The sequence below is a fragment of the Pteronotus mesoamericanus genome, unplaced genomic scaffold (genome assembly GCF_021234165.1).
Source record: "Pteronotus mesoamericanus isolate MK-2021 breed Mesoamerican mustached bat unplaced genomic scaffold, CSHL_Meso_final scaffold_85, whole genome shotgun sequence".
Taxonomy (NCBI): domain Eukaryota; kingdom Metazoa; phylum Chordata; class Mammalia; order Chiroptera; family Mormoopidae; genus Pteronotus; species Pteronotus mesoamericanus.
Window position 1 is genome coordinate 2,311,990 of NW_026555329.1, and position 66,355 is coordinate 2,378,344.

A 66,355-nucleotide genomic window follows, 5' to 3' on the forward strand; every position below is an offset into this window, starting at 1 on the left:
TAGGGTCTCAGAGGTCGGAGCACAGGGCTGGGGCGCCTGCTGTGTCCACTGGCGGGGATTGTGATTCCCGCTGAGCAGGGCGCGCTGGACGCCCGTGTGCGAGGTCGGAGCGGAACGCGCGGCACAGCTGGGCCCCTAAACCCTTCGCTCAGGGATGGCTGGCCGCTCTTCGGTGGGGGGCTCGCTGGAGGCACAACGGTGACTGCGGGACCTGTCCCAGTGCCCTGCGATCCGATCCAGTAGGGCAGAGTCCAGGGGCCCTCAGTAGCCTGTGTCCTCTCGGAGGCCTGTCCTTGCTCGGCGCGCTCAAACAGGGGCTGTGGTGGCTCAGTTTGGGACGGCTACTGCGTTGAATTTGACTTTTCGTGGCCAGCCCGGGGTAAACTCGCATCTCTGGGGACTGCGGGGATTATTTACAGGGAGCCCGCCAACCAAACACAACAGTCTAATTTAACCTTTCCAAGTCCTCGTAAATTTTTACAGCTGGGAGCCACGGCGAGGTAAACGAATCTGTTGGTCGTTCCCAACTTCCCACCAGCCTGTGTGGCTTCTGAAACAATAACTCCTTATGAAATATAAATATAGATTTAAATACAGTAGAGCGAGAATGCGACTTGGCTGCTTTTTTATGGCTTCAATTATTGTCTAATTTTATGTGAGGGGCTCCGCTGGCCGCACTCGCACGCGGGACCCGCGCCTCGCTGATGGCGTGATTAATTGTGATATAAAATAGTCCGCTTAAGAAGTGTGTGTCTGGTGGTGGCGGTGGGAGGGGAGGGAGTCCAGAGGCAAGGCCAGATTTGATCTTTTAATCTTCGTTGGCCACAATTAAAACAAACCCGATCGTTGAGCGCCGCGATCCCTTTGCATAAAAACATATGGCTTTTGCTATAAAAATTATGACTGCAAAACACCGGGCCATTAATAGCGTGCGGAGTGATTTACGCGTTATTGTTCTGCTGGGTGGACACGTGATGCGCGCGGCCAATAGGGGCGCGGGCGCCGGCAACTTATTAGGTGACTGTACTTCCCTCCCTGGTGCCACCAAGTTGTTACATGAAATCTGCAGTTTCATAATTTCCGCGGGTCGGGCCTGCCGGCCGGGCGCAGAGTGCAACGATGGCCACCACCGGGGCCCTGGGCAACTACTATGTGGACTCGTTCCTGCTGGGCGCCGATGCCGCGGATGAGCTGGGCGCGGGCCGCTATGCTCCGGGGACCCTGGGTCAGCCCCCCAGGCAGGCGGCAGCACTGGCCGAGCACCCCGACTTCAGCCCATGCAGCTTTCAGTCCAAGGCCGCGGTGTTCGGCGCCTCGTGGAACCCGGTGCACGCGGCCGGCGCCAACGCGGTGCCCGCAGCGGTGTATCACCACCATCACCACCATCCCTATGTGCACCCCCAGGCGCCCGTGGCGGCGGCAGCTCCGGACGGCAGGTACATGCGCTCCTGGCTGGAGCCCACGCCGGGCGCGCTCTCCTTCACGGGCTTGCCCTCCAGCCGGCCTTACGGCATTAAACCTGAACCGCTGTCGGCCAGAAGGGGTGACTGTCCCACGCTTGACACTCACACTTTGTCCCTGACTGACTATGCTTGTGGTTCTCCTCCAGTTGATAGAGAAAAACAGCCCAGCGAAGGCGCCTTCTCCGAAAACAATGCTGAGAATGAGAGCAGCGGAGACAAGCCCCCCATCGATCCCAGTAAGTGTCTCCTCTCTCCAAACCGGCCGCCACCTCCACGCCGGCCACCTGGATCTGCCGGCGCTCCAGCTTTTTCTTGAGGCGGCCTTCGCCTTCACTGGGAGCCTCCTGAGAAGAGGCGGGGAGCCAGAAGTTGCTGTTTGGGACCCCTCGGATGGGGTCCCAAGTCCACAGAGCTGTGACGAGCGGCCCGCTGGGCTCATGGGGAGGGGAGGCGGCAGCTACGGAGAGAGGGGGCGGGGCGGGCACTGCAGGCTGAGCCAAGACCAGCCACCCCCTCTCCCTGGCTGCCGGGGACCTGGACAGGGATACTTTGGGCCGTTCTTCGAAAGCAGCGTCTCAGAGAGAGTCTTTTGTGAGACTAGATTGTCCGAGAGCGGCAGCAGCAACTGCAGCCGGCGCGCTGGGGAAGACGGCCGATTCCCTCCACTTCTTGCCTTCAGCTAGTGGCGGTGTAAATCCTGCCCCAGACGAGGCTGCGAGGGACCAGGCCACGCGGGTCCTCACGCCAGATAATTCTAATAAATTGGCGAAGTTAGCAAGGGCCTGCCCCCGCTCCCACAGCCTTCCAGGGAGGCCAGGGAGTGAGGAGAGCAGAAGGAAAGGTGGGGAAGGGAAGACACAGAGACAGTTATTGAGAGGGAGAAAAGAATATTAATCTTGTTACTCCACAAGAGCAGCGTGGTTTCCCCCTGCCTGACAAGAAGGAGATCTGTTTTCAAATTTCACTCATCACACAATGTGGAGAGAGTGGGAGGGGAGAGAAAAGGACCGCGGAGGACAGAGGAGGAGAAAGGAGGGCCCGGGAGGGGAGGGGGAGCCGAGGTTTTACTGCGTGCAATTGTAAGTGACCGTCCCTGCGTCTGTCTGCCAGGGGCCCATTGTGTCCGAGGCTCTGCCGCCTTCCCTAACCAATTCAGCAGCTACCCGCACTTTGGCCGAAGACCCCAGGAGGTTCCCCAGCTCCCAGCGGAGATGGGGGTGCTTCTCCTTCTAAATCCCCTTTTTCTCCCCCCCCCCACCAGGCAACCCGGCTGCCAACTGGCTCCATGCGCGCTCCACTCGGAAGAAGCGCTGCCCCTATACCAAACATCAAACGCTGGAACTGGAGAAAGAGTTTCTGTTCAACATGTACCTCACCAGGGACCGCAGGTACGAGGTGGCCCGGCTGCTCAACCTCACGGAAAGGCAGGTTAAGATCTGGTTCCAGAACCGCAGGATGAAAATGAAGAAAATCAATAAGGACCGAGCCAAGGACGAGTGATGCTACTTGAGTTCATTTAGAAAACAGACGGAGCTAGAGAGAAAGAGAAAGGACTGCCCTTACCCTTCTCCCACCCCCACGCCACTCAAGCCTCCAGCTCTCTGCACAAAGCGACGCTCAACTCCAGGCCTCGGCTCCCCCTGGCAACCCCTTCTCAGGCTGGCTCCTTGGCCTGCCGCTTTCATGGAGGAGGTATTGTAAGCTTTCCATTTTCTCTTACGACAAAACAGAAGAAGAAGAAGGGGGCATTAGCGTTGATGGCAGCGTATGCTATCTTGTATATATTTTATAAAATCTACCTGTTCCTGACTTAAAACAAACAAAAACTACCTTTTTTTATAATGCACAACTGTTGACTGTGGGCTGTATAGTTTTTAGTCTGTGTAGTTAATTTAATTTTCTCTTTGTGCGGCAGAGCGATCTGCCCAGATACTTACTTGAACACTGTTTTATTGTGGTAATTACGTTTTGTGACTCAAACTTCTGTGCTGGGTGACGCACCCATTGTGATTGTGAAAGCTAGAATTCAATTTGAACTCAGGTTGTTTATGGGGGGGGACCGTTGCATAGAGTATAGCTCTGTAGTGGAATATGTCTTCTGTATAACTAGGCTGTTAACTTTTGATTGTAAATTAGCTGTATGGATTTCCCAGTGAAATAAAAAAAAATTTTTAAAAAGAAAGAATGAGTTCTCCGGGATACATAGATTCATGGTTTTCTCCACTTTGGAAATTTGGGCATTTTTTTTCCTCTACATACTCTATAGACCTGTCTTGTATATTGTACATATAATCCACATATTTTTAAAAAAGCAATCAGACCAGCTTGAGCATTGTTTTTGCACCAGGCAAACAGGGAGGAAATTCGGAGCTATACGATTATGTGCAGAAGGCTACTACCTATGGTTTACGTTTAATTTTAACTGGGGGAAAATGGTATTGTAATGGAGTTAATTTTATTGATAATAAATTATACACTATGAAACCACCATTGGGCTACTGTAGATTTGTATTCTTGGTGAATCTGGGGTTTCATTGGGCTGAACATACATACACTGTATATTTTGCAATAGTTTACCTCAAGGCCTACTGACCAAATTGTTTTGCTGAGATATTTAACTTTCTGCCAAATAAAATATATTGATCCTTTTCTATTTTATTTTATTTTTTTTTATTTTTTGCGGGGCAGCTCTTTGCACCTTCTTCTCCTGGGGCAGGGGAGCCTTGATAGTCCCTGGGTGGAGCCGGGCTGGGAGGGAAGAGGACAGAACCTCGAATTCGCTCCACGGGCTTCGGGGAGCTCGGCACCAGGCCGGCTCTGGGGGCACCAGCAGCGGAGGGAGGCTGGGGGACAAGGGCAGCGAGGCCGGCTCGTCTCTTTGTGTCCATTTGCCAGACGGCCCTGGAGACCTCAGGAGAGCTGGGCTGGCGTCCTGGCTATCGCTGGCCTGTAGCAATGAAAGGCCACTCTTTCATCTTGGCGCCCCAAGAAATTGCCCAAACCCGTGTCCACGGGGACTGCTGGGCCTTCCCTGGCAGTGAGGGGTGGGGGTGGGGACGTGGGAGACAGCGAGACCTTGAGCTGAGGGCCTGCCTCCTACAGAGACTCCGAGGAGGGAAACGGGAGCCAGATCGCCCCAACGTGGCTGTGGGGACAGACTTTTGGGAACTCTCAGGGGACCGAAGCCCTGCGCCCCCGCACCCCCACGGCCTGCCAGGCTGGCCCCGGGGGATTCTGGGCCTTGCTCCGCGCGCCCCTCCCCGAGCGCAAGTCCTGGCAGAGGCAGGGCCCAGGCAACCGACGAGCCCAAGCGCCATAAAAGAAAATGAGGGCTGTTACCGTTTATGGGGTGTAAAGGGCTGCGGGGGCGCGGAGGGGGGAGGCCACAACCTCGGAGGCCCGAGCGCCTTCTAGTTGTGGCGGGAGGGTTCGGCCTCATCTCCCCCTTTTCTTTTCCGCTCCTTCCCCCCATCCCTCGCGACTTCTGCAAAGATATCTATATTGGAACGCGTAAAAGGGGAACCAGGGCGCCAGGAACGGGGCGCCTCCTCACGTCCCCCACCCCCAACCTGCCGCCAGGTTGGGACGCCCTCTGTTGTTGCAGACAGAAGGAACTTCAAAGAATGGGCACTAAGGCCGTGCCATAAAGGCCGGGTCTGCGAACTGTCTGGAATTCGGCCCTTAATGAGTTTACAACTGTCCAGCCCCAATTAAGATTTTCCACCAAAGCCCTTTCATTTGTCTGTTCTGTCTGCAGCCGATAAAGCGCTGCGGAAACAGCTCTCTTTTATGGGTACTGCCCTCCCAGCCGCGCAGATTCCGGGTGCCACGCAGACCCCCCGGGGACCTGGCCCTCGGCGGCCTCGGAGCGCGGCGCCGCGCCCGTGGCGGCGGCTGCGGACGAAGTTCAGGCCCGGCAGCTGGGGCTGCAGTACCTCCATTCAGCCAGCAGGTGGCAGTGTGGCTCCACGCAAGAGGCCCTCGCGCCGCCATCTCCGGCTGCCGCGACACTGGGAAGTTCCTAAGATGTCGACTTGACGCGAGCCTTTCTGGAATGGGAGACCCAGAGCGGTGGTCTATTTTCCGTGCCGCTCGCGCCAGGATGGAGGGCTGACTAGGAAGCAAGCGGCGGGGCTTCGCTTGATCTGCACCGTCCGTTCCCGTCCGTTCCCGCTGCGCGTAGCGCTGCGAAACTGCAGTTGCAGGCGGGGCCACGGCTGTAGGGTCACTGTCCCCAGCCCCGGCCAGCCGTGGGGCAGGGAGACTCACGGGGAAACCGGCTGAGCGGCCGACACCAAGACCTGGGCCTGGACCTGGTGCCTCCCGCGCCCCCCTCACAGAGGGTGTGCAGAGGGCTGATCTGAGGCCAACGGTCCTGGGGTCGGGAGACCCCCAAAGGCTGCGCCCCGGGTCAGGGCCCGAGAAGCCAGCGCCGGCGGGTGAGCCAGAACCCGAGGTCTCCGCCGTCTTGAATACAGGACAATAAAATCAGGCGACTGAAAATTGGGCATAAAGGCATTTTTGGTGACTGTCTAATGTAGGTCTGGCAGTTGAGTTGCCTAGGAATGGGAGTCCTTGGCGACAGGCCGGGAGCTGCTTTGGTTATTCTAAAATACATGTGATGTTTAAAACAACATCCTAGCTCCAGAATAGGTGCTCACGTCGTGAAAGCCATCTCTGCTTTCTCTTGCCGCTGAATTTCCTCCTCAGGGGAGATGCTGAGGCGACTCTGGCGTCCTCTGCTCAGGAGGCCAGGAGGACGGACGGGACCCTCATCAAGGCCCAGCCTGAGCCCAGCCCTGAGTGTCGAATGTGCCTGGAGACTTCCAGGAGGCTCCCGCAGAGCCGCGGTGCCCGCAGAGCTGCGGTGCGAGGGTCAGCCCCGGGTGCAGAATGGTTTCCCAGGGAGAATGCAAAAGCAAACAGAGGACCCTTCGAAGCACCCCAGAGCCCTGTGAACACTGCACGCGGTGCATTTATTTGGGTTGTAATAGTCTCTGCCAAGCCCACAAAATGTTTACAACCTGCATCTCTGCCTGTACATGCTATAAAACTGGGGACTGGATTTTGGCTGACATCTCTCCCAGGTGTTTCTCGCTTTCTCTCTCTCTCCTCCTCTCTTTCCTTTTTCTCTGTTTATATACACATGTTGGTATTACAGACACACACCTTTATTGTATTTCCTTACATAATGCACAACATTTCACGAATCTGATTGTAAGGAGGGTTTTATAACTTCCCAAATGCTCTCCGTGGCTGTGCATCCAAGCATCAGATAGAAAGCTCGGTTTATGTAACTACAAATAAATGGCAGAGGAGCTCGGTGGCCACCACTCCTCTCCCCAGGTCACGGAGGCCCCAGGGAGGTACTGGCTGGCACGGATCTCAGAGGCCTCAGGAATGGCCAGGCGGGGCCTCTCTTGCCCTTGGCCTGCCGCCGGCTGGGAAGCGGTTGTCCCTGCTCCGCTGCCTAGGACGGGCTTCTCTGTAAGCCGCTCAGACGAGACCCCGCGCCAGCCTGAGCTCCTTTGCACTTGTCAGGATGGATATGTCCCTGCGCAGCGACTGCAGACTGCTCACTGGATGGAGAACCGATGCGCAGGTCGAATGAGGGGTGCGGGTAGAAATGTTTAGAGAAGCAAATCGCTAGTCGCCTGGTTCTCGCAGGCTCCAATCGCTGTCCCCGAGCGGGGTTTACATTCTTAGCTGGACTGAAATGTTGAGGACTGTTTGGTACCAAGAAGCAAAGGGAACACATTCTTCTTGGTACATAGGAACCCAGCTCCAGGAGAGCGGTGGAGGATGTCTTTATCTAAAGACATAGGGGCAGATGAGAACCCCGCCTACAAGCGCCTGCTCCAGGCCGATCGTCAACGAGTATTTCTGTGAATATTATCACATATAACCCACGACGTTTGTGTCTACTTAGCCAAATATTTAGGAAACTAATGGCTCAAGAACACGCAGTTGAAGAGGCCTTATTGAAAATCTGATTCTGTCCAGCCTTTTCGTTTTAAAATGCTGCCACGGAAGGCAGAGGAGAGAGAAGAAAGAAACGAAAGGGAGGTTTCAGCACCCGCAGGACTCCACACACTTGGCTGATTTGGGCCCAGAGAGGCCTTGCGGGCAGTATCTAGATCGTCCTTGGCCCAGGCTGAGGGGCAGCATGTCCTGCCAGGACCGCTTGGACCTGCATGGGACAAAACCCGGCAGAGATAAGCCTGTGGCGTGGACTCCAGCGCCCTTCGCCAGGACTCCATTCCTTCCCGCGCTCCCCGAAATCGTTCCCTGCTCTGTCTATCGGGTCAGCTCACTCGGGACAGGGGACAGGTTCTACTTGAAACGCCATCGCTGTCGGCCGCTTGAGCCACCGGAGTCTAGACAGACGGCGGTCAGCGGGCCGCGTCGTTCCCTTTGCATCTTCCTCTGTGTCAGGGGAGGAACAATTTATTGGTCTAAAGCTGTCTAAATCCTCCTCTTTGATCTCCCAGCCTTCTTCTTGTTTGTTCCGTATTCCTTTAACTTTCTTAGGTTTTTATTTTCTTCTAGAAATGGATGCTATTTGGATATTTGTTTTTTTTTTTTCTTCCCTTCCTGACTTACCCCTCAAATCCCCAACCAAGACAGCTATCATTCTGCTCTGCCATAAAGGGTACCCCGGATATTGCCCCCCCAAGACCTCTGGATCTCCAGGGGACACCACCCTGGCCCCACCTGTCCCTACAGCCCCCAACTTCCCATCCACACCCTGGGCCGTCCACTAGGCCAGAGCTGGGGCTCCGCTGCACCCGGGTCTGAACCCTCCTGCTACCCTTTGTGCTCCTAGGACCCCCTGAGAGGGTGCGGCGAACGGGGGGCGGGCTGGATCCTCTGAAAGTGAGGGGAAGCGCTTTGTACATGAAGAACCAAACTCTATAATTTAGAGGAGAATTTCCGGGGCAATTCCATTGTGAGGTCGGGTTTATGGTGTGCAATAGAGCTGAGCAGTAAAAGGCGTACTGACCTGTCGGCCAGGCTTCCAACTCGGCCGGGGCCGTTTATGAGGCATTTAGGGGAAGGCTTCACCCCACCACCCTCCAAGGAGTGGTGAGCAGCAGGCAGGGGCTTTGGCCGTTCCAACCCTGCCCAGCGTTTAGAGGCTTGGGAAGGTAAGCTCCACCAGGTGGGGGTCTGGATGGGAGGGAGTGAGCCTACTGGGAGCTCCACTCTCTGTGAGCTGGTCTTTGAAAAGATGAAGACTTTTGGGAGGGCGCTCTCTATTTGTCTTTGGGGTCTCCAAAAGAAATGGAGACCCAGAGTAGGCTTCAGTCCCCAGGCACCTGGCCCCCGACTCTCTCCTCTCCAAACTGGCTCTAAAGCATGTATTGCTTCCAGGCGCTCAGGCCCAGGAGAAGCTGGAGGCCCAGGGGTGGCCGCAAGGAGGCTACCAGAAACCTCAGGGCGCAAGCGGTACCTGGAAGGGTGCAGGGCCTGAGGCTCCTGCAATCTGGAGGAGACTCCATTCTCTTTCAGCCAGGGAGAATCCAGGGTTGCAGGGAAGGACAAAAGAGTGTCCAGCCATTTCTCGGGCTGCCAGTCAGGTGCTCAGGAGCCAAGAGCACAGAGCATGAGGGGCCAGCAGTGTCCAAAAGGAGGGAAGGGAATCCCACATTAGTAAATCTGTTGGCAAATGAGGCTCATTAACAGATAAATACTTCACTGCTTCCTTTAGGGCGGATAAACAGTGCGCCCCTGATTAAGGAAAGGAAGCTGGGAGACCTTGACTTTATTCGAACCACATGCTTCCAGTTTGCTGTGGCATTCTCGCTGCAGCTGGAAGCGACGCTGCGCCGGCCCCATCTGGATCGGAGTCCAAGTCGGCCTATCGCCCGCTGGACCCGGGTGGGAGGAGACATGGGCAAAGAGTCCATTCACCCAGAGCAGCGACTCGTCCACCAGGCCACCGTAGGGCGCGCGGGTGCCCGGGGTGCAGAGCCTCTCCCTGGGCTGGGTCAGTGGGCAGAAGAGGGGCAGAGAGGACCCGCTGGCTTGGTCTAGAGTTTGGTGATAGGCAAGAACGGGTAGCACCCTCCCGGCCCCACGCAGCCTCTGCAGGCCAGGCGTCCAGGTTGGCACTGGGCTGAGCGCTCCCACGGAGGCTGGGGTCCTTTTCCCGCAGGACGCGCCAGGCCGGCCGGGCGCGGGCAGATTTGTTGGCCACATATTTGAGCCTTTTCCCCTTCCATTCTAGGCTGCTGCGGGCCCCGCAGAGCGAGACCACCTGTGAGGGCTGCTGAGATTGGCGGAGGCGATCATGTGGGCGGTCACGTGCTGCGGCGAGCTCCGTCCAAAAGAAAATGGGGTTTGGTGTAAATCTGGGGGTGTAATGTTATCATATATCACGCTACCTCGTAAAACCGACACTGAAAGCTGCCGGACAACAAATCACAGGTCAAAATTATGAGTTCTTCGTATTATGTGAACGCTCTTTTTAGCAAATATACGGCGGGGGCTTCTCTGTTCCAAAATGCCGAGCCTACTTCTTGCTCCTTTGCGCCCAACTCGCAGAGAAGCGGCTACGGGGCGGGCGCCGGCGCCTTCGCTTCGACCGTACCGGGCTTGTACAATGTCAACAGCCCCCTGTATCAGAGCCCTTTCGCGTCCGGCTACGGCTTGGGCGCCGACGCCTACGGCAACCTGCCTTGTGCCTCCTACGACCAAAACATCCCCGGACTCTGCAGTGACCTCGCCAAAGGCGCCTGCGACAAGGCGGACGAAGGCACGCTGCACGGTCCGGCCGAGGCCAATTTCCGCATCTACCCCTGGATGAGGTCTTCAGGTAGGCGCAGCCGCTAGGCGGGCTGGAGGGGCGGGCGGGCCGGGAGCCGGGAGCGCGGGGCTGGGGAGCGCGGAGCTGGGAGCCAGGCGGCTGCGAGCCGGCGGCCCCGTGACTCCTGGCGGCGCTGCCTTTCTGGTTTTAATTAGAGTCGAGGCGCCATAGCGTGGAGAGCCCGTAGCATTGTATGTAAATGAGGCTCATAAAACTTTTTATGACCCAATTAATGGGTTCAATCCTCGTAAATTTATTTAACTCCATTTGCCTTGGAATTTTAACATTGAGTTTATTTGTTCGCTCTTCTCTCTCTTTCTCACTCCCTTTCTTCTCACTCCTTCCAATCTCCTTTTCCTTTCAGCCTGGCTTTTCTTTCTTAAAAGAAGGACTAGCCTAGCCCTGCAGGGCCCCTCCCACGCCCCTGTGCCAGGGGCCCTGTAAAGGCTGGGGTGGGGGTGGGAGCCGGGACAGAGGGTCGGAATCCCCAGGAAGATCTGGGGATGGGGGCGCGAGCTGCTGGGGAGGAAGGGAGCCCTTAGAGTGCGGACCAGCGAAGGTTGCCCACTTGCCTGGCCAGGCGGGAAGCGGCCCGTCTCGTCTTTGAATGGCTAAAGTGCAGCGTCTTCCACTTGCCCACACTCTATATTTACAATTTCCCTTTGTCAGGGGGAAACAAGACATTGTGGAAGACTAACCGGCTGGAAAGGGAGGTTGTAAAGTTGGGATTCTGCGCCTTTCCTCTTCAGGGAGCTTGCCTGTGTGTCTGGCTCCGCAGTTGGGGTCTTCCCCTATCACTCCCGCTCCTCCCCCAGCTCAGTTCGGGGCAGAGGGGAACGCGCCGCAGGTCAGGGCTGGGAGGAAGGTAGGAGCTCTGGGACGATGGCCTGGCTAATGCAATGTCTTGTCTGTGTCCCTCTTGGCTTGTCTGTCCGTGTGTCCGTATATCCCCATGTCTGCTTGCAGGGCCTGACAGGAAGCGGGGTCGCCAGACGTACACGCGCTACCAGACGCTGGAGCTGGAGAAGGAGTTCCACTTCAATCGCTACCTGACCCGGCGCCGCCGCATCGAGATCGCTCATGCGCTCTGCCTCACCGAGCGCCAGATCAAGATCTGGTTCCAGAACCGCCGCATGAAGTGGAAGAAAGAGCATAAGGACGAGGGTCCAGCCGCAGCCGCAGCCCCCGAGGGCCCCGTGCCCGCTGCAGCAGCCACTGCCGCTGCGGCCGACAAGGCTGAGGATGAGGATGACGATGAAGAAGACGAGGAGGAGGAGGAGGAATGAGGGGCCCAGCCCGGCCCTTGGCTGCACCAGACAGTCAGGAAAGCGTCTTTAGAGACTCACCGATTTTATTTACAAAAGTGGAAAAATAAAAAGAAAATGTTAAAAAAAAAAAAACAACAACAGTCCCCAACCTGTAACCCCATCGACCCCATCACCCACTCTAGCTTCCAATTTTTCTGGACAGCAGCCGCCTAGACTGGGTCCCCATGGGGATCCTCCCTGCCTCCGAGGACCCCCAGCAGACACCCCCTCATCCTCAGGCCGGCTGGCTCTGAGCTGGCATGGCCAAAATACTACCTAGCACAGGCCTCGGAGAGAGGCACCCCCAAACTACCTACGGGCCCAGTCCCAGCGGGCCTCCGCTCCCAGGAAGCCCCGAGTGTCCCAACACTGGCAGACACCCAGCACCTCCCCCACACCGTCAAGGACCTGACTCTCTCAGTACTACCTACTTGTCCCAAACTACCTATTTTGTGCTCCCTGGCTTGCCTGCTACCTAGTGCCGGCCCCGTCCCAGGCCAGGCCCCTGCTGCTTGCAGTTGGCAGCCTGTGGGGTCCCTGAGGCTGCGCTGAGAAGGTGCTGGGGTCTGGGGTCCAGGGCATTGGCTTCTATTTAAATTGAAAAATAATATATTTATTCCAAAGCATTCTAAGTGCTGCAACCTAGAACCCCTCTTCTCTGGCCTGGGTACTCCAAGTTCAGGCCCATCACCCCCCCCCCCACTTCTGGAGGGGAGCATTCCCACGCTCGCTGCAGGTTCCCAAGTTAGCCTCTGCTTAGTAGGACTGCAGAGATGCTCCCAGCCTCCTTGCCCCTCCCTGCCCCCTCCCGCGCCTGTGTTCTACTGCCCAGCCATGTTGAATATGTACACCCTGACTTTTCCTACAATAGCAAATATTGTATATTTGAACAAGATTTTTTTGTCATTTATATAGTCTCGGAGCTCATTTGTAAGGCAATGTCTTGACTTGGGAAGGATGTGTTACTGGGGTGACTTTGTAGCATGGTGTGTTGTCTTGAGCTAACTCTATAGCAGGTGGGGAGAGCCAATGCCCTCTCCAGTGCCCTTCATCTCCTGTGTTGTCCTGCGTCCCCTCTTGTACCCCTCAGCGCTAGCCTGGGGTTCCAGGAACAGGAAGGTATGCTTCCCGCCTGGCCCAGCTAACGGTGTTTTATGTAACAGAAAAATAAAGATGCTTGGTGACAAAGAAACATGGGCTGCTCTTTCTGGGGACAGGAGGGCTGGGAAGGAGGGTGGCCATGGCTGGAAAGCAAGCCCTGGCTGTGTGCGTGTGTTGGTGTGCGTGCACATGTGTGTGTGTGTGTGTTTAAAGGGGGTTTAGGGAAGCAAAAGTGGAAGGACAAATAGGGTCCAAGGGTTGGGTGTCCATGAATTGGTGTGTATGCGGGGCAAATTCTTTTTGGAGGTGGGTTTTTAAAGTGCGGATTTGTATACGTATGTGTGTGCCTCTCGTATATGTATTTCTATGTACGTCCGCATGCAGTTTTAGATGAGTCCGTACTTATGTGTATTTCCGTGTCTGTAATGGAATGAACATTTTTCTGGGTATAAATAATTGCATGTATTTCTGTGTCCATAGTTCAGTGTGTGCATTTCTGTGTGGCCATAATTGTTTGTATGCATGTCTCTGGGTGGAGATTTTTGCCTGGTTTATGTGTGTGTGTGCGCACAAACATTTTCCAGGTACTCTGAAAACGAAATCTTGGGTTGATACATTATATTCCATGAACCGCCCTAAAAACCTCCATAAATTCCAAGAGCGAATACAAAATCTGCTTTTTCCTCGAAGGCTATGAGGTGGGCTTGCAATGGGGTATCACCCTGCCACCGATCCCGAATTCTCCATGAGCCCTGAACCTAACGCCAGGCTGGGAGGTGGGATTCAGGGCCTCTGACGCAGGCAGCCCCCACCCCGCATGCAGACTAAGTGAGGGTCCAGCACCGCAGCGTGGAGATCTGAGAAGAGGCAAGAGACTCGGACCCCGGCCGCAGCCTGGGCAGGGGCGCCTGGGTGCGGGAAGGGTGAGGGGCTGCAGAAGGAGCAAGGGGCGGTGGGGACAGCGCACAACAGCGTGAGCCAGACAGGCGAGGACCAGGACTCCAGTCTCCTGCCTGGGCTGGGCCCGCTTCTTATTGCTCTTTTATAAAACCCGGCCCAACTGGGTCTGTAAAACCTGCGGCCCCAAGTCGGGGCGGCCTCCGTGGTAAGATGGCGCCGGTGTAAGAGCTGCCTCCTCTTAGAGATGGGGAAAGGGTCATAAATCCGTTGTTGTTTATGAAAATTTACAACTTTGCAATACAACTTTATGAGTTGTTCGGCCCTTCCATTGGCCGCTGTCGGTCATGTGGATGGGAACCGTGAACATGAACTTTTTTATAATTTCCCTTGCGAGAATAGAGCCGCATTCTTTTGCTCCGCTCCGTCCTGCCTGCTTCGGAGCTCTGCCTTACAGCCGGGCTCGGCTGCGCTTTGTCCGGCGATGGAGAGCGAGACGAGGCCCCGGGCCGGCCGGGCCTGGCTGCTCCAGCTGGAGGTGGGGCGCGCCCAGTCTCCGGCGCCGCGGCGGCCGCTTTGCAACTCGCAACCTGGCTAATTTCCTGCGTCCTCTGGCACCAGGAAGGAGGACAATTCGTCTCCCCGGGCTGCCCAAGCGACAGCTGTCAGAGGGGCAGGAGCTTCTGGGAGCCGCCATCTGAAGGTGAGACATGTGGGGAGACAGGAGCAAAGGTGGTGAGATGGCAGCCGGCGCCGGCGGGGGTGGGAGAGGGCCCGCAGGGTGGCTTTGAGGAGGGGCGCATTACCGGTCACCCACACTCACCGTCCACATTCGCCCCCTCACCACACGACACGATAGCCCCCCGCCACCACAGACACACGCGCGCACACACGCTCCCTTTCTGCTCTCCCTGGCTCGCAGTGGCAGAGAATGCCCGCCTTCCTTCCGGTGGCACAGCGCCCTGGCACGGGGGCAGGAGCACTGAGGTCCCTTTCCCCGGGCCCAGCGACCTGGCCGAGCCCCAAAGGAAATGGCCCTGCACCCTGCGCTCAACCCCAGCCTCTCGGGTTTGGATTTTTTTTCTTTTTTCATTAATGATACACTTGGTTCGATTGAATTCCCCAACGACCGGGGATAGATCCCGACCTGGTAAGGTGGGAAGAAGTGAGGGCAAAGTGAATGGATCGACAGGCGTTTTATACCATCAGCACAGCACCTTCTCTTCCGTGGGAACTGGTTTCTGGAAAGAAAGGTAGAATGCAGGGGAGACGGGGAGGGGAACAAACAAAAACTTACTAATTCAGCCAGAGTCCTCTGCTGATTGCCAGCTTCCTTCCACGCGGTTTTCCGATGCGAGCGATGTCAGAGCGCGGGGAGAGGGAAGAGGCGCGCGAGTGGAATTCTGTGTTGGAGGAGAGGATGGGGTTAATTGGCTGGGTGTTGCTTGGCGGGAAGTTTCGGTGCAGAGGGTTGAGTGGTGTTATTACGAAGGGCAGGCGCCCGGGGCTAAGGTTGAAAGGAGGACGCCAACCGAGTCTGGGCGATACCCGGGACCCCCACCCACGCACCTCGGCGCCGTGGGCCGGGGACCGCTCTCCCACCTTCGGCGAGGCCGGGGGCGGGGGGCGGGGAGGACTGTGGAGCATCCCGGGCGGAGGCGGCGGAGGGGACCGCGGGGTCAGCTGTACGTCGCGCAGTGGCACACAACACGGTTTGGTCTGGGTACCTCTCGGTGGGATTTGCCCCGGGAGCTCCCTGCGACAGCGACCTGAAACCACCCTGAGGTTTTGGGCTCCAGTTCTTTATGTTTGTTTTTTGGTTTACGTTGTTGTTTCCCCACCTTAAGATACTACCTTGGTATGCATGAGGTACTGAAGAACTGGCTATGGAGGTTCGGGACGCCCGCGGGCGCCCTGGGTGCGCTCAGGGCAGATAAAGCGGCGTATTTGCATTGCAGGGCCGCGGGCGGCCTGACTGCGGCTGCCGCGGGCCCATTATTTATTGCGACCGAGCCCGGGCGGCTCGCTGCTGCCACGCTGTGGCCGTCGCCGGGACCGACGCCAGCCGCAGCCCCGCGTCGTACAGCCTAGCGCGACTGCTGTTCGGGCCCCTCGCAGATTCCCAAGCAGGCCGAGGAGAGGGGGGCGAGGGAGGACCTGAGGGGCGGTCTCCCAGGGCCTTACTGGCCGGGAACCTCCCCCGCCTTGGCCACCTGACAGGAGCTGGACGCCCGACTAGACTCGGGTCCCCCCTCCCCCCCTGCACCATGGAGACTGGTTGCACAGGCCGCCTGGCACGTCATGGCTGCTTCTGTCCAAACTGCGCGTCCCAAGGCGCCCTGGGGGCGCACGCTGGTTCGGGGAACGCAGCGCTTTGGGATTTTGAAATCACAGAGACCACTGGTAGTCCTGAGGCCTGCAGGCCTGGCTGGCCCTGAGGAGGATTGACTATGGCAAGGAAGGCGGGCTTTGGCTCCAGGCGAGAGCCGGTGACAGGCACAGGCCGCACCTGTGTGCTGTGGGCTCTGGTCTGGGCTAGAGATCGGGGCGGAGGAGATGGCCTTCAAGACCCCCCCCCCCAACACCGGCAGGTCGCCCTCCAGGCTGGCAGAGGCCGAGGAGTTCAGTGGGCAGCCCAGGGAAAGGGCGGATTGTGGGGCCCTGCTCTCCATCCCATCCCCTTTGAAGAGAAGCTGAAAGGTAAGTGGACTTTCTGTGTGGCTTTGACTGAGAAGAGAGAGCACTGATGACCATTCTCACTACCCCAGGAAAGGCCCCCTCCGACGCCTGCGGCTCCTATTCTTGCCTGAGTATTCTCTCTCTCTCTCTCTCTCTCTCTCTCTCTCTCTAGTCGCTGGTTGGAGAAATAAATTTGGGCAGCCGCCAACATGATATTTACAAGCCTTGGCTAACATGTATAGATTTCAATTTAATATATTTTCCATCTTAGTGCCTATAGAAATTTGAAATATAATGTTTTTTGGCTCTTAGCTGAGAAATCAAATTCTCTTGTCGGCTGGGACCCGTAGTAGATTGAGAATCCAGGTCAAAACATAACAAACAATAATAACAGTAGTAAACTGCCACCAACCCCAACACTGTGTGGGACCTGGAGGAACGAAGCAGAAATTATAAATGTAATCATTTGTCAACATCTCCAAACGTTTTTTTCCCATCTTACGTAATAACTTGCTTTGAAATCACTGTCATCTGATGGTCTTGTTTAAGAAACAATAACTGAACATGATTTTCTTGGAACATAGCTTTTAAAAAATAATTTCCTTAAAATATTTTGACTCTTGAGTTTTTATTCTCATCTATCAGACCCTTTCCCTGAAGAAATGCAAGGGAAATAGAAAATGCGACCCTTTCCTCCCAGGTCCATTTTCCTATGTGCAAAGGAGAAACTTTCCCAGCTAGACTGATTGGGGCGCGGCCGGAAGGTTTTTAGGCACAGCCCCCGGGGGTGGGAACAGCCTCTTTCAAGAGTGTACGCTGGGCTCTGTGCCCCCAGCCGACCTTAGCCCAGTCCTTTTCCATTTTTGTTCCCTTTAGGGAGAAGTGAGGGTGGGGGTGGGGGATGGAAAATCAAGGGAGAGATTAAGAAAATCATTTCCAGATTCCTAGGGGGCCATTGCCACCCCCACAAGTCCTGAACCCCATTCTCTGCATTTGCCAGAGTTTTACAGATCTTATAAACACCCTCCAGAAACTCAACCAAACCATATAAATAGTCTTTCTTCAGTCTTCACAGAATTGAGGATTTTAAAGCTAACTCAAGGGGTTTTACAAGCCCCCAAAATACAGTCGTAAAAATGCAATTGGAAAGAGATCACATTTTACAAAATGAGATTGATCCATGCGCTGTGAAAGTCAACTCTCTCAAAGACACACCTCTCAGGCGAGAGAGAGCAGCCCAGAACAGGCTTTTCATGTCCTGTTTGGGGGAGGCAGGGCCTGGGACTGCGGTAAAAGCAATTCAGACGATTTCCTGGAGCTGGTGAGACAACTGGTCCCCGTTCAGGAGCGACTCTCTGGGGCAGGCCGCGGACCCGTCCCAGGCAAGGCAGGAAAGAGGACACACTCCAGGACAGTGCTCGGCAGCGTGGGGCTCCCCAGACACTAAGCACATCAATTATCCCCGCAGACTTGGGCCCAGGGGACTGCCCTCACTGACCGGTTGGGCCAGGGACCCTGAGTCGGTCGCACCTCTGGAATGAGGACAGAGATTCTCTACCTAGATGCGTCTCAGTCCTGAGAGGTCCACGGGGCAGAGGGCGACTCCCGGGGCTTTGCGCGAGGAGAGCAGGTCCCGCAGCTGGCTTCAGAGCTCAGGCTCAAGGCCACTCCTCCGTAGGCCCCTTTCCTGGAGAAACCAGTGGTTTCTGGCCTATCAGTTCTTGGTTTCAAAGGTGGAACGGGGACGCTCAGCTTGTGGAGGTGGAGGTGCTTTGAGGCCAGGCAGTCGGTGGCCATTGGAGTGGAGGGAGTCGGACTCAAAGATGTGTTGTCTGTGGGAGGAGGGGAGGGCGCGGTAAGAGGGTGCCTTTGGCCGCGTCCTGGTCAGCGCCAGGTGAGCCTTCCGCCTTCGGCAGCTGGTAGGCCTAGGCCCTCGATAGGCGTGGGGAAGGAGAGAAGGAGGGGATGCACCAATTCCTAAGGCGCAAGGGTGCGGAGCAAGGAGCTCGGGCCTGGTTTCTCGGAGCCCTTCTCCAGCTCCGGAACCCGCACCCACGGGTAGAGGAGTGCAGGGGGAGGGGCAAACTCTGGGCCCTGCCAGAAGGGCAGGCCACAGAGAGCAAAGCCATCCCTGTCACCGCCCCTCGGGGCGCAGGGCTGTCAGGTTTCCTGTTTGGAAAGAAAACCAAGCAAAATCCAACAAGGCAAAAAGGGGAGGAGGAAAGAGCGTGAGGCCTGGCGGGGCCTGGCGGCGGCGGCCCGGGAGCTGCGCCCCAGCCCCAGCCGGATCCTCACACTCCTGCCCGGGCAGTGCCCGCCGCTGGCGTTCGGGAAGGGAGACGGGCCGGCCGGCTGTGCGCGCCCATTAATCTGCCGGGCGGGCGGCGGGCGGGCGGGCTGGGGGCTGTTTGTAACTTTGCTGCCTCGGTCGCCGCGGTCCCCGGGGAGCGGGCTCCGGCGCTCGCTCCCATTGGCCGCCGCCGCGTCAGCTGGTGCGATTTGCTGCTGTCGCTTTTGGCGTTCGGCCATCCAGAAACAAACCAGTTCGATGACTACTAATAGTTATAGCCAGATGTACTAATACACAACAAATCACAGTCCTGCAGAGGGGCGCGCAAATGAGTTCTTATTTTGTGAATCCCACTTTCCCCGGGAGCCTGCCCAGCGGCCAGGACTCCTTCTTGGGCCAGCTGCCCCTCTACCCGGCCGGCTATGACGCGCTGAGGCCCTTCCCGGCTTCGTACGGGGCGTCGAGCCTCCCGGACAAGACGTACACCTCACCTTGTTTCTACCAACAGTCCAACTCGGTCCTGGCCTGCAACCGGGCGTCCTACGAGTACGGGGCCTCGTGTTTCTATTCTGATAAGGACCTCAGTGGCGCCTCGCCCTCGGGCAGTGGCAAGCAGAGGGGCCCCGGGGACTACCTGCACTTTTCTCCCGAAGCACAGTACAAACCCGACAGCAGCAGCGTGCCGGGCAAAGCCCTCCATGACGAAGGCACCGACCGGAAGTACACGAGTCCTGTTTACCCCTGGATGCAGCGGATGAACTCCTGCGCTGGTAAGGCATTTCCCTGCAGCAGCAGACCCCCCGCCCCCCGCCCCAAGAGAGTGGAGGGAGAAGGGGAAGGAAGCGAGGAAAGGAGGAAGGAAGAGACAGAGAAAGTCGACAGTGGAAATAGGAAGACAGAAAGAATGAACAAAGTTTCTCTGGCTTTAGGAAAAAAGAGATTTAAAAACCCCCATCCCATTCCCAGTGGTGCAATCAAGCCATGGCAGAGTGAAGGCAGGGCACTAGTGTCCATGTAAGGTGACACCTTAGGGGATCATGTTTGTATGTGTGTGTGTGGGGGGGGGGTCACTGCCATGCTATGTAAGGCTGGGAACAGGGGCATCCTGAGGAGAGCCAGGCTGGATGGGAGGGAGCTCCTGCCCACCCTGCACCCTGGTGACTCCCTGCTCAGACTCCCAAGCCCAGGTGGCCTTCTGCACCCATCACTGATAACTGCTCGTCCCCTCCCACCCCTCTCTCCTTTCTGCCCTTCAGAAAGTCATATAGCTAGAGGCCCTTATTGGGCCTCTTCCGGGGTCACCTCAAAGCCTTGGAGGGCCACATCCCCAACCTCAGTGTTTCTTCTCTCTCCTCCCTTCCCTCCTCCCCCTTCCACTTAACTGCTCACTTACAGCCAACTTCTGCCTCTGTCTGAGACCCTGCCTGCGTCTAAGACACCCAGCTTGGGGGGAGCCCCCACCCATGGGCCCCTTCGGCACCAGAACAGATAGCCCACCCCAGTCCCACATTTCCAGGAACCACAGATGGCCCACAGCTCCATCTCTTTGCCCCTAGTTTCCAAACACTCCACAGGAAATCCTTGGAGCAGGACAGCGCCTAATGCGCATTTTAAAATGTACAGTGTTTTTGCTTTAAAATCCACTTTTTTTTTTCTTCAAGGAAGCTCTGTGTTTCTCAGAAGGGCCATGCAATTTGAGGGAACTTGCAAAGACTTGAGAAGGTTGACAATTTTTAATTTTCCCCAAAGCACTTTGAGTCCTGAGATGGCTGGCCACAGTAGCATCTTCACAGAAACCCCTTTGTGGATTTGGAGTGTCTACCCTACTCACAGGGTTCCACACCCCCACTCCCAGACATACAGACACCACGCTCCAACAGAAGAAGACTTAGGCATCCAGAGTTAAGAATGCTCATTATAGTCTTTTGCTTATAATGGCTTTTTAACAGAGAAGATTTTCCAAAAACAATAACTTCCCACCCAGAGAAGATTTTTCAAAAACAATAACTTCCCACCCCAAGTAGTTTTAGTTGGCAAACATCTCTCTTGGTGTGAAATAATCTTCTCCCGTCCAGCCGGCTTTTGGCCCAAGACTTAATGGGAGAGGCTGGAGTGGAGGCAGGTGGTTTCCAGCCCAGGGGCCAGGGGCGCGGGGCGCGGGGTTGACTGGCTCGGCTGCCCGGATCCTGGCTCACCGGCGTCTGGCCGTTTCTGCCTGCAGGTGCTGTGTACGGGAGTCACGGGCGCCGAGGCCGCCAGACCTACACGCGCTACCAGACGCTGGAGCTGGAGAAGGAGTTCCACTTCAACCGCTACCTGACCCGGCGCCGCCGCATCGAGATCGCCAACGCGCTCTGCCTCACCGAGCGCCAGATCAAGATCTGGTTCCAGAACCGCCGCATGAAGTGGAAAAAGGAAAATAAACTCATCAATTCCACACAGCCCAGCGGGGAGGAAGCTGAGGCAAAGGCGGGCGAGTAGACGCCTGGGCAGGGACCAGGCCAGTACCGCAACCTCCCTCGGCTTTGCCCCCTTGCCTTCGCCTGCTCCCCAACTTTTCTCCCCGCCCGCTACCATTCGGGGGGTTTACGGAGCTTCAGGGGAGCCCGGAGCTTTGCTAACGCCTGAGCATTTGTTTCTTACAAAAGAAAAACACGCACGCACACACACACACACACAGCCAATCCCAGCGGTGGAGCGGGGCGCATTGCACACACAACCCTGCTCTCCAAGGCTGCCCAAGCCCTCTCCGGATCCCAGGGCAAGCCCCAAATTCGTCCCCGGCTCTTGTGCTAGAGCCTCTGCGTGCCCCTGGGCTCGGGACGCGGGGTTGCTGGAGAGGGAAGAACCCCGGGACCGAGCCGCTTGTGGTGTCTGGGGGTTTTGACCTCGGTTCCTCGCCACCAAGTCCCGAAGGGCACCACCAAATTGACTCCGGCCACTGCAAAGAGGGGGCCTGAAGCTTGGGGCCCTAGCACTGCGGCTAGCCTCGCAGGCCGCCCCCAGCCAGGAAGAAGCTGGAGGAACAAAGGGGGCCCCGAGAGAGCCTAGTCTCTCGGCCCCGCGCGCAACCGTCCGTGGAGGAGAAGCCTCAGCCGAGACCAGTCAACCTGGGCACGGGCGGAACTTTGCAGCCCGGGAGCGACCGGGCTCCCGTAGGCTCTGGGCTCCGGATTCCGGCTCCCCGCCTCCGACAGTGCTGGCTCTGCCACTACAGCAGCTTTCAGGACCTAAGAAGGGGACCCAGGGCCATGGGAGCGGCAAGAGTCACGGTTTCCAAGCGTGCCAGGGGTGCCTGCTCCGCCGGGCCTCCAGCGGGGAAATCCTCCCGTGCCTTTCGGCTATATTTGTGATTTACTTTCATCTTTCAGATCCCAGGAAAAGAACTACGGAGATACTAGGCACGGCCACGAAATGCTTCTATTAACGCCCTCGTTTTACTCCTGGAGGTCTAAGCAAGACCCTAATAACTCGGCCCACGGATCCACAGCCCCCAAGAAGCTTCTGTGGCTGTGGGGAGCCTGGGCCCACTCGCTGGGTTCACCGAGACCCTCCGACTTGGGGCCCGGCTGGCTCCAGGAAAAGGACCCAGTGGTGAAGATTCTCCAGGCTGGATACTTAAAGCAAATCAAATAGGAAACTAATGACACGAAAGCTATATTTACCCGAAAGAAAAATCGAATCTGGTTATAAAAGTGTATGGAATTTGACCTCGCCTCGGAGAAACACTACACAAAAGCTATCTTTAATAGACGCCTGTCATTTAAGAGCGGCAGGGACACTGTCCCTCATGCGCTCGCAAAAACAGAGCCGTAATTGTAGCTGCTGCTGTGGGCAGGATTTATTTCTCCAATTGGTTAAATGGCCTCCCCCCCTTCCCCGAAGGTGATATCTGTATTTTCAAATTTCAGAGCTGCCGGCACGACGGGCAGAACCGGCCCCAACCTCGATACAAAAATAAGAGGGGCTGCACAGCGGGGAAATAAAGTTGTTGTAAATAAAATCCAAGTCTCCATCTCCCCCCCAGTCCTCTGCATCCTCGCCGGGCACGCGATCGGCAGCTGACGGCCTCACAATTGGTACATCCTAATGGAACTGCGAGGGAAATGCAATAATTTTGCTATAATGGGCTGTAACCTCAATTCGACCCCGGCCCTTGCAGCCCCGGGTCGGAAGCGGAGCGATGCACCCTGCTTCCAGCGGGTGGCGCTCGAGTCCGACTGAACGGCGGCGGCGGGCGGCGGGCACGCGCCCGGGGCGCGCGCGCCACCCCTCTCTCCTCCACCCAACTCCCCCATTAGTGCACGAGTTTACCTCTAGAGGTCATCAGGCAGGATTTACGACTGGACAACAAAAGCACGTGATTCGAAGTCGTACCCCATATTTGGGTGCCTACGTAGGAGGGAACCAAGTACATGTCCCAGTCATTTCCATAATTCATCATAAATTGTGCAAGGGTGCTATAGACGCACAAACGACCGCGAGCCACAAATCAAGCACACATATCAAAAAACAAATGAGCTCTTATTTTGTAAACTCATTTTGCGGTCGCTATCCAAATGGCCCGGACTACCAGTTGCATAATTATGGAGATCATAGTTCCGTGAGCGAGCAATTCAGGGACTCGGCGAGCATGCACTCCGGCAGGTACGGCTACGGCTACAATGGCATGGATCTCAGCGTCGGCCGCTCGGGCTCCGGCCACTTTGGCTCCGGGGAGCGCGCCCGCAGCTACGCGGCCGGCGCCAGCGCGGCGCCCGCCGAGCCCAGGTACAGCCAGCCGGCCACGTCCACGCACTCGCCTCCGCCCGACCCGCTGCCCTGCTCCGCCGTGGCCCCCTCGCCCGGCAGCGACAGCCACCACGGCGGGAAAAACTCTCTGGGCAACTCCAGCGGCGCCTCGGCCAACGCCGGCAGCACCCACATCAGCAACAGAGAGGGGGTTGGCACGGCGTCCGGAGCCGAGGAGGACGCCCCCGCCAGCAGCGAGCAGGCGAGCGCGCAGAGCGAGCCGAGCCCGGCGCCGCCTGCCCAACCCCAGATCTACCCTTGGATGCGCAAGCTACACATAAGTCATGGTAAAGCCAGCCTTTTTCTAAATCCACGCGGCAGGGGCGGCGCGGCTCTCGGTCCCCTTCCCTGCTTTAACGCCCTCTTTCCCCGTCTCTCTCCGGGTCTCGCCTCTCCCAGCCCCGTGGAGCCTCTCTCCGCCGGTCTCCTTCCCTGCCTTCCTCCATCCTCCTTCTGTTCTTTGCAGAGCCCTGTGCTCGCAAGTGTGTTGGGGGAATGGGCCGCTGGATAGTCAAGTTTAGACGGTGGAAGGGGGGAAAGGAGAAAACCCATGTCGAACCCCAGCGCCTCGGAACGCGCTCCTGGGTCAGACCAGCCAAGCAGGGCGCGAAGAGGTAGAGGATGGCAGTAGGGGCTGTGAATCGGGCTTGTCAGAACGGATAATTTATGAGGAGGGCTACGCTGGGGAAACAGCGTTACTAATTAGAGTCCCCGAAAAGGGGCTTGAGGGGGGGAGAGGAATAATCCAGGCGAGAGCCGGCGGGATTCTGGAGTTTGGGGGCAGGAGGAAAAGCAGGAAAGGAAAGGGAAGAAAAAGAAAGCAGGGACCCCAAGCGTGCAGGCTGGAACAGGAGGCGGCTCTTGGGGCTGGAACTTTAAGGGAGGGTAACCTGGAGGCCACTTAGGCGCTCAGAAAAGGGCCTTGCTTTGGTGGGTTTCTGAGTGGTGGGCAGCCTGGAAGGGCTGTGCCCCCGCCTCGGGGCGCCAGGGGCAGGGCCAGAGGGCAGGAGAGGGCCGAGGGGAAGCTGGGCGATCCTCCGGGTCGTGTCTCCAGCCTCGGATGGGCCGATTGTTCCCAGAGTCCAAATTGTATTGTTTTCTCTCTAGAAAGGAAGAGGGAAGGAAATTCGGGAAGGGTGGGCGGCCGAGGAGGGAGGACTTGTTGAGCTTTTCTCCCCTGTACCTTACTCAGGACCCTGACTCGTCCAGTTGGCCGACTTTGGTGGCCAGAGGCTCAGGAGTTGGTGGCTAAACCGCTGACTTTTCTGTTGCAGACAACATAGGCGGCCCGGAAGGCAAAAGGGCCCGCACGGCCTACACGCGCTACCAGACCTTGGAGCTGGAGAAGGAGTTCCACTTCAACCGCTACCTGACCCGCCGAAGAAGGATTGAAATAGCACATGCTCTTTGCCTCTCCGAGAGACAGATTAAAATCTGGTTCCAAAACCGGAGAATGAAGTGGAAAAAAGATAATAAGCTGAAAAGCATGAGCATGGCGGCGGCGGGAGGGGCCTTCCGCCCCTGAGTATTTGAGCGTTTAAAGTACTGAGCAGTATTAGCGGATCCTGCATAGTGTCAGTACTAAGGTGACTTTCTGAAACTCCCTTGTGTTCCTTCTGTGAAGAAGCCCTGTTCTCGTTGCCCTAATTCATCTTTTAATCATGAGCCTGTTTATTGCCATTATAGCGCCTGTATAAGTAGATCTGCTTTCTGTTCATCTCTTTGTCCTGAATGGCTTTGTCTTGAAAAAAAAATAGATGTTTTAACTTATTTATATGAAGCAAGCTGTGTTACTTGAAGTAACTATAACAGAAAAGAAAAGAGAAAAAACACACAAAAAAGTCCCCCTTCGACCCCGTTTAGTGCCAATGTTGTGTGTTGCACTCCAGTTGTTTAACTGTGCATGTGAGTGGAAGTGTTCCTGTCTCAATAGCTCCAAGCTGTTAAAGATATTTTTATTCAAACTACCTATATTCCTTGTGTAATTAATGCTGTTGTAGAGGTGACTTGATGAGACACAACTTAACTTGTTTGACGTGTAGTGACTAGTGACTCTGTGACAAAAACTGTGACTCCGAGCGGTGTGTCCCTGCGTGCCTTTGTAGGACCCTTTGCACGAACTCTGGAAGTGGCTCTTATAAGCGCAGCTTCAGTGATGTATGTTTTTGTGAACAAAGTTACAAATATTGTCCAAGTCTGGCTGTTTAAGCAAACTGTGATCAGCTTTTTTTTTTTTTTTTTTTTGTATTTGTTTTTAAGGAAAAAAATACTGACTGGAAACAAAAAATAAACTTTCTATTGTAAGTTCTCTTGGTCTGGTTTGTGCCAAATAGTGAGCGGCTCTTTTTGCTCTTCTTTCTATCTGTCCAGTCCTGGAAGCGGTGAGTCTGAGGTTACCTGAGCAGCCTGCCTGTGCAAGGAGACCTCAGACCAACACCCTGACCCACAGCCTCCCTAACTCTGACCTTTCAGAAAGTTCAGGGCAGAAGGTGGAAAAGCTGTAGGTGCTTCCAAAGCTTGAGCCCAACCTGCCCATCACTGAGGAAACCAAGTTTAACTTGCTGGGTTAAAAAAAAAAAAAAAAAAAAAAAAAAAAAAAAAGGAAGAGAGAGAAGGGAAGAAAAGCCCAGGGCTTTGTTAGTAGCCCACAGGCCCACACAGATGCTGCCTGCTTCCTAAGGCCATCGTGGGCTCCACTTGAAGAGGCTGCTATGTCACATTGTGGCCCCCAAACCCTCTGCCTCTAACCCAGCCAGGCACCCCTTCCCATTCCTCACCCTGAACCCAGTTGGCTTCTTTTGCTACAATTAATTTGCTACAAATGGAAGGTACTTACCCCATCCTAGCTCGATTGGGAAACTCCTCAGAGCAGCTAAAGCGCAACTAGAGATTTGCACATTTACCGACTGCTTACACTGATGCCGTCTTTCCTTTTAAAAGTTATAAAACAGTAAACTTTATAAGCCCCAGTTCCGGCTATATGACATTTGGGTGCCAAATGAATAGGGTTTTGTCTATGAATTAGATCGTAAAATCATCCATAGCACAGACAGATCGGCTCACTGGCTATAAAACGTCACGTGGGGCCATTAAAGTAAGTTTTATGGTTTTGGGGAGTTGACATCCAACATTATATACCACATAACATATAATCTCACTGACGCTGGACTCCATTTGACTCTTTTGCAGGCTACGTGTGCCGCTTGGTCATTCAAATTGTCAATTTTAGGTCCAGAAGTGTCCAAACCACAAGTTCTCAAAACTCTCTGAAAAATGGCTCCCTCCGTGTTAAGGTAAGCTCGCCTCCTGAGCGCTTTCAAGTTTATTTGTACTCTTAAAAACTTTCTTCCTGGATCTTTCTTTCTCTCTCTCTCTCTCTCTAGCTGGTTCAGTAACTCTGAAGTTGCCTCTAAATTCAAAAGGGGAGCGCAAACTTTCCCTCTGCCCCCCTGAGCAGCGCCAGGAGCCTGCTCTGCGGAGTCACCACGGTGAACAGCGCCTGTGGCCGCGCCGCATCCCCAGGCCTAACTTTAATTGCTGCACCACCGCGGATGTTAATGACTTCCGCTGCTCTCGCCGGCGGCGTGCAGAAAAAGATGATTTTTGTGTGCGACTGGGCCTGTGTGTGGGGACTTGGCAGGGCGGCCCCCCATTCCGGGCTGGCGGCTCTCGGCTCTTCTGGGGGTATCGGAGCCCTGGGGTGGGGGCTGGGAGGCAGGGGGGCGCGGGCCGCGGGCGCGTAGGGCCGCGCCGAGCTTGGGAGTTTGAAAGAAAGGCCCGGGCTGGGCCACGGCGGACTCTGGCGGGATTCCTTCTGGGGCTGTGGCAATATGTCTTCGCAGGCCTGGGTCATTTGGCAGCCCTGAATTGAGGCGGCTGCCTTCGGGGCCGGGTTTCAAGCTGGCTCGCGAGAGCCGGAGGGTGGCAGAGGTCGGCGAGGCGCGGGCCGCACCTCCAGGCTGAGCCCCTGGGGCTGCCAGGCCGAGCCCTGGGCGCTGGGGACCGCGGGAACCCCACCTGTGGGGAGGGCTCTCCACCCCCTCCCCCGCGCCCGGGACCAGGCCCTGAACCTTGCTGGCCTGCACGTTCTTTTTATTTCGGTGGGACTGTTCTCACCCGCCTGTGAGTCTGAAGCAATAAACTTTATGGCCGGATTTAACTTTAGTCTTTGAATCCCCAGGCTAAATGAAAGGAGCTAAAGCGCTTTCTTTTCTTCCGCCTTGCCTTTCTTCTCTCTCTCTTCTTTCCTTTTCCTCTCCTCTTTTGTAGAATTAAAACATCTATGCACAGGACCCTCAAAAGGCAATTTAGGCGTCCCCCTAGATAGCACTAAAGATTAGAGACATTGACTCTCCCTCAACATACAGGGAGAATTCCTCCAAACTGTGCCCTAAAGTTTGGGGGGGAAATCGAGGTGTCTTCAATGCCCAACTTAAAAGTCCCCAGAGCCATTAGGTTGTTTTCCCTGACACGTCATAAAGGGTAGTTGAGGGAAGAAATTGGTCGTTTGTCAGTAGGAGATTTCCGCCTTTCTTTTGTTAGTTGCTCTTTCTGTTTGATCCCAGGAAATTTACATAATCTATGATTTCCAAAACAGTCCTCAATATTGCACCAACGGGTGAAGTAAGGTAAAATAAATTTTTCCTGGGTACAATTCCAGCTTGGCCTCAGCCACCCCCTCTGGCCCCAAGCCCCCACGCCCCCACATTCTTCAATGGCAAAGTGGTGATTGGGGACCCTGTGGCCTGGCCAGGGGTATTTCTCTGGGTGGGTACCCACAGGGGACCTAGCGGATTTCCCCCTCTCCTGTCTGAGGAGTTAATCCAGACTCTCCAACTTAGAAATGAAACAAAAACAAACAAACAACAAAAAAGGGGATCTTCTGTTTCCAAATGCTTTCCTTCTTGGGAACTGGGTAGTTTTCTGCAAGTGCTAATTGGTAAAGATACATACTAAGTGCTTACAGTGAAAAAATTTTAGGTATAGATTTGGAATTTCAACATACTCTATTGTCCAGAGGCCACTTGCACTCAACATTAGTCCAACAGATGTCCCCAAAGTCAGAGGTCCAAAAAGCAAAACCTGGGAAGTTTTCTAAAAAATCGAAACCCTCCCACTATTCCCACTTCTCTTGAACAGTGAGTGGCAAGGCAAATCCCTGAAGTCATTTTTTGTAACCTGTTAAAGTGAGCACTGCTATTTCAGCACTCAGGCGAATGTCTGCATCTGGGTGGAAACCAAAATAGAAACTCTCTTTGGGTTCTCTTTTATTATTTTAAGTGTCTGTAAGAATTCTGGAGTCTCCGTTTTGCTGCTCTGAGTTTTGGGTTCTCTGTTGGAAAATACTGAGGGAAGGTTTGATTTTAGTTGCTCATTTGGTGATCTTGCTTGAGTAATTTCTTGGTGACTAAAATTAGTAGCAGAAAAAAGAGTTGTAGGGCTGCTGGCAGATTCACTTGAGTTACTCGCCTGGAGGAAGCGGCCACATCCCCTCTGTGGCCACCTCCCACCCTGGGTGTGGGAATGGGCAGAAAGGCTGCTGGACCCATATCCAGCATCACACAATATAGAGAAACTTTCCCATGATTTAAAAGAATTAGAGGCTATAAATATTGTCAGCTTGCTTATTTCTGTCTGTTGTAGTCTTCATGAAACTTTAGAGTTTCATGGGCAGGCCAACTCACATGGAGTTCAATGACTTTTAAGAAAAAAACACAGTGTCCAGTCAGACCCATGTGAGCATTACTGGAGGAATTTTTTTTTTTATTTCTTCCTATTTTCATAGGAAGCATAGTAAAGAGGATGGCTGGTTATCTGCTCATTTTGTAGATAAGTTATTTCTTCTCAGGCATTCTTTTAGGTTGTTTTTGCAAAGAAACTTACTTAAAAAGAAAATCCCTTTCCCTGAGGGCTCTATGAAGACATCCAGCCTCAGCCAGTGGCAGAAGTGTCTGTCTGTGTTTCTTGTCTTGTAAAAGGAGAAGGTGTCCGAAATGTGCAGGGCCCCGTTTGTTTCTACAAGCCGAAGAGACAATATTTCCTGAACTATAAATATAATAGGAAGCTTCTGGTCACACTCACTTAGGGGTTTGTTAGGGTTTCCATGGTCTAATTTCACAACATTATGCCAAGATTCCTTTTCTTCTGCTCTTTCCTCTGCTTCATTGTTGGCAGCTCTGGGAGAGCAAGACAGAATTTTCTACCAGAAACAGAGTCATGTTCATGTGTTGAGATCTGAGGAGTGTTATATCCAAACAATTAGTAAGGGGAGAGCAAATTACATCCTGAAAGATGGGCTATTAAAGGGGAAAACAATCCTTTTAGCGTAAAAGTTGCCCTTCGAAGCCTCTACCCCGCCTTAGCTTGGGGTCTGTCGGAGGTTTGTCCATCGTGGAGAGTGCAGAGCACTGTGGCTTCATCCCTTTGGCTTCTAGGGCAGAATTTTTTCCCAGTCAATGATAAAACTGTAAATGGGGCATCCAGACAGGGCTAAGGGGGTCAGCCTAGGCTCCAGTCCACATTGGAGTGGGGCACCTCAGTCCTAGCCATTCAAAGCCCCCAGAACTGGAAGATCTGCCTAGGTTTGTTTTGTTTGGTGTTTTTCACAAAGAAAGCTTCCTTCTCCCACCATGTCCCCTCCCCACAAACCAGTCCTTTCAATAATAATATTTGTTATGAAGGTTATTGGGTAATTATTGCGATTTTGTGAAGCAGCCCTTGCTAGAGGTGAAGTCTGTCATCACCTAACAAATGACGCCCGCGCAGTTCACTGCCGGGTTAAGTAAATGCAGAGAAGATAAATCTGCACACCCTAGGAATCGCCAGCAGAGCACGCTTTAGTACAAGTTCACAGTCAACTTGTCTGCCTGGGCCAGCTTGCCCAACAATTAGGGCTGCGTCTTTATTTTTAAATAAAGGAGAAAAAGGTCTCTAACTTCCATTACCTGCTTTCCCCATCTTTTTTCTCTCGCTATTTGTGAGGTTTCCCCGCCCTGCTCCCAATTTTCCTCGTAAATGTACTGATGAGTGACTTCAAAATAATCTCATCCCTATTTTAAGTGCTGACAAAAAAAAAAAAAAAGAGGTATGACAGAAAATACAGTCACAAACACACAAAATTATCCAGTGTACCCTCTTATTCTAAGAGGCAGAAATAGGGCTTCCCTGAGATCCTGGGGCTGGGGGTCTTCTCCCTGAAAGAAAAGGCACAGCTTTGTATATCTTTGTGGTTAGTGCGTTGCAACTGCAGGTCAAAAAGTTGAGGGTCAAAAGTTTACGTTGTGCAGCACTCTTAGTCATCTGCCCAGACAGAGTTTGATGTCAATGTTAGAGCTGCGATCTTGACTATCAGCACAAAAGATAAAATGGCTTGGAGTGACGCGTGTATCACGGTATGGACTCCAGGTGAACCCTAGTGGTTGAATGACCTCAATTACGGAGAAAAGGATAGAAAATTCCTCTTTTCAAGAGTAATACATGCTGTATTTCATCTTGAATTATTGCTCCCATTCTGAGGGAATAGCAGCAGGTAAATAGGCTTAGATTACTGAAACACCAACACCTTACGTGTTGGAGAACCAGGAGTCTACGGGTGTGCCACAAAATAAAAAAAGCTCAGAACTCATTAGTGGACATTTAAGAAATGACGTAGCAAGTTTCCAATGCTCCGTTGTACCTTGAAAGGCAAGAGAAGTGGCAGGAAACTTCCTTTATTTGAAAACAGTGACTTTGATTTGCCATTTTTTTTTCCTTTTTAGTACCCATAATGATCCCTAAAGTGTGTCAGAACAAGGGCAAACACAGGCACTTCTTGCAAAATGTATTCTCTGCAATTTTCAAACACAGAATGCTTTTTCTGAAACAGCCATCCTCTAAATGCAAAGAGTTCTTAGAGCTGGGAAGGGGAGGAAGGAAATGGAAACTCCCCCCCCAAAGGGACAGGATTCTTCTACCCCTCCACCAGCAAGAAAATGTTCATTGGTACCATGAAAATGTTCCTGTTTTGGGGAAATTTTCATTGTTTTTATTGTTAACTCTACACTGAGAAATGCTACAATCTCTAAGTGAACAGCTAAACTGTACAGAATATGTCATTTGATCATGACATATTTGTGGAAGGTGGGATCCACACATGCCAGAGCCACTTCTCTCCAGAAAATACTCTTTAAAAATACACTTGGAATAAAAACTAAGGAGAGAGGAAACAAGCTAAGGAGGAAGGGTGGGAGAATGAGAGAAAGGGAACAGTGTGTTAAGGAAGGCAACTGGAACCATGCCTCATGTGTGAGTTGCAACTGGATAGCTAAACAATATTTTATTGTTTATGCATTTATATTATCTGTGTGGGTGCCATTAGAATCTCTTTTTTGGGGGGATTATTTTCCTTTTCCATGTATTGATCTTTAAGTAATCATTGTAGGGAAGTGGAGAAGAGAAAGATGAAAAAAAATTCTAGGTTTTTCTTTTTAACTATAGAGATAAGCCAGTTCAACTATTCCACGTGTCACCTCTGGCAGGGATGTTTAAGATCTTCCCAGTATGGTTGGATGGGTTTGCTGGTGTCAGGTACATCCAGTGGTAAATATTTCCCAAACACTGCCTTCGTGAAAGTAATCAGATTGCTGCCACTGTTCAATGTGTAAAGTTTTCGCTCTGGCCAAGAGCTTGAAGCCAAATGGGGGTGTGCCAGATGAAAACGAGAAAGGGAACAACTGTGGTGATCGCTGTTACAGCAATGAACACTTCACCACATCTGGGCTAGCAAAATGAAGAAAACTGAAACCCCCGCTATTACTCATCAAGTCAACTATGTGTCTCTGAGAAAAACTTGTTATTGTATTATTGGTTAAAAACGTTCCACGCCTTAGAAACACATCAGCTTCAATAATCATAGACAGCACTTAGCTAGTTTTTAAAGTAAAAGAAAAAGGTACCTGCAGAAGTTATTGCTTTTAGAGTGCTTACTTTTTTATTTGGAAGATGGTGATGTTTAGGCCTTCCACACAATCTTGGTGTAAATTCCTATATAATCCGAGTATAAATTTCAACCTTTATGCCTAGATTGTGCTCATTGCTACAAATGACTGCAAGGAAATTACCCCCAAACAATTAATTGGTCAAATGGCGGATAAAGTATTGCTTCTTTAAAATCACACGCCTAGTCTAGGGGGGTGAAAGCTCTCAAATGCCACCATCAGCTACTCAGAATTTCAGCCATTCCCGTGTGCGCTCCAGAGACGTGCTTCAGATAGAGAACAGTCAGTCCGGGAGACTCTCGCTCTGCAGAACAAAGGACAAATACAGTCAATACATTCCATAACGTTTACATTTCCTTTGCTTTTCCCCCCTTGGTTTTCCCTGAGAAGGAGTGACCTGGGCAAAGACCCTGCTCTCTAAAAGACACTGTATAGACCTTTTAGAAGCGCAAAGTCCAAGGCCGAGGTGAACTTCAGGTCAGCGCGTCTAACAAATATGAAAATGTCGGCTGGTGAAGGGCGCGCCTTGTGATTTAACAAAGACTGTCAATGTGTAAGATTAATAAGAAACAAAATGCGCACGGTGTCACTGTTCGGTCACTTTGAAACTTGGGACAGGGTTGCATTCAAGAGGGAAGGCTATTCCAAATATATTCAAAATGATTCAAATCAGATTCAAACTAGGCTGCAAATACTGCCTTCCTCTCGCCCTCCCTCTCCCTTAGACTCCCTTCACTCCCCTTATCCATCCGGGATTCGAGGACATGATGAAAAGTTATTTCACTTAATGGGATTTTAAGAAAGCTTTTGTTGGGAATCTATGTTATCCTTGCACGTGGAAATGAGCAAATGTGCTTACCAGTTTCCCAAGAAAAGGATAACGCTTTCACCCTGCTTGGGACGGGAGCCAGTTGGTGTGCGAAGATTAGCACGCTCCCTCTCTGCTCCGTTTCAGAGCATCCCATCTTTTTCTCGGGCAAGGTGCTGTTGGTAAACTTCAGTCTATTTATTAATTGAGTTAGCTTCTTTCTGGCTTTACTTTGGTGTTTTGGGTTTTACATAAAGGCAAGAGCTTTTTCAGTGTTTTTCAAAAGATTATTTGATTCAATGGAATGATGCTGTGGCTTGCACAGAGAGATTGTGGAAGGACCAGAAAAGGTACTGAGATTGTTTATTACAGCCATAAATCTTGCAGTAAAATGTCAAAATGTCGGTGTGTGAGATAACACTTGGTGGTCCTGGCTCCGTTTGTGTTTATGATACAAACCACAAAGACAAGTTACAGGCCTTGGGGGATTCTGTGTAAGCCCATCTTCCTAAAGTAATAGAACCACATGAAACACAGGCACAGTTAACTCGTTTAGGCTAACCATATACAAAACAGTGTCCATGCCTTGTTAATACTTTAAAATAGAAACCCGGTAGAAGGTTCTGAGGCTAAACAACATGAATTTTGTGTTAATGTCTGTAAATAATATTAAACAAACGTGGTTAAGACCCTAGTACTCAAGGCTGGTGACATGAGGATGACAGCAAAATTTCCTTGTCATGTTTTTTTAATCCCCCTGAAGCACAGAGAGCCCAGTTTTGTAAACTACATTATACATGTAATTCAGATTACATATATTCAGTATATATGTACATGTTCTTTTTTTCTTACTGTAGAGAGGTATTGGTTTAGGCTGTATCACAAGTTAGATTCCCGCCCCCCCCCCCGCCCCCAGAATCTAGAGAGCATGTGAAAAGATTACACTCAGCGTTGATTTGTCTGTGGCTCAGATTTCATTTAAAAATACATATATTCAGGGTGCACCATGTCGATGGGACAGCACTCTTCACAGACACACAGCCAATGTGGAAAACCTCTTTGTACCACTTCAGGGTGATTCCAGTTAAAAAGCTAACATGATCCCTTTTTAAACCTCTTTTCATAAATTAGTTTAAAGATTAGTCCATATAATAGGCTTTATGTGGCTAAGCATTAAATGACTATCCATCAAATGGATATTCCAGCATTTAGTAACTCATATGAGTAACCGATATAAATGAAGATAGAATTGACATTCCTTTTGAAGTGTCTCCAGGCTTAGGCTATAAGTTTCCTTGTCTGCCTTCCAGATTCAGTTGTGAGCAGGCTGTTTATACTGCTCTTTGAAAAATCAAATAAGGTGCACCAGCTGAAAAATCCTTGCTTTGCATGCCAATATGAAAGTATTTTTAGAATGGTGAGTATTCTAGTTTGCACTGCTTTAATCTAGGTTGAAAAGTAGAGGATCTAGGTGTGTCTGTTACTCAGAAAAGGAAAGGAAAAGTACACAGTACAAGTAAGGCATCAGTATTTACTTCAAAGATCAACATTAGGTGGAATTAATAAGTAATTTATTTGTTAATAATGGTGTAATTAGTTTACCCATCAAATTTCAATTACCAAATGGCAGGCAACAGTCCCCTCTCCCCTTTCCAGAGCTACTATTATCGTTAATATGCTAATTTTCGGCAATTCAGAAATTATAGAGTGTCGCATAAGTAGAACTTTACCCTCAGATTGAGTCTGAGAGAGCAGCATCCAAAAGACAGAACATAAAATTCCTAGCGGGAAAGGACCCGTCGGCGATCAGACTGGGCACAATGCCTATTCCATCCATAGCTTGTTTTTGTTTGGGAATTGCTCTGAAATAGGAAATTGTTGGTTTCAAAGCTTTGGTTTGTGGAGGCGTCGCTTCTATCCTCTCCCCTACCCTCGGACCACCTTCTCCCTCGCAATCGCGCCTAGTGAATGCGGGCATGTTTAACTCGCTCATCAATACCTCCATCAAATGAGATGCCATTAAAAGGTTCTGAGTTTTCTTAGGAAAAAAACAAAAACAAAAAACAAACCAGACTCTGTCTCTGAAAGAAAGAAAAAAATGAAAAGTGCCTATCCGGTGATGCTGGAATGGCCTAGTTCTACGTTTTCAGGCAGATTGCTCTTGGCGGCTCACCCTCCCACCCTCTGCGGCTCCTGCGGGGCTCCTCAAAGCGGGGGACTCGGGTGCGGAGGCAGCGAGCACGAGATGGGGCAGGGGATCGGCGGCGAGAAAATGGGTCTGTTGGTCTCATTCGCTTTATTCCAGGGCCAGGATTAAAACGAGGATACTTCCTTGGTCCCAACATGATCCCCTGCCCCAGGCGGCCTCGAACCTTGGAGGACGCCAGGCCAGGCTAGGCTGGGCCCGAGGTCAACGCTGGGCCGCGGGTGCCTCGCTGCCCTGAGGCCTAGGCCAGGCGTAGGGCAAGCACAGGGCACGGCCTGGCCGCCCGAGAGGACCTGAAGCCTGGAGGGCCCCGAATTCCCCACGGGACTCAAAGTTGGGGGGTTGGGGGACCAAAGCGCCAACTCCCTCCCTCCGGCCGGGACCGGACAGCAGCATCCATCACCTCCCGCGCGCTTCCTGATCCGGGTCCGCGCGCGCGGCGCACCCATTGGCGGGGGCGGGTCACGTGCGGGTACGGGGCGGGCAGAGCGCGGGCGCGGGCGGGGGAGGAGCGGCGCGAACTTTGGTGGCATTGGCGGCGGCGGGAGGGGGAGGGGTGGGCGCTTGACAGCGGGGGAGGGGAAGGGAGCGGAGGAAAGGGGGGGATGGGAAGAGAGGCAGGAGGGGGAGGGGCCTCGGCGAGCCCAGAAAAACGACAACGCGAGAAAAATTAGTATTTTTGCACTTCACAAATTAATGACCATGAGCTCGTTTTTGATAAACTCCAACTACATCGAGCCCAAGTTCCCTCCCTTCGAGGAGTACGCGCAGCACAGCGGCCCGGGCGGCGGAGACGGCGGCCCGGGCGGGGGCTCCAGCTACCAGCATCCCCCAGCGCCCGCGGCCCAGCACCTGCCGCCGCAGCGGCCCCAGCTCCCCCACGCGGGCGGCAGCCGCGAGCCCCCCGCCTCCTACTACGCGCCACGGGCAGCCCGCGAGCCCTCCTACCCTGCGGCCCCGCTCTACCCTGCGCACGACACCGCCTACCCTTATGGCTACCGCGGCGGCGCCAGCCCCGGGCGGCCACCGCAGCCCGAGCAGCCCCCAGCGCACGCCAAGGGTCCCGCGCACGGCCTGCACGCGAGCCATGTCCTGCCGCCGGGGCGGCAGCCCCCGCCGCCGCCTCCCCCGCAGCATCGCGCGGCGCCCCCGGCGCCCCCGCGGCGCTGCGAGGCGGCTCCTGCCACCCCCGGCGTCCCGACAGGGGGCAGCGCCCCCGCGTGCCCGCTGCTTCTGGCCGACAAGAGCCCGCCGGGCCTGAAGGGCAAGGAGCCCGTGGTATACCCCTGGATGAAGAAGATCCATGTCAGCGCCGGTACGTGGCGCCGCTGGGGAGGCGTGGGAGGGTGGGCTGGGGCCCGGCCGGGGTTTGAGGGTCTGAGCTGGGGTCAGGAGGAGAGAGCACAAGGGAAAGAGGACCTCCAGAGGGGAGCCCCCATCTGGCCCAAGCTACAGTGGGATGTGGGTGTGTGCGCGCCAGCCAGCCGCCTGATCCCAATGTGAGAATCCTTTTGTACCCGGGGTCCCTTTATCGGGAGATTTACGAGACGCCAAACTGTTAGGGCAGTAATTATAGCCCCCATAAATTTAATTGCCCTGGCAGAGGCTTCAGGCCATGTGTCTTTGAAGCTTTTCTTCAGCCCCAAGGCCCAGCACCATTCTTTATGGCTCTCGGGTGTTTCCCGTTGTCAATAGCCTGTGAAACATTTTCTTTGCCGTTTTATGTATCTTGCGTGAACTTGGTGTCAGGTTATTATATAATGATGATGTCCAATTGCTCTTCCCCACCCCACCTTATCTCTCCTCCTCCTCCTTTCCCTCTCTTTTCACTCTCCCCTCTTTGGCTTTCTCCTTGGGGTTATGGGCTTTCAGTCAACCCCAGTTATAGCGGAGGGGAGCCCAAGCGCTCTCGAACCGCCTATACCCGGCAGCAGGTCTTGGAGCTGGAGAAGGAGTTCCACTTTAACCGCTACCTGACCCGGCGGCGCCGCATCGAGATCGCCCACACGCTCTGCTTGTCTGAGCGTCAGGTCAAGATCTGGTTTCAGAATCGGAGGATGAAGTGGAAGAAAGATCACAAACTGCCCAACACTAAGATGCGATCCTCCAACTCAGCCTCCGCTTCAGCAGGCCCGCCAGGAAAAGCACAAACTCAGAGCCCGCACCCACATCCCCATGCCCACCCCCACCAGGGTGCCTCCACGCCCGTTCCCTCCTCCATATAACCTTCCAGAGATCTAGGCCAGTCTCTTTTCCCTCACTTGCTTTTCTCCTCTCCTCTGCCCTTTCCCAATCCACCCCTCTCTGTCTGGACCATAACAGACCCCCAAACAAAACCCAACTTGATGAAAAGTATAATTTAAAAAAAAAAGAAAGAAAGAAGACTACATTATCCTGGTAAGAGTGTGTGCTGGTTGCCACCCAAGAGGGGACAATGGCCAGGATGCTGGCTGGTGGAACAAGCTGCTGGCCTGAAGAAGGCTGGCAGGTCTGGGTACCTCAGAAGGACCGCTTGGCATCAAATACTTTTGAGATGGCTGAAGTCTGCTGGACAGCCCATGCTGACTAGGGGCATGTATATGTATATTTGCTCAAGCAGAAGAAAACAGACCCTTCCCCACCTTCCTTACCTTCCCTCTCTCATTAAGGCAGCTCATACAAGCTTGTCTTGAACTGAATGAGTAGACATTGTGGACCTCACAAGATTATTTAATTTTCAAAATGTATAGACTTCTATGGTAGATGTGACACATAGTTTCCCTTCTTTGCATTTATTTAAAATATTGTTGTAGAGTTATTGTTGTCTTATTCCCGAGGCATAATCTTGGGGGAGAGGGGTGTGCATTTAGACCCATGTGCAACTGTACAAATTGTGATGTGGCTACATAGAAAGCCAAGTGTTAAGAATAAACACTGTTTTAAAAAGCATTAAAGCTCTAAAACACATCTGTGTCCTTTCTACTTTTAATTTAAAGAGAGTGCTCTGGATTGAGATGTTTGACCTTGCATGCAAGAATCTCGTAGATGGCTTGAGTTCTGTTCGCTTGGATTCTGACTGCTCGACTGGTCGTGTAGTCTGTGTGAGTGTGTTCAACTTGAGCTGAACTCTTGTCAAGTTTGACCCACTGTGGGAAAAGTTCCAAAGAGCATGAAGGCTCTTGAGCTCTGAAAGGGCTCCTCTTCTTCCCAAACTTGGCCAGGCTTTCAGGCTTCAAGTCTCTGTAAGGCACAGAAACACAGAAACGTGTCCTTCCCTGCAATGAAAGGTGAAACCGAGCAGTGCTGCGGGCCCGGGAGTTTCTGCAGCTGCTCTGCTCGCTGAACTCTGAGCGCACTTGGAAAGAAGTGGTCCCTTTGGTATTTATTGCACCTTCACACTTAATCTGCCTGTTTCCCTGGAGATAAAAAATAGTTTGTGCAAAGGGTTGAGATTGCTTTTTGTTTCTTCCCTGTTTTTCAGGTCCTGTCCACTAACTACAGCTTAAGAATTTTCATTCATTTGTGTCTTTCTTCCTTTTGTTTTTTTTTTTTTAAATAAAAGCTTTCAAAATAAACTGAATTTCCTCAGTACACCCTCCAAAGTTTCTTTTGGGGAAAGAAAAAGTTTGATGACACCCCAAATTGCACGCCAAGCAAGGAAGACCTGGGAGTATTCAGTACTGGAAGAAAGCCAAACTCTGAACTAGGGTCACTTTCCTCTAATGCTCTCAGATTTTTCTGCCCAACCTAGAGATCTAGATCCGAAAGGTTGAAAGTAAAATCCACTCCTCAGTCTCCCTATCCCTAGTATTTGTTTGCTGATCTACAAATCAGTCAAGAGAATTTAGACTTGGTTGTCACTGAAGGGACAAGATACAAAAGCCAACACACACTAGCCCTGGAATATTGGAATTGTCACTTGGCCTTGAATGAGGGCAATTTTTAGTTCATGCAGTAATTTTAGCAGAGATGGGAGGGGGCGCTCACATACCTCTGCAACAACAGAGGAGTTTTTAACACGTTTTTCCATCAGTGGCAAACCCTTAGCCAGTGGTCAGTGGTCAGTGCTGTTGCTCCTTCCTCTTGTGTGTGGTACAGGCAGAAGCGAGCAGCTCTCTACCTATGCGCAAACCAGATCTGGGAGGCAAGTGATGGATGCTAGCCTCAGAGCGGCCTCCACCTCTCCCCAAGAAAATTCAGGGGGCAAACAAGTGCCTGTCTTCCCAGTCAGGCCAAACCTGGCATAAAGTGCGTTTTATAAGGTGTCAGCGAGTGCCAGGGATTTCTGGAATCATTGCAACTGCTGCTGAAACTTATTAACCCTTCCTCTACTACACACATTTGTAAAACAAAATTAAATCACGCTGAAAATAGCAATTTTCCCAGGAATCATTAATCACCTCATACAATAAATACTTCTTTGTAATTCAACAGCAATTCTGAAAGGCATTCTCTGGGAAAAGTCTGTGGAGAAGCAAGGGATCTTCTTGCAAATAATGTGGTCTCGGGCAAAGACGCAGCATCTTGGCTGTCTGCTCAAAAAATGCCTAGACTCTTGGTGGAAACTGAGTGTCGAGCTGCAAAACCTCACATGGCAGACTGTCATCATTTAAGGTAAATTCTTATATTTCTCCTTTGTAGTGAAAGAGGGGTGGGGGCATTAATTAGCTGCATTCTGGAGGCAGCTGTACGCGACTAAAAGGAATAAGTTTCTTTCACTTGCTCTTATAGACTACCCAGGAAAGGATGAGCGAGGATGGAGATTTAAAAAAAAAAAAAAAATTCCAGGGCAACATGGCATTTTTACCCAAACTGTCTGGATTATTAAGATATTGGTAATTTTTACCAAGTCACAATTGTCCAAAATGATCCAGGTGATTGTGTAATTTCTCCAGTGTTTTCGCCTGTTTTAGATCCGGTCTTTTAAAGGAGCTTGTTATAACAGCTTAGAAAAATCCCACTTTGTGCTTCAAAATCCTGCATTGTCTCCCCTTTGCTAGGGCAACCATAGAGTTCACCCAGAGGACAAATTTTCTATCTCATTAATTGTTTTTTTTTTTTAAAGAAAACCCCACTGGCCCCTCAAACCCTTGACCTTTAAAGACAGTATTTTGTGTAAGCTCTATAATTCTTCTACCGAAATGACCCTTACACATGCTCTCTTCTTTTTTCTTTCTCTCTTCTTTCCTCTAACACACACTCATCTGCTTGACTCACATAGCCAAGCTGTGCATGACTCGGGAGATAAAAGTTTTGTCAACATCTGAAATCAACCTAAATCGGATAGGAGACACTTTAATGGTCACAGTTTGAATTAAGTACTTAACAGTCTCCCCCCTGAAGAAAAATGGCACTTTGCGGGCTCTCTCTCCTAGTTTTGCTGAAATCTACGATATACCCGGTGTTTTATTACAGCAGGAATTCAACTGTGACAGGCATAGTAGAGTGCTTAACGCCCAGGACGGCGCTCATGGGGAGATTACCTAGATATATGGGGAGTGGGTCCTCTGCACAGAGTCTCTGACTTTACACCGAGCTGTCCCTCGGTGCCTACGTCCTTCCCCATCTCTCAGCCTCCTCCGCACGGGGTAGGTATCACCTTTTCTCCTTTGCCCCCTGGTCCTCTAAGCTTCCAAACTGTGCTGTTTGGAAACTTAGTTTCTCAGCAGCCACTGCTTTCCCTCCAGCCCTTTCACATTGAAATAGGTCAGCTGCTCTTTAGAATGGAAAGAAAGAAAAAAATTCAAAGAATCAAAATAGAAGACAGAAGCCTGGGCTCCCCATCTATATGAATGGGTCTGCACAGGCAATAGGCTGCTCTCTACACCTGTCTGGTATCCGCAGCCCAAGCCGAGGTCCCACATGGGAGAACACAGGCTCACCCTTTCCAACAGCCGCTCCTCCAACGGTTGCCCTTCTGTGTATTATACGCTGACCCAAGACTAACTCTGCGTCTTCTCTCAAAGTGTATGGGCTGGGAAAAATGGGAGGAGGAAGCAGACTCATATTCTAATTCTTTGATAGCATCATCGGGAGGCTATTGGCGCTGCTGTGAAATATTCTTACCTGAAATTTCTGTCTTGGAACTCGGTTATGTCTTATTCTCAAGGCCCCAGACTCATGGAGTAACCCCTGCCCGCTTTCAGGCCAGCCCCAAGTCTCTCTGGAAGTGATTCCTGAAGCTAAGAGAGATTCCTGATGGAAAGAGTATCCCAGGAAAAAGAGACCTGGAGGCCATTTTGGTTCAATCTCAGTTTACCCGATGAGGAAACTGAGACAGCTGAATGCTTGCCCTCTCTGTTCTTTATGTTAATGAGTAGTAGATTTGGTCTCACCTCAGATAGGGGTCAGTGCACTAGCATCTTTCTTTGGCAGAAGGTTATTCTGTCTGGAATGGACCAGTGAGTCTGGGTTCACACTTAATGGAGGGCCACAGGGGGGCTTTGCCAGGTCAGAAAACTGGATCCTTGTCTGATGAGCTATCAAAGGTCCTGGGGAGGTTAGGTAACAAAACCTCTTTAGCCAGGGTGCTGAGATAGGTGGGGTAGCCTCTGGGCTCAGGAAGGGACAGATGCCAGGGTGCCTGAGAGAGCAGTGGACACCGCACTGTCCGCAGTTTCCATCGTCCCAGAATGACCAACTCCGCTATGCTCGCCCTGGTGTTTCCGTGGCGTTCCTTGCCCCACAGCTGGGCGAGGGCATCTGTGTTCTGGAGGCCCGGGGACCAAAAAAGCCAGCCAAGGGCCCTGGTTGCAGCAGCTAAAGGTGTAGCCCCTGTTCGATGGAGACACTGAAATTGTAATCTCTGAGGTCACGTGATTCATTAAATAATTAATGCCGATCATCAAGAATGGATCCGAGTCGGCAGGGCCTCACTAGGGATGAATCTCTCAGAAGTGAGGCCCCCAACTTCCTATTTGATTTTTTAAAACACACATTCTCAGATTTATTTCCAAAGGCTTCTAACTCCTTCAGGAAGGCCGGAGAGAGCCCGTTAGCGGGAAGGACCCGAGCTGGCGGGCCCATGCTGGGCCCTGGGGCTTTTTCTGCAGGATTTCTGCGAGTCCGGGGAGCGCGCTGTGTCCGGGGGAAATGTGAGTTGGAGCTCGGGTTTTCTGCCGTCATAGCCTGGCTTTGGTGATGAAGTGGGACGGATGCGCAGATAGTTGGTAATGTTCTCATTCACACTGGGGAAGGCTGCAGAGATACCACAGAACAGGCGCGCGGCTTTGTTCAATTTTCCCGGTGTTCATAAATCACCCGCGCTGGGCGAGCGAGGGAGCAAGGGAGCGCCAAAAACGCCGAGAGAGAGGCTACAGCGGCGGCAGCCATTGCAGAGGGAGAGAGACCTGGGCAACGTCTTTGTGACTCATTAGTCTGAACGATTTATGGGGAACAGCAGCCATGAATATTTGACTTGGGGATAAGGAAATAGCAACAATAATAATAACCATAATAATTACAATACTCCTAGGCGTCGCTGAGTGGGGGTGGCGATGTGGATGGTGGTGTAGCAGATCTTTCCGGGCCGAAGCTGAGTGGCAACGTGCAGAGTAGCTAAGCCCCGCATTGCTCAGAGTCATGCCAGGTGCCCCAAGGCCAGGGGGCACTCCCTTTGGGGACATAGAGGGCGAGTTTGAACAAAAGAAAGGGGGCCCAGCATGGATTCTGTGTCCCAAGTGCCTGGTGGAGGGTGGGGTCTGCAGTTCGTGGTGGTGGCAGAGGGCAGCTAGCTGCTGGTTCGCAGCCACTTGTTCAGCGTGCTAGGGGGCTCTGATGCCTGAGGGTCAGGGGACCTGTCAGCTATTTGGTAGCCGCTCTCGGCGCTGTCGCCCGGGTTGAATGGGTGCGGGACAGCCAGGGAAGGCTGGTTTGGGGCCGGCTGGAGTGTGGGGGGACCATGCGGGTTTGAGTGAAGGGTGAGTGGGGCAGGAACAAGGCTGCGGAGGCGACCCGCCCGGCAGAGTCCCAGCCAGCAGAGAGCTTCGCCAGGCCAGAGCCCGCTGCCTGGGGCGGTTCTTGTCCTTTCCCCAGTGCCTTCCCTCCGCCACCCACGTCGGCTGGCCCTTTGCTTGTTAGAGAGCAAGAGAGGATTGCGAATATTTCAAGGGCCAAGGTGGTAGCAGTATTGGGGCATCTAACGGCTTGTGCCCTCTGTGGAAGTTGAGGCTGGGTAGGGCCCCTGGACGGGGTGCTGTCCGATGCCCGTCTTCCTCAGTCCCCCCTCTTTCCAGCAGCCAGAGCTGGCCTGCTGTGAGGGACTGGGCACTGGGGTAGTCCAGCCAGCCCACTGGGATGGAGAAGTGACGCCCAGGGTTTGAATGAACCAGAAGACAAAACCTCTGAAGGCTGCCCCTGGCCCATGGGCTGAGCTTAGGCTGATTTCGCGCCAAACAGAAATGAACACTATTAGTGAGGTTTCAGGAGAGCCCGTGATTGAATGCTCCCAGACAAGGCTTCCCTTTGTTAGCAAAAGAAAATAAAGCGTGCATTCACATTCCCCAAGTTGAGGTGCGTGAGGACTCTCGCTCGCTCCGAGCAGAGCGGGGCACCAAGAGCAAAGCCCCTTCCACCTTCCGATCTTGCTCCGCCTCGTCCATTTTCTTCCCCTTCCCCCCTTCCCACCCCTTATATAAAGAAAGAAAAAGAAGAGTGTGGGTGCGGAGATGGAGTATGTATTTATTTTACAAAAATAAATCACCATCTTCAGGCCATTTGTAGACTGGAACCTTTCGAGCAATGAGTGCGCCGCATGGACGAATGCCCTGGCGACTCCTCCGTGTCCGCGTCACCCCGGGGGCCACCCTGGCGCCCGGACCGCCCGAGCCTCCAACTCTGCTCCTCCAACTCCCTTTCTTTACAGCCACAGTTCACCGTCTCCTGTTTGTTTATCCGCAGAGCGCCTGGACACCGGAAAAGGCGATTCACTGAGCGCCCGGAGTTGGAGACAATTTGGGGTTCAGTCTTAAACATCTTTCGAGGTAAGCGCTGCGCCCGAACTCGTCACTGCGTGGGGCTTTGCACCGGGCCTTTGGCGGAAGTTTGCCCTCGCGGGGACAGTTGCAGCCCTTGGAAAGAGGTTCCGGTCAATATTTAACTTCGGAGGAGTTTTGGAGCTGGGATCTTTTCAGCTGCACGCTCCGCAAATGCGGGGCTTCAGGCGGACAAAGAGTCAGCCCGCGAAGCCGGCGTTGTCCAGGAGAGGCGGCCGATGGCAGAGACCAAAGATGTATGCGCTTGAGGGGGCGGCGGGGGCGGCGGGGGCGGGGGTTGGCGTTAGAAGGGTGTGTTTGTTTCTTCCGGCCAGTTTCAAACAAACCACTGCATCGAACAGCCCAGCAAAATCCAGTAAAGCCCACGGGCGCAGCGGCCGCTGCGTGGGCCGCTCTCCTTGTCCACTGGTGGCGGCGCCTGCGGAAGCTGTGAATTCGGAAATTGTGGTTAGTCCAGCTCAGGGCAGAGAAAAGTGGTCTCGCCGCCTTGCAGTTTCTCCTGTTCTTTTGCTTTTCCTTGGCGTGAGGGAAGTTGCTGTATTCCCCGACTGTAGACCGGTACAGGCAGCGGGGCTTCTAGGTTCCTTTAGCTGAGCTGAGCCGCTGTTCTTCCTATGGGAAAAACACGGGTTTTCTATGTCCTGGCGTTTTCTTTTCCTATTTGGAACAAGGGAAAAACTCTTTAAAATTCTTTTCCAGTTCTGGCTTAATTTGTTCTTTTAGTTTGGGATGCAGGGAGGTAATTACTGTGGTTTATTACCTTGTAAAAGATCCATAAATTTCGTGCCTTATTTGGAGGAGCGGCTGCTGGAATAGCTTTCCAAAGCTTCATATGAAGCAATGGGCTTGCTTTTTTAGTTTGAGGAATTACTTCTTTTGAAAAGTTTTCTGAGATTTTGTTTTCTATTCCCTAGGCCTCAGTTTTCCCTAAAATTTGGTCCCCAAATAAATACCAGGTTGCTAATTAATTGCAACATGCTATTCAGGGATGCTCTAAGGCTGATGTCGTGTTCTGGATACAATTCTTATTTTATTCGATAGGAAGTGAACAGAATAATAGTAAAGTTGGGTTACTTTCTCAGCCACTACATGTCAATTTATATCAAGTAGAGATGGAGCATTTCAGGAATTTGCAACTCAGTGTGCACATGTGATTTGCATCTCTGCGTACAACAGAACCATTGAGTGTATAAACAGTTGAAGGAGTTTGAGACCATGTGTATAAAGTGATATACACATCCGTGTGTGTCCAGAGAACTTGGAGCGCATTTGTAGTGCAGTTGCACCCACAGGAAATATCTCATGTTAAATAACGATCCATAACCTCCGTGGAAAAAAAAAAAAAAAAAGAGCAGACTAAGAGGGCCTAACCTGACACTGAGTAGAAAGACCACTAGGGTTAACTAAGGGGAGAAAAATGTTGAGTGTATTTGTGACAGAGAAATCAGATTGCAGTGTTTGAATACAGCTATATCTAATCTGCCAACAGCCTTGCAAATATTGACTAAAGCTCTATATCCTAAGTCACCTGCTCCTTCCGAGACAACTTTCTGCCTATTTTGGCTCTGGTGGCCTGGACCCAGGGCATGTGACCCCACCCCCGGCTGGCAGGCTGGGGTCTAGGGGAGTGGATGGAGCAGGACGGGCAGCTATGTTTCCCAGCCTGGGCCTCGATCCTTGAGCATCTCCATTCTTGCCCTCTAGAATGGAAGTTTAAAAGGCCCATAGCCTTGCTCCAGGAAAGCAGATCTCAGAGTGGTGAAGGAGGACTCTCAGCTGCTGGCTCCCTGGTGACTTGCCCAGGCCAAGATCTCTCTTAGGGAAGCTGTATTCACCTCAAAAGTTAAATTTCTTTTGACGTCCTCAGGTTTTTTCCTTTATATCCCACCAAATTGTCTCATCGCACCCCCAAGTTATTAATGTTAATTGTTAAACAGCAGTTGGAGCATTAACTGGGCTGTTAATAGGGGCATGGGGGCTCCTGGCTGAAGCTGAGGTGCCTCTGGGCTTTGCTGGCGTTAAGGCATTTCTCTGAAGCACTACCAAAGACTTCTCCCATTGATTTATGGCCTTGGGAATTTCGACTTGCTCCAGACTCTTCTGAGAGTTCTGAAGGGGGCCCCTTCTCATCTTTGAGTTGAAACCTTTACAGAAACTTTGCTGGGGGAGTTTGCCAGTGATTGGGCAATACTTCCAGGCCCTTTATAGGGCCTCTGGAGAGCTCAGTGTAAAATATTTGGGGGTGGTGGGTAAGAGGAGAAGAGGACAGTGTAGTAGTGGTCTGAGTCCGTGGGGGTACGGGGGAGTGCTTTATGGAAACCAGCCTTTGGTCCTGTCCCCCGCCCCACCCCCAAACCTGAGAGAAGCAGGTTTTCACTTTGGGTTCTTACTTTCCAGCTTGTAACTTAGGTAAAAGCTGGGAAAGTTGACATTGGAGGTTCTCTCCTAGCTATACCACAGACAGAGCCTTATTGGAATATTGCTACCAGCTCAGGCCAGGGCTCACTTCCAAGGGGTGAGGTCTCCTCCTCTTTTATTGGCATTCTGATGAGGACACCCCCAAGACCAGGTCCCCTTACTGGGGACCTTACAGTCTCACCAGGCCCCTTCTATTTCCCTGCAGGAGAGGAGAGGAGGGGAGGGGAAGGATCATGCATAGCCTCCTGCAGCTGCTACAAGTGAATCCTCATGCTTAGAGAGGCCTAGCTAACCGAAGACCCGCTCTCCAGGAACAAAAGAATATGACATGAGGACCTCAGCACCTCAGAGAACTCCCAAAGTTCAGAAACTAAGACCTGAAAAGAGAAACTTTTTAGACAGTTCCCGGGAGGGTAAAGTGTTGAAATATGGAGACTGTCACCAAGAAGGAAGCAGGAACGTGTGTGTGCTTATTTGTTTCAGCCAAGTTCCTCCTGAGAAGAGTTGGTCCAGTTCAGATTCTGCTGGTGGACACAGAGTTGTCTTAGGGGAGGGCGAATAGACCTGTCTACAGAGAGGGTCCCAGATTGTCTTGTAGGTTAATTCAAGGGATGCCAGCAAAGGCTTTTTTCCCCCCTCTCCTCACAGAGACAATTAAATCATTTCCCCTTACATTTTTCATCATTAGAAGCCTATGAGTTCATGTATCATTCAGCTGTGCACCGAGGAAAAGCATAAATGCAGCTTTGGCCCATTCGCTGAGTCCTCCAGCAAAACTCTGACCCACCACTTTAGAGCCAAGCACCTCTTTACTGGGGGGCTCCCGTCAAACAAAACCAACTGGACTTGGAGGAGGTGCTTTAGCCTTTTGTCAGGTAATTGGGGGCCTTTTGGATTTCTACAGTGGCTGTGGTGTATGGCGTGGGTGTTAGCAAACTCCACACAAAGGCAAGCCTGGCGGGAGCCCACTGACTAGGCCAATCATTACTGGCTTTTCTGCTGGAAACAGGGCCCGGGCCTTGCCTTGTGATGTACCGGCCAGAAGGCCAAAGGAGATTGGAGTGCTTGGCTGTGCTGGGTTCAGCAAGTCCCTGCATAGAGAACTGTAGGGAAAGTTATGTGGACTCTAAGAATGGGGAGAGCACTGCTCATTCCTTATGTCTGGGTTGAGTGCAAAGAAATATAAGCGGAGATAACTGGCCTTGTGTGGCATATGTTGATGGGGGTGGGGGGAAGGACAGATGCCCCCAGCACCCTACTGCCTTTGACAAAACTGTTCTCTACTGCTGGTCAAGGTTTCCCACCTCCCCTCCCCCGAAGCTAAATGTTCTGCTTGGAAACCTAGTTCCTTCAGTGATTCCCTATTTCAAATAAAAGGATTTAAGTTGACGTATGACCACGTGAGCACATAATACAGCGCATTATTGTGGCATTTGGAGCGGAGACCCGGGCGGCTTCGCCTGTGATTACGTTTTGTAGATTCTCTACAGAGAGAGCTTCCCCCCCACCCCCACGCACCCACCTCCTCCTTCTCCTTCCCCTTCTCCGGAGAGCGCTCTCCTAGCGGGTTGCAGTTTTCAGTGCTCATGGAGCGGTTCTGGGCCAGCTAGCCGATGGGACTCGAGGCCACACCAGAAGGATGGAATTTATTTTAAGGTATTTCCGTTGATTGTTCATATCGAGAGTGAGTTATGGCTGTGAGAGACAAAGGTCAGGCGAGGAGACCCTGGTTCAGGGACAGGACCCTCAGCCCCTCTCTTCCTTTGTTTCTCCTTTAGAACCGAAACCATCTGAGAGATCCCCAGCAGTGCCTCCGACTGAGTTTAATTCCCTGGAAAGTGGTGGGGGGGCGTAAAGGAACGGGCACTTGGGTGCTAATCGGCGGGCCTGGTGGCTTCCAGCACTAGGGTGGCTTTGTCCACTACAGCGGCGCTCGAGTCCCGGAGCTAAGCCCCAGGCAGAGGGAGGGTCTCAGAGCCCCCGAGCAGCCTAAGCACAAGCTAAGGTAGCCGCCGCTGTGCTCCTAGGTGACGCTGGATGGGGTGGACGGACGCCGAGTGAAAGAGAAAGGGAATCGCTCCCCCACTGCTCCCGTCTGCCGGCCAGGGATGGAGGGCTAGGGCTGACCAGAGCAGCCGGAGCAGCTGGGAGAAGGAAATCAATGAGTGTGCAGATGCGCTGCCATTTTATTGATGATGCTTCAGGCCACTTTGTTCAGTGCTGGGTTGCAGGACGCGCTTTCTCACACACGGGATGGAAGGAGCTGGACCCAGAAGACTCGCTTTTGTCGTCCCCCCCGCACACCCTCTGCCCCACAGGGGGGAGGACAGCTCTGATTCAGGACAGGCTCAGGGTGGGGGCAAGAGTGCTGCATGCCCCAAAGCTCTGTTATTCTAATGCTGGGGACACAGAGGCAAGAGGTAGCCCGAGCTGGGTTTGGGCTTCATCATGAGCATGGCCTGGCCCCAGCCAGCTTGGAGAGTTGGAGGGCTGGCCGGGGCACCCGAAGCTGGAGGGAAGTCCAGAGGCAGAGTCTGCAGGAAGCAGAGGCAGACTTTCTCTGGCTCCAGAGCCCCAGAAATGGCACTATAGCCAGGGTGGAGGCAGAGGGAGTTAAACAGCGTCTCTCAATTACTGGGAAAGCCCTAGCTAATTGGGCTTTGGGGACCCAGCGCTCCTGGGAAAGATGAAAACTCCCGGAAAAGGTGAAGGAAACTTCGTTGTCTTCTGCTCTTGAAGCTCTCGGAGCAGAAGAAAGGGGTGCCTCCCAAGAGCCGGGAAGCAGATTTGCCTTGCAACTTGCTTTTTTAAAAATCTTATTTCTTTTTGTACTTGAAAAAAAAAATCAAATGTGGCTTCCCCTACTTGAGCGGGATTTACTTCCCCAGAACGGAAGGGCTGCCCTGCCCTCCCCCTCTCCCAGCCTCGGCACTAACCGTGTTTAACTGAGGCCATTTCAAGTGCTCTAAACCACCCCTTGGAAATAAAATGTAAGCTTTAATTGCTGTTCAATTACTTGTCAGCATTTCATTTGATTTATGACCTAGTTCTGGCGCATTTTTGACCCAGTTAAAGACTCATAAATAATATAGTTTCACTAGAAAGAATGAGAGAGGGAATAGAGGTTTGTTAAAGGCATCTTTTTATTGTCGCTTCAGTACCAGCAAGCAAAATAAATATCTAAGGAAGGACTCTCGAGCTGGTTCTGTATAGAAGCATGCACAGGGAGAAGAAACCAACAGTCACATAATAGAGCGCCGGCTGGATTTTCCTCCAAGGAAAGCGCTAAAGTCACTCTCTTATAGCTAAACTGTGGCTTATAAAAAAGGCTTAGTCCATTTTCACCCTCAAAACGCCAGCCTCACCCTCACAGGCAAGTGTATTTCCTCATTAATTTTCCTCCCCATTCTGGGATTTCCATGCCTCTTCTTGCCAACAGCTACTCCTCACCCTGGTCCCTGGCTGCACAGCCAGCAGCCCCCCCTCCACCCGTCCCCAGCCCGCGAGGCCCTCCCAGGCGGGTTCACAAGGAGACCCCCGAAAAGGGCACTAGCACGCCTTCCCTATTTCAAATATTCTGCTCGTACTGAGAAAATGTTTTCTTCTGGTCCCCATGGGCAAGAGGAATAGGGAGGACAGGGACTTGGGGGAATTTGGGGAGCCAAAGGGCCTTAGCCAAGAAAACCTCAGTGGTTTTGGTGGAGCCGGGTGAATAGCCGCGGGATTTGCTTAGAAAGGGCAGGCGGCAGTGACGGGGTAGCTCCTGGCAATGGAAAATGGACAGGAGGTGTTTTTTCTTAAAAACAAAAACAAACGAAAAACCTCCAGCTATTATAAATTATTATTTTTTGATCACCTCGCCTGCCTTGCCCCCAAAGCCAGCACTTTGGATTTCAGCAGAGAGGCCCGAACCCAGGCACTCTTTGTGCCAAGGCGCCAGACTACAGCCTTGAGGTCAGCACCCCGCTTCTGCCTGCGGCAGCCCGCGCCCAGAAGCCACCTATTCGGGGCAGGCGGAGCTCCTGCCCCAGCTTCCCCCCAGGATCCCCAGCTCGGCGGGTCCAGCCCCCGCGTTTTGCCCGGCACGGTCTTGGCGCAGGTGGAAAGGTATGCGCCCCGGGCGCTCCAGCCCTCACCTCGGTGCCCTCGGCTCCCTTGGCCCGGGCCGTCCCCTTCCCTGGCAGGTTCTCACAGAGAGCTGGCCATCCCTGCGTGCAGCTGGCTTAGCTGAGAAGGCGTGAGAGTCGCGTCAGCAGTTTGGAGGAGAAAGTGCGGGTTGATTATTGACCCACGCCTTCTTTCTTCAAATGCCACATCCAACCCGGGCGGTTTGAAGAGAAAATGCCGCCGAGCGGATTTTTGCGGCCGGCTCTGGCCTCCTACGCCGCCCCGCTCCCCCTTTCAAGTTGCGCTGCCGCAATATGCCATAAGGAGCGAGTGTTTGCTGTTTTGTGCTCTGTTTACAGCTTTGGGGCGCCGAGTCATAAATCTTGCCCAGCCATAAATGACAAAAACCATTGGTATGCATGAGGCCACCCTGGCCGGGAGTGCTTTTTGATTTCTCCCTTTTCCCTTGGCTTTGTTTTTGCTCTAAGGTGACACTTTGGCTCCCTGACAGTTTAAACATACTACTTATATTTTTAACACCTTCCTTTGAGAAGGACCGGCCGTTGACACCTTGGAATTGCACGAAAGCTCCATTTCTCTCTTTTTGCCACACACATACCCTTGCAGAGTTTGCTTCTGAATCTGGGGAGTCGAGGGAGGCGAAAGGAGGAAGGAAGACTATCCTCCCTAAAGTTGTGGCAATATTACCGGGCACAAGCAGGCCTTGCCTCTGCTTTGCGTCCCTGTATACCACTAATTAGTTGGGGGGTGGGGGGTGGAATACCACAGATGTCCGTTGCTGTTGAGGTCAGAGCTTTGTCAGTCTTTCCCTGCAAGCGACCTGCATGTTTGTACTGTGACACCCCCCACACAGGAGCCAGAGACCCGGGTTTCTAGGCTGGTGTGTACCTGAGTCCAGAGCTTCCCATTTCAGGGCGAGAACACCGTGCATCTCCCCGCGCTCCTCTCCTGGCTGCCAGGATTTCCGTGTTTCTGCCTACAAACAAAACCGAAGGCAGCTCCATTTGCCCTTTGGGAGGTCTCTCGAGAAAAGAGGCCCTATCCGAGCCCCCCAAAGACTGCTTTTGAGGTTCTTCATTGGGGGTGGCAGGTGAGGTCAACTGCCCCAAGTCTGGGTAACTCTCTTCTCCTGTTTCTCCTTCTCCTTGCCCCTCAACTGGAAATGTCCAGGCCAGAGGGGTTACACGGTTTCTCAAACGTATTCCTAAGAAATAGAGCCCGGCAAGAGATCCCCTTTGTGAGAGCCGTTTGTCCTCATTAGCATAATTTTCCAGGACTTTAGTGACGCCCAGGAGCGAGGAGAGGGAGGGCGTGGGGGTTGGGGGGAGGCTGCCCTCCTCCCGCCACTGCCGAGCTCCCCTTCTCGCTCCTGGCCCTCCCCTCGTCTCAGTCCCATCCCCCACGCCGGCCCGCGCAGCCCCAGTCGCCACGGCCACCCCTCCCGCCCGCCCCCAGCACCCCCCCACCGCACCCCCTACCAGCCGCTGCTCCGCGTGTAATATTCATAAGAAACATACCCAAGTCGGTGCCACTAGCCCAGGCAGAGCCCCGCGCCGTGCTAGCGCTTATCTCCGGCCCGCGGCTGCTGCCCTCGGGAAGGGCAGGGGGCGGGGGTGTGGGGGAGGGGTGGGTGGGTGGGGTGGGTGGGAGGGGGGGTCCAAGCCGCCCCATTCCGCCCTGGGCGAGCCGTGCCGGAGCAGCGAGGCGGCCACGCTCTGCGTCGCGGCGTCCCGGCCTCCGGGTCTCCCTCCCGCCCGCCGTCTCGGCTGATGCTGAGGGTCGGTGCCCATCCCGCGCCGAGGGGACCCGGCCGGGCCGCGGAGCCGGGCCGGGGGCCGGAGCCGGAGCCCGAGCCCGAGCCTGCGCTCGCGGCGCTCGTCAGAAGTTAAGGTAAGCAGGGCCACAACCGGCCGCTCTCAGCGCTGAATGGCGGAGTTTACGTCTCGGTGATTTATGGCCGCAGACTTAAATCTCGGTTCAAGAAGAGTTCACAAGCCGGAGCTTCCTTCCCGGCAGTGACTGATACCCTTACACTTCGAGTTCAGGCCGCTTTCCCATCCCCGCCCCCACCGCTATCCTCTCCCCTAGCCCAGCCGCAACTTTCCCGTGGTGGGGAGGGAGGGAGGGAGGGCTGGACAGCGGGACCTGGGGGCGCTTACCCCGGGTTCCCATTTAAACTCGGGGTGAGGGCAGGCTGAGGAAGGGGCGGGAATGGAAAGAGGGAGCGGTGACTGAAGGAAGGAGGTTGAATTTGGGCAGACCTTCCAGAGAGACAATAGGGCTTGCTTCCTGTACTCAACTTCTCCTCCTCAACTCTATTTCAGCTCTTGCACCTGGGGGTTATTGTCCAGAAATGGACCTTTTAGGAGGAATCTCCTCCTGCCCCCAGCCCTTGTTTAGGGGTGCAAAGCAAAGTTTCCTGGCTGGCAAATCTCCAACTTCTTTGCTAGGCTGCAAACTTTGGGGTCCGAGTTGAGGGGCGGGCTGTGTGGGCCCGAAGGTGGTTATCTGCTGACCTCAAACAATAGCGAGCCCTTCGGTGGGGTCTCGGAGGTGAATTCATATTGTAAGTTTATGGGGATCGTGGTTTGTTCTTTGATTTTTAAAGGTATTTTTTGTTATTTTTAAAAGACAATGCACAACTGGATGAAAAGACTTAGGTAAAAAGCAGGTGATGTTGCTTGTGCTAATGGATTAGCAAGTCACTTGAAAGAGTGCACGTTCAAAATAACTTAATTTTGCTTTATCTAATATCTTGCTGCTCAAGTGTCTGGAGTAATTTTCTTAACCTGATGTTTTATTTTACACCAGCCCAGTATCTTAAAAATTTATAATGGCAGACATTAACACTGCCAAATGCAATAGGAACTGTTTTCAGTGAAAGAACAGGAAACAGCCATTAAAGTGCTATTCAGTTTTAAATTTTATTTTACCATATATTTACTTTTGATAATGGTATCTGTAGCTTTCTATCTATTTCCAAAAGCGAAACAGTACTCCAGGGCTCAAGATCACACACAATAACTCTGGATAACGGATGCTGTAATTTTTAATTGAGGTTCTGGAAAATTAATTGTGCCTGTTTTGCAGATGTTGGTCAGATTGTTGGTTTAATAATGAAATCCAAAGGAGTACATTATTAAAGACAAAATTACAGTATAATCATTACTGGTAGATGCTTATTACATTATTTTTTCCTAGTTAACAAAGTGTCTGCTATTCCTGGAAAACTTGAATAACTCCAGGACTCAAATACACACAGTTGGGGTGTGAAGTGTAAAACCATTTCCCTCACGAATTTGTCATTGTAATTTTCTTAAATGGCCAGTGACTAACATTCTGAGTGTGTCAGAGTGTGAGTGTGACTGTATGAACCCACATGGAACTTTTCTGAGCAGAACCAGCGGTTGACCATGCAAAGGTTGGAAAAAAAAAAATGAAACAGATTTTACTTCTGCAAACTGCTTTCTAAATAAAAAATAGTTGAGAAGGCTCTCAATTGCTTTTTAGATTTCCAGGGTTGCCCTTTACTTGGTGTTTCCGAAGCAGGTAAATAGGCCGAGTAACAAATATCAACAACAACAACAGCAGCACACAAAGATCAGGGAACTCTGGCAGGATTTTATGGCTTGTGCTTCCATCCCTCGTCCGGAGCCAAATGACCCCCATACATCAAATTACATAGCAGTTTCTAAGACAGAACTTATTATCGTTAAGTTGGAAGGAGAGTTCAAGCCGTGGTCATGGAGATGAACGCTGGTTTTTCAGGTTCCTGGTGGGTTGTTTTTTTTCTCTAATCCATCATGTTTTAACAGGTAGAATTTGATAGTTGCTCTGAATAACAGCACCTCAGAAAGTCCAAGGCAGGAGGGTCTGGGGACCTCGTGTAACAGAGGAGAAGAGGTGGGAGTGGCTTGCTGGGACATGCCTGAGAACTAGGAAAAGGAGAAGAGTAAAAAGCTGTCCAGGATTTGAGTGTGACTTGCTGGAGTGGGTGTTGGTGGTGGCCTCTCCCCACACAGGATGTTCCATCTAAAGTTTTCTCTCTCCCCTTCTTAGCCACAAGGGGCTCATTTGGAGGTGAGTCCTGTCCCTGCGCAAGGGTAGACTGCCTAACAATCTCAGCTTCTGAAATCCGGTAGGGTCCAGTAGGGCAATTGCCTGGAATTTTTTTGTGCATACCTCTCTGGTCCTGGAACGTCCAAGAAGGGGCTGGATAGGACGTCACCCCGCGTCAGGGCTCTTTTGGCAAATGTAAGTCCTACATCAAGGATTGGAGGAAAAAAAATTGGCGACTCCAGCTCCCCTTTGCCTCCTTGCTCCTTCCCCAAAATTCCCGCAGGGAAAGAGTCGCGGAGCTTGCTGGATGAGGCCAAAGAGTAGAGAGGAAGGGACACCCCGAGTTTCTTCTTCCCTGGAAAAGAAGGATCCCAACCCCGTTCCCTTCTAGCCCATCAGGCCTTTCTTCTTTTGGACTCCAGCTCCCGAGACCAGGCTTCCAGACCTGACTCACTCTTCTCTCTCCCCGGAAAACCCCCCAACTCCAGACGCAAGTTAAGCAAATATTTGTAGCCGCCAGTAAATTCCAGCGGCTTTTTATAGCGCGGCTCTCTGCGCCCGGGGCCAAGTCGTGCTGCTAAATATTGCTGACCACTTTTTCTTTTATGGCTTTCATGTCACTTAGCTATTGAGAGTAAGATGGATTTGCGCGGAGCCCTCACCGCGCGGCGATTCTCACCCCCCAGGTCTGCGCGGGGCGGCCATTGGCGGCGGAGCGTCACGTGACTGCGGGGGCGTGCCAATGTGCGCCCTCGCGGGTGTCAAGCCCCTGTCAGAGTGTGCGATCAAGATCGTGAAACAACGCGATGCAAAAAGCGACCTACTACGACAGCTCGGCGATCTACGGTGGCTACCCCTACCAGGCTGCCAACGGGTTCGCTTATAATGCCAGCCAGCAGCCGTACTCGGCGTCTGCGGCACTGGGCGCCGAGGGCGAGTACCACCGACCCGCCTGTTCACTCCAATCACCCGCCAGCGCTGGGGGCCACCCCAAGGCGCACGAGCTGAGTGAGGCATGTCTGCACACCCTGAGCGGCCCGCCCAGCCAGCCCCCAGGCCTGGGCGAGCCGCCCCTGGCCCCACCGCCGCCCCAGGCCGCGCCCCCTGCCCCTCAGCAGCCTCAACCACCACAGCAGCCCCCTGCTCCAGCTCCTGCCGCGCCCCCGCCCCCCTCTTCAGTCTCCCCACCTCAGAATGCCAGCAGCAACCCCACCCCTGCCAGCGCGGCCAAGAGCCCCCTACTCAACTCGCCCACCGTGGCCAAACAAATCTTCCCCTGGATGAAGGAGTCTCGCCAGAACACAAAGCAGAAAACCAGCGGCTCCAGCTCAGGTAAAGGGGTGCCTTCCGGAGGAGGATCCTCTGGCCTGGCTCCTTGTCCCCAGGCTACCTCCAGGCACAGGCAGCATGGCCTGGAGCGCTGGAACATTCACAAGGATTCACTGCTCCTCCTCTTTCCACCCTACACAGGTTTCCAGAGCCTTTGCAATTAGGGAGGCTACAGGACTCTGCACATAGGAAACCCCAGAGAGAGACCTTTTGGAAGTCTCTCTGGATTTCTTCAAGAGCAAGTGGGGCCTAGGGAGTTTGGCATCTCTTCTCGTTCCACTCTTGGAGTGAGGACCTTTGTGCAGAACAAATCTGAGCGCCACTGTCTTTTTAGCACAACTCCTCATTTTTAATGAAATAGTGACACCCACTTCACACTGAAATGTGGCAGAATAAAAGCAGGCCTAATCACCCTCCAATTCGGAATCAATACTTCGCTTATCGTCAGAGCCTATTTTTAAGTTTTGCTCCAGCAGATGGAGTGGCTGGCTGCCTTACCACCAGGAAGGCCCTGCTCAGACTTAACACAATGAAGGCAGCCGGGGATCTCCTGGGGGAGGGGATTCAGACTTGTCATCCTAATAGGAACCACATGGGCTTCCTGGAACCCGACTCCAGTGGATGATAGGCCCTGGGTCTTGTGGCTTCCCAGTATCCTTGATTGCTTTTGCCCCTGCCTTTTCCAGTTGCCAGTGTTGTTCTGAGAATCTGGGACCTCCCTGAGCCAGGATTTGGAGGACAGGAGGCCACAACATGAGTACGCAAAGCTGGAGCAGGTTGCTTGATGACATGGAGAATCCTAATTAATAGGGCCAAGCATCAGGGGCCTGGGCCTCCCCCCCAGAAATGGATGCTGTTAATGGGACCTCTTTCTTAGGGCAGAGCAGGCTTCCAGATTGTGACTTCGATTCCACCCATCTCCCCTAAAGAGATTAAGTAAGTGGCTAGTCGAGGCAACTGTCCAATCCTTCAGACAGACAGTGAATGAGGGAAAGGTTTATTGAGTATGTATTAGGTGGCACACATTCCATTTGTGAAGGGAATGAAGGTGGTGATACCTGCCCACAGGGAGCTTTAGCCTCGTAGGCCTGCGGGACCATTAAAGGAGTTGGGAAGGGAGTAGCTCCAGGAAGGGAGTACGCACCAGGAAGGCAAACTGGAGGTTCTGCTTTCCTGCCTTTATCCCCCTTAGAGAAGGCTAGCATTTGCTATTTGACTGGTTGAGGGGCCGCCTACCCAGCTGGCTACCAGCACTGCCCAGGACAGAGGACAGCACCTGGTGCCTCCTCCTCCCTTTCTGGGCCCTGACAAATGGAGGGCCCTTTGGGGTCCGGAGCCAGGAGGACCCTGGTTAGGTCAGGGACTGGGCGGGGTTGCGGAGCTGCCCCTGACGCCACTCTTCCTCTACTCTTCTGTCCTGGCAGGGGAGAGCTGCGCAGGCGACAAGAGTCCGCCTGGGCAGGCATCCTCCAAGCGGGCGCGCACGGCCTACACGAGCGCGCAGCTGGTGGAGCTGGAGAAGGAATTCCACTTCAACCGCTACCTGTGCCGGCCACGCCGGGTGGAGATGGCCAACCTGCTGAACCTCACCGAGCGCCAGATCAAGATCTGGTTCCAGAACCGCCGCATGAAGTACAAGAAGGATCAGAAGGGCAAGGGCATGCTGACGTCATCAGGGGGCCAGTCCCCAAGTCGCAGCCCTGTGCCCCCAGGCGCAGGCGGCTATCTGAACTCTATGCATTCACTGGTCAACAGTGTCCCCTACGAGCCCCAGTCGCCCCCGCCTTTCTCCAAGCCCCCCCAGGGCGCCTATGGGCTGCCCCCCGCCTCCTATCCCGCACCCCTGCCCAGCTGCGCGCCGCCGCCCCCGCAGAAGCGCTACACAGCGGCCGGGGCAGGGGCAGGGGGCACACCCGACTATGACCCGCACGCGCATGGCCTGCAGGGCAACGGCAGCTATGGGACCCCACACTTACAGGGAAGCCCCGTCTTCGTAGGGGGCAGCTATGTGGAGCCCCTGAGCAACTCTGGGCCGGCCCTCTACGGCCTAACTCACCTCCCTCACGCCGCCTCGGCCGCCATGGACTACGGGGGTGCTGGGCCGCTGGGCAGCGGCCACCATCACGGGCCCGGACCAGGGGAGCCGCACCCCACCTACACGGACCTTACCGCCCACCATCCTTCTCAGGGAAGAATTCAGGAAGCCCCCAAGCTCACCCACCTGTGATGGTGGGCTCGGGGCTGTGCGCCAGGAGAGCCCCCCTCCCCTTTCCTCTTCCTTTGCTTTTTCTGTTTTAAGGTTCTCCCTGCCCCTCCCTTTTCTCTCTCCTCTGCTCCCTCCCCTCTCCCCGTTTTGTTTTCTTTGGTAACGCGTTTTTATAGTTTTTGTGACGTAGCAATCTTGGTTGCTGGAATGGCTGTCAGTATCAGTAGCGATATTTATCTCCTCCCGCCCCTCGTCGGCCGCTGGCCCTGCACCCTTTACCTTCTCTACTCTTTGATCAGAAACAGGGTATATGAACAAATTTTCTAGCCGAGTTCTTCAATGTGAATTTGTTCGTACATTATGGCTCCCGAGGGGACGCGATTACTTTTGTTTTTTTTAAGTTTAGTTTTTTAATTGCACTTCTTGTAAAGAGCGAGAAAAAAATCAAAGGCGCTTTGAAACAGGGACTCCCTGTACAAGGATAACTAAGTGTACGTCCTTTCGTGTGTGTATGCTGGTGAACAGTCAGATTTATTTATATTTTTTTTGCAAGCATTGAATAATCTAAGTTTTAAATATTATTTATCCCCATCCGTTCGTATTTATATTAAAGAAATTCTGTACCCTGATTGTTCAGAAGGTTTCTTGGGCCTTTTGTTCAATAGTGTATTGGCGTACATAGGAAATTTTTTATTTGAAAGGGAAATGTAATTCCTTTATAAAAAAAAAACGGTAATGATGCAATAATACCAGAGAGGATCCAGCTTTCGAAAAGCAGTGATTTAATTTGTAACATCCGGCGAAACTGAAGAAAACAATCTGTAAACGTGAAAAATGCTACATTTGTTTTGAGAGTTCTACATTCCTTGCTGCTCACACTCTGAGAAACAAAACAAAAAATAATAAAGTTTTTATTCTGAATAATATCCGCGTTCGGAAGGGGTTCTTTGACCGAAGATGGGGTCGGCGTGGCATCGAGGCGAACTGGCCGAGCAGGCCACAGCCGCGCGGCGGCCCCGCCTGGGGCCTGGCGGGGAGGCTCGGCCCGGAGAACGGCGAATCCTCGGGAAGGCAGCGGGGCTGCGGGCCGCTGCAGCTCCGGAGACGCCGAGCGGCCAGCCCGCTGGGCTGCCTGGTTCCCAGCTGCCACGGAGGCCAGCGGCGGGCGCAGGGGCTGCGGAGAGCCGAGCGCGGGAGGAACAAAGGCAGGCGGCCCAGGCGCGGCGGGGGGCGCACAGGTGCCGGGCGGCCCGTCTTCTCGTCCACGATCTTCCTCCGGTCAAAGCCGCTGGCCGGCATCTTAACCTGGGGAACCGCCAGCCACGCCGAGGATGCCGAGCACTTTCTAGGAGCTACAGGACTCCCCGCGGAAGCTTCTCGGCTCTTTATCAAGCCAGGAGGAAAGAGTCGCTTCTAAAATTGCCATGAGGAGCGAGGCGCTCGAAAGAGACAGAGAGGCTCCCCCGGGTCTCCCGCAGAAGAAAAGCTGAGCCCTTCCTGGGACTGCTCGAGTCCCAGCTTCGGCTTCCTCTCGGAATTTAGGATTTGGCTTTCCCTGGATTTGTTTCCTCTCCGTCTTCCCTCCCTGGTTTCTTTTTATGGCCCCAGGGGGAGGGGGCGAGAGAAAGATTAATATCTTTTTAATAAAAGTGTAATTTTATAAGTACTCCGTTCATTTGATGCTGTAGGAGCTAAATATTACATTTCTATCCCTGGGCTGCCTACTGGCTGGCTGGCTGGCAGAGGCAAAGGCAGGCGCAGGAAAGGAAAGTATTTTCATCTTCAGAGTAAGGAATTGCCCAGAGAAGGAACCAAATTCAGAAAGTGCAGACCTCAGAACTGCATCTCCATCAGCATCCGCCTTCAAAGCTGGAAATGAGGAACTACCTGCGCCTGGGGACCAGGAACCTCTGATGTGAGAAATAGATCCCCCTTCTCCTTGAATTCTGTGTTTCTGAGGCAGAGGTGGAAAATGTCGCCATTTTGTTTGCAATCCAAAATATCCATCTTCAGGGCCTCTCTCTTCCCCCTGAGAAGCTCCCTCAGATTATCTTTAGAAACAGGCACTGGAGCCATTCCCGGGTACCTGCGTACCTGCAGGGTCTGCGGGAACTGGTTTTAGGAACCCTCCTCACGTTTTAAGAAAAAGAAGAGGGATCAGAAGATGCAAACCCAGACAGCCGTAAAGATCTGGGTATTTCTCTCACAGCTGGAGGTGCTCCCCCCCCACCCCCCCCAACATCTGTCCTGGGCCTCCATATATATATATATATATATATATATATATATATATATATATATAGACTTTGGGCTACAGAAGAAGTGGATTTGGTTGACTGTGGCGCCTTCAACCTCCCTGCTGAAATGTGGTGCATCTCAAAAATACAGAGGCTGGAACATTAGTCTTTGTCAGGACTGGAGCTTCTGCCCTTCTGGTTGTTCACCTCTAAACTATGCCGGCTGAACAGATTCAGGAGCCTTCTCTTAAGTAATAATTTTAGAGAAATGCATAAAATTAAAATTACCTGGGAAATAAGGTAGAGTGTCGGTGGGGGGGGGGCGAGGGGGGAAGAAAGAGATCCACTCAGAGAGAGGAACATCTTTCAGAGATTCCACTCCTGGAACCCATTCCTAAAACCTACTCTTCAGCTGAGGGAGGACTGGCTTGGAGGCGTCCTCCTTCCCCCAGGGCAGAGATTTTAAAATGAGATTCCAATATGATTTTCCACACCTTGCCAGTCAAGACATTCATTTTGGCTTTCAAAAAAAAAAAATCCATCTCACCCCCAGCTTCCTAGATATTAAAAAGAAATCCTTATTAAAATAGCTCCTGAGTTAAAGTAATAGATTTGGGGAAGATTCCAGTGTTGAATGGTGAAAGCAAAGGGTTTTCTTCCAGATGGTATTTGAATTAAGGCCGCTGAGGCAGCAGAAAGCTCTCACCCACGCAGCCCCTGACAAAGCCTTGGTGATATGGGGGCAGCGCTGCTCCCTCTCTGTGGCTCCCCCTCCCCTTAACCCCTCAATATTTTCTGGTAAAAGCAAATGCCAAAAGCTGCCATCCCAGGGTCCGCAAAGCACCTTTCCTAAAAGCAGCCTTATAACTCTTTCTGCTGCCAAAAAATATCTTTAAAAAGACTAGTTTTCCTTGTTTACTTGCGTTTCCTGCTCTCCTCTTTGCTCAGCCACATTTGATCTTGGAAAGAGCTCGAAGCTGAAATGTGTTCTTAAGGGCCAGAAGCTGTCAAGGCTTTTGGTGAGCAAGATTGATCGCGCCCAGACTTCCTTCAGAGCTTTGTTTGGAATAAAAGCAAGAAAACTGAAAAACCTCACATTTTCCAAAATAGCATCTCTATCTGTAAGGCAGTGCTCTGGGCTAGTCAGCGACGGAGGGCACTTTCTATCTAATTTCCACCCCGAGCCCCCTTCGATGCCAGCTTCAGAGAGGGAGTCCTACCCTTGCGCCTTGCACGGCCTTGCTTGTTTTCTGCATAGGGTTTTCTCCCGCCAACCTCTCTCCCCTTAGCCGTCAGAATGATTTATTTTCCTGCCACCGATGCCTGCCGGCCTGGGGGAGTCTGATCGCTTGGTCCATTTCAAAGGAAGCAAACGGGAATGATCATCCTCAGGGTTTGGGGGAAAAGAGATACCTTCAGATTTCTCTCTCAGCCTCCTCCCTTCTTGCTAGCTTGGTGGATTTTTAAAAAGTTATTTTTTTTTTTGGTATCTTAAAGGTGTTATCTTTTGAACCCTCCAGCACAGTCCAAGATGTGCTCAGTCTCAAGTCTCAGAATTGGAAAAAAAAGAGAGAGAGAGAGAGAGAACAGAGAAAGAGAAACGTTATCCTTCCTCCTTGGGTCGCCTTGTCTCACCTGCGGTGCCGTTTCCCACAACAGAACCTGAGTGCGAACATCCCTGGCGGCCAAGGAGCGGGAAGGTGGGGAGACCATCCGGGCTGCCAGGGAGCACTCACCGCATCTGAACCAACAAGCCCCCAGTCAGAGCGCCAAGGAGAAGGGGAGAAAAGGAAAAGAGAAAACCAGGCGCCTTCTCCCTCCCTGCTGCTAACTTCCAACAGACTTCCTGGAAAACGGAAATACTCACCGCACCCGAGCCCTACGGGTATGAAACCCAAAAAGCCAGGAGCCGCACACGCCTGCCCCGGGGCGGCATTTCTTTGGCTGGCCGCCGCCCTGGCTACAAGGATTTGAACACATGGACCTGGGGCTGTTGTCTTGCTTGGCACATGCATCTATCTCGAGCCACTCCTGAAAAGTTGATGGCGCAGGAAGATGGGGAAGCTTCGAGAGCAGCCTCCCGTTTTCCGCTTCCCTCTGGAGCCAGACGCAAAGCTGCGGTGGAAAAGCCGGCTAACAATGGGCCAGGGTCCGGGTCTGGGGGAGCGGACTCCGAGCTGGGCATTGGGAGGGGGGCGAGGGCCTGCGGATGTGGGTGGGGGGGGGAAGTGGACAGAGGCGAGGGAGGGGGAGAGGAGAGAGAAGGTGGAAAAAGAGGGAAAGACAGACAGAAGGAAGACAGAAACAGAGAGGAGATCAGTTCTGAGATCCAGGAAATGGTTTTGGAAAAGGCGGAGGAGAAAAAGAAAATAAAAAGTCCGGGGGGGGGGGGCCAAGAACCTCAGTCTCTCTCTCTCTCTCTCTCTCTCTCTCTCTCTCTCTCTCTCTCTCTCTCCTCTCTCCTCTCCTCTCCCTCTGCTCCTTCCTCCTGCCTTAGTAGAACTTATGTGCCTGGGATGGGGGGCCCTCGGGTGTCAAAACTTTGAAGATTAATGGATTACTTTGTTAATGACTGCAGGCGTCAGACTGAGGTGCTTAAATGATTTGTGAGGTGCGAGGCGTCTTCCCGACAGTCCCAAACAATGCGCGGGGTGTGCGGGGGAGGCAGAGGGCAGCCTCCGGCGGGACCAGCAGCGGGGCTCGCGCTCGCACACGCACACGCACGACCGAGCGCGCACGCAGGTCCTCGCCGCTGGGAAGGCAGGCAGGCACCCTCGCCCCCCGCACGACCGGGCATCCCCACCCACACCCGCATATATGTATTTTTGCCCAGAAAAAAGTGTAAATAAAGCCTCGCTGGCCCCCAATGAGGCGTTCCTTCCCGACTTTTTTGGATCAATCAAACAGACAGTGGCTTCTTTTGATTAAAGCCCAAATTGTCATTGGGCAGAAGCAATCATGTGACAGCCAATTCGGTCCAATTTCAACCTTGTCTCCATGAATTCAATAGTTTAATAGTAGCGCGGTCCCCATACGGCTGTAATCAGTGAATTAGAAAAAAAACACCCCAGCAGCGATCTTCTATGATAGATTTTTTTTCCCTCCGCACTCGCCTTTTTCCTGGGCCTCGCCCCCCCAAAGCCCCTCCAGAAGAGGGAACTTTTTCTCCGAGGGGGCTCCAAGGAGAAGGCCATGAATTACGAATTTGAGCGAGAGATTGGTTTTATCAATAGCCAGCCGTCGCTCGCTGAGTGCCTGACATCTTTTCCCCCTGTCGCTGATACATTTCAAAGTTCATCAATCAAGACCTCGACGCTTTCACACTCGACACTGATTCCTCCTCCTTTTGAGCAGACCATTCCCAGCCTGAACCCGGGCAGTCACCCTCGCCACGGCGCTGGCGGCCGCCCCAAGCCGAGCCCCGCGGGCAGCCGCGGCAGCCCAGGGCCCGCCGGCGCCTTGCAGCCGCCCGAGTACCCCTGGATGAAGGAGAAGAAGGCGGCCAAGAAAACCGCGCTGCCGCCCGCCTCGGCCGCCGCCACCACCGGCCCTGCCTGCCTCGGCCACAAAGGTCAGTCCAAAGACGTGGCCCCAGGTCCCGGGACCCCGGTCCCCTTCGGGGCTGCCCCGAGAGCGGTTCTGGGGGGGAGGGGAGCGTGGGCTGGGAGAGAAGGCGGAGAGGGAGAGATGCTTGGCTGCCTTCCCTTCCCCTGTGGGCTCAGGAGTGGGTTTGATGGAGAGAAAAGGCATCCTACGCTCCACAATGAGACATATATTTTTAAGAAGGGGGGGAGGAACTTTCCCTAAGTTGTGTAATGTGGGATGATTTATTTGAGTTGGAACTGACCTCCTCTTGTCTAGTTGTCCTAGAGTTTGGCTTTTTGACAGTAATGAAGAGTGATAGATCGCTCTTGCTCAGCTAAGCAGCTGATGCATTAATTATAAATTGTGGTGTGGGTAATATAAAGTTTGCTCCCGGATGGAGAGGTTGGGGGGAGCTCCAGGCAGGAATCGGACGGAGGTGGAAGAGATGGGGTCTCCCCGGGCTGGGCTCCCAGGAAAGGCAGCACAATAGCCCTACTGCATCCAGGGGCGGCCATTTTGTTGCCGTTGATCTTTTCTGCTATATTTATTCTCCAGTGGAATAACCCCTCTCTGGACCCCTCCACCTCCAACTGTGAGTGTGTCTCTTGTTGGTTTCCCTCTCCGCAGAATCCCTGGAAATCGCGGATGGCAGCGGAGGGGGCTCGCGGCGCCTGAGAACTGCTTACACCAACACGCAGCTTTTAGAGCTGGAGAAAGAATTTCATTTCAACAAGTACCTTTGCAGACCCCGGAGGGTGGAAATAGCAGCGCTGCTGGATTTGACTGAGAGACAAGTGAAAGTGTGGTTTCAGAACCGGAGGATGAAGCACAAGAGGCAGACCCAGTGCAAGGAGAACCAAAACAGCGAAGGGAAATTTAAAAGCCTGGAAGACTCTGAGAAAGTGGAAGAGGACGAGGAAGAGAAGTCGCTCTTTGAGCAAGCCCTCAGCGTCTCTGGGGCCCTTCTGGAGAGGGAAGGTTACACTTTTCAGCAAAATGCCCTCTCTCAGCAGCAGGCTCCCAATGGACACAATGGCGACTCCCAAAGTTTCCCAGTTTCGCCTTTAACCAGCAATGAGAAAAATCTGAAACATTTTCAGCACCAGTCACCCACTGTTCCTAACTGCTTGTCAACAATGGGCCAGAACTGTGGCTCTGGCCTAAACAATGACAGTCCCGAGGCCCTCGAGGTCCCCTCTTTGCAGGACTTTAACGTTTTTTCCACAGATTCCTGCCTGCAGCTTTCAGATGCAGTCTCGCCCAGTTTGCCAGGTTCCCTCGACAGTCCTGTAGATATTTCAGCTGACAGCTTTGACTTTTTTACAGACACACTCACCACAATCGACTTGCAGCATCTGAATTACTAAAAACATTAAAGCAAAACAAAGCATCACAAAACAAAAACCCCTTTGACCAGGTGGTTTGGCCTTCTTTTATTCTGAGAGTTGATTTTTATTTTATTTTTTTCTCGACCTACCCTCTCCCTTCTCTCCATGTTGAAGATTTTCTGTTTAGCGATTCCCCTGACCCACTTTCAGAGGCGTCTTTTACAGATTATTTTGGAGTTTTAGTTGTTTTAAATCTAACCCAGCCACCCTTTATGTGATTGACTGAAAGCAATATATGAGGCCTGCAAGAAAGTGATCATATAATTGTATCTTCACTTTCTTTTTATTTTTGTATTACATTAGGATGCATTGTCATGCGTATTTTTGGTAGAATAAATTCTCCTTTGCTATAAGTAGCTTTCTTATTTTTTCTCCCCCCCTTTCTTAAAGCTCCTAACGGTTTCTTTTTCTTCTTTTAGTCTAACTTGGTAAATAAAATTCTGGTCACAATTCATCTTCTTTTTCAATTTTAATATATTTATTAAGGGGGTATGATCAAAATCTTCAATAGACAGCGACAAAAAAGAAAGCCAGAAAAAGGTTAGGGCATCTGATAAGTGATTTTTTTTTTAAGGGAATGAATTTGGTTTTTCAGTGTAGAGGTTCAAGCTACAGGTTTAAATTGATAAGAGAAACAGGATTAGGAAGCCTCAGAGTTGGGCCAAGCCCAGCCTTTTGAAAGTGGAGAAATAAAGTGCCTACCGAAA

At 52.6% G+C, this 66,355-nt stretch overlaps 7 protein-coding genes and 1 long non-coding RNA gene across 10 annotated transcripts; 7 read left to right on the forward strand and 1 right to left on the reverse strand.

The window, feature by feature from the left end:
* Positions 1-1,046: 1,046 nt before the first annotated feature.
* On the forward strand, positions 1,047-3,190 carry HOXA9 (homeobox A9). The gene is made up of 2 exons (XM_054564506.1): positions 1,047-1,699; positions 2,725-3,190. The coding sequence occupies exons 1-2, from the start codon at positions 1,120-1,122 to the stop codon at positions 2,961-2,963; spliced, it is 819 nt and encodes a 272-aa protein (XP_054420481.1). The 5' UTR covers positions 1,047-1,119; the 3' UTR covers positions 2,964-3,190.
* Positions 3,191-9,735: 6,545 nt separating this feature from the next.
* On the forward strand, positions 9,736-12,750 carry HOXA7 (homeobox A7). Its single transcript, XM_054564348.1, has 2 exons — positions 9,736-10,281; positions 11,239-12,750. The coding sequence occupies exons 1-2, from the start codon at positions 9,903-9,905 to the stop codon at positions 11,556-11,558; spliced, it is 699 nt and encodes a 232-aa protein (XP_054420323.1). The 5' UTR covers positions 9,736-9,902; the 3' UTR covers positions 11,559-12,750.
* A 6,073-nt stretch (positions 12,751-18,823) lies between these two features.
* Positions 18,824-21,219, forward strand: HOXA6 (homeobox A6). Its single transcript, XM_054564394.1, has 2 exons — positions 18,824-19,316; positions 20,768-21,219. Exons 1-2 carry the CDS (start codon positions 18,875-18,877, stop codon positions 21,025-21,027), a joined length of 702 nt encoding a protein of 233 aa, XP_054420369.1. The 5' UTR covers positions 18,824-18,874; the 3' UTR covers positions 21,028-21,219.
* Positions 21,220-22,653: 1,434 nt separating this feature from the next.
* On the forward strand, positions 22,654-25,549 carry HOXA5 (homeobox A5). Its single transcript, XM_054564373.1, has 2 exons — positions 22,654-23,624; positions 24,612-25,549. The coding sequence occupies exons 1-2, from the start codon at positions 22,730-22,732 to the stop codon at positions 24,860-24,862; spliced, it is 1,146 nt and encodes a 381-aa protein (XP_054420348.1). The 5' UTR covers positions 22,654-22,729; the 3' UTR covers positions 24,863-25,549.
* A 6,730-nt stretch (positions 25,550-32,279) lies between these two features.
* LOC129062925 (uncharacterized) lies at positions 32,280-36,536 on the reverse strand. The gene is made up of 3 exons (XR_008528322.1): positions 36,314-36,536; positions 34,851-34,982; positions 32,280-32,616 (listed from the first exon to the last, which is right to left on the reverse strand). It is a non-coding gene; the product is annotated as an uncharacterized LOC129062925 (long non-coding RNA).
* HOXA4 (homeobox A4) lies at positions 35,978-38,259 on the forward strand. Its single transcript, XM_054563935.1, has 2 exons — positions 35,978-36,641; positions 37,199-38,259. Exons 1-2 carry the CDS (start codon positions 36,023-36,025, stop codon positions 37,549-37,551), a joined length of 972 nt encoding a protein of 323 aa, XP_054419910.1. The 5' UTR covers positions 35,978-36,022; the 3' UTR covers positions 37,552-38,259.
* Positions 38,260-42,348: 4,089 nt separating this feature from the next.
* On the forward strand, positions 42,349-59,362 carry HOXA3 (homeobox A3). Of its 3 annotated transcripts, XM_054564677.1 has the most exons (4): positions 42,349-42,399; positions 44,204-44,286; positions 55,590-56,235; positions 57,657-59,362. In XM_054564677.1, exons 3-4 carry the CDS (start codon positions 55,710-55,712, stop codon positions 58,457-58,459), a joined length of 1,329 nt encoding a protein of 442 aa, XP_054420652.1. In that variant the 5' UTR covers positions 42,349-42,399; positions 44,204-44,286; positions 55,590-55,709; the 3' UTR covers positions 58,460-59,362. The 3 variants fall into 3 exon arrangements, with proteins under 3 accessions (XP_054420652.1, XP_054420654.1, XP_054420653.1); XM_054564679.1 differs by lacking the exons at positions 42,349-42,399; positions 44,204-44,286 and adding an exon at positions 48,224-48,372; XM_054564678.1 differs by lacking the exons at positions 42,349-42,399; positions 44,204-44,286 and adding an exon at positions 52,547-52,734.
* A 4,505-nt stretch (positions 59,363-63,867) lies between these two features.
* HOXA2 (homeobox A2) lies at positions 63,868-65,627 on the forward strand. The gene is made up of 2 exons (XM_054564461.1): positions 63,868-64,246; positions 64,888-65,627. Exons 1-2 carry the CDS (start codon positions 63,868-63,870, stop codon positions 65,625-65,627), a joined length of 1,119 nt encoding a protein of 372 aa, XP_054420436.1.
* The last annotated feature ends 728 nt before the right edge of the window (positions 65,628-66,355 follow it).

What these genes read in the sequence shown, in the direction of transcription:
- HOXA9 (XM_054564506.1), top strand. Translation starts at nt 1,120, where the DNA reads ATGGCCACCACCGGGGCCCTGGGCAACTACTATGTGGACTCGTTCCTG. An exon ending in CAAGCCCCCCATCGATCCCA is followed by an intron (nt 1,700 to 2,724) that starts GTAAGTGTCTCC and finishes CCCCCCCACCAG; the next exon opens with GCAACCCGGCTGCCAACTGG.
- HOXA7 (XM_054564348.1), top strand. Translation starts at nt 9,903, where the DNA reads ATGAGTTCTTCGTATTATGTGAACGCTCTTTTTAGCAAATATACGGCG. An exon ending in CCCCTGGATGAGGTCTTCAG is followed by an intron (nt 10,282 to 11,238) that starts GTAGGCGCAGCC and finishes GTCTGCTTGCAG; the next exon opens with GGCCTGACAGGAAGCGGGGT.
- HOXA6 (XM_054564394.1), top strand. Translation starts at nt 18,875, where the DNA reads ATGAGTTCTTATTTTGTGAATCCCACTTTCCCCGGGAGCCTGCCCAGC. An exon ending in GCGGATGAACTCCTGCGCTG is followed by an intron (nt 19,317 to 20,767) that starts GTAAGGCATTTC and finishes TTCTGCCTGCAG; the next exon opens with GTGCTGTGTACGGGAGTCAC.
- HOXA5 (XM_054564373.1), top strand. Translation starts at nt 22,730, where the DNA reads ATGCACCCTGCTTCCAGCGGGTGGCGCTCGAGTCCGACTGAACGGCGG. An exon ending in CAAGCTACACATAAGTCATG is followed by an intron (nt 23,625 to 24,611) that starts GTAAAGCCAGCC and finishes TTTCTGTTGCAG; the next exon opens with ACAACATAGGCGGCCCGGAA.
- HOXA4 (XM_054563935.1), top strand. Translation starts at nt 36,023, where the DNA reads ATGACCATGAGCTCGTTTTTGATAAACTCCAACTACATCGAGCCCAAG. An exon ending in GAAGATCCATGTCAGCGCCG is followed by an intron (nt 36,642 to 37,198) that starts GTACGTGGCGCC and finishes ATGGGCTTTCAG; the next exon opens with TCAACCCCAGTTATAGCGGA.
- HOXA3 (XM_054564677.1), top strand. Translation starts at nt 55,710, where the DNA reads ATGCAAAAAGCGACCTACTACGACAGCTCGGCGATCTACGGTGGCTAC. An exon ending in AACCAGCGGCTCCAGCTCAG is followed by an intron (nt 56,236 to 57,656) that starts GTAAAGGGGTGC and finishes CTGTCCTGGCAG; the next exon opens with GGGAGAGCTGCGCAGGCGAC.
- HOXA2 (XM_054564461.1), top strand. Translation starts at nt 63,868, where the DNA reads ATGAATTACGAATTTGAGCGAGAGATTGGTTTTATCAATAGCCAGCCG. An exon ending in TGCCTGCCTCGGCCACAAAG is followed by an intron (nt 64,247 to 64,887) that starts GTCAGTCCAAAG and finishes CCCTCTCCGCAG; the next exon opens with AATCCCTGGAAATCGCGGAT.